Source organism: Epinephelus moara, chromosome 8 (assembly GCF_006386435.1).
Source record: "Epinephelus moara isolate mb chromosome 8, YSFRI_EMoa_1.0, whole genome shotgun sequence".
Lineage (NCBI taxonomy): Eukaryota > Metazoa > Chordata > Actinopteri > Perciformes > Serranidae > Epinephelus > Epinephelus moara.
Window position 1 is genome coordinate 25,248,754 of NC_065513.1, and position 70,541 is coordinate 25,319,294.

Sequence of the window (70,541 nt, forward strand, 5' to 3'; positions counted from 1 at the left end):
CAAGAGGAGAGAAGGGTTCGGACAGAGGTTTGTATTTTTTGATGGTTTGGTCCTCAAAACCTCTACAGGCTTTTTTTGATGGTTTGGTCCTCAAAACCTCTACAGGCTCAAGTGGCCACAGTAAGGCGGCCTTTCTTGAAATTTGGCATAGAGGTTGAGTACAGTACTGAACCTCCATGCCAAATTTCCTATATATATTGTAATATAAAGTGGAGGAACATGTATGTTGGTCGCAGCTACTGTGAATTCACTTGTTCCTGTTCCATATAAGAACAACAATATTCACAATTGATTTGCATAGCACTTTATATTTTTTATTTATTATCATATTATATTGGACAATCTATCAATGGGCTATGGTTGTAATGAATCTCAATGTGCTATGGTTATATGTTTTTTCAGGAGCTACTTGAGTCATTAACCCTGGAGGAGTACAGGGAGTTAGGCCGCCAACTCTTTGTCAGGGAGCCTGGTTTAATGTTTGACGCATTAATGATGTACCAACAGCAGCATGGTGCTCCTCAACCTGCTGGGATGCCAGACGTGCCATGGTGCATATGTGGTAGGTGCAGGGACATGCCGACTGATCTGGAGAAGCTGTGCTGCGGCCAGGAACCAAACTACTGTGTGAGCCAGCTGCCTCACTTCTCCCTGTACTGCCTGGATGAAGACAACCTCAGGATTCACCGGCGGTACAGGGAGGATCTTCTGGTTGTGAGGCCAGCTAGGGAGCCTGGGGATGACAACCGGGAGTACCGTTACGCTGCCTACAGNCTGCGGCCAGGAACCAAACTACTGTGTGAGCCAGCTGCCTCACTTCTCCCTGTACTGCCTGGATGAAGACAACCTCAGGATTCACCGGTGGTATAGGGAGAAGTGAGGCAGCTGGCTCACTTCTCCCTGTACTGCCTGGATGAAGACAACCTCAGGATTCACCGGTGGTACAGGGAGGACCTTCTGGTTGTGAGGCCAGCTAAGGAGCCTGGGGATGACAACCGGGAGTACCGTTACGCTGCCTACAGGCATTTTATCTTCTGGCAGCATGGTGCTCTGGGCCAGAGAAACCGGCTTGTCATCCCCAGTTGCTGCGTGTGTGCGATCAGGGACCGCTTCCCTGATCCTCATGGGCAATACACTGGTTTTGTTCCTGGCCGCTAAGCTCACTCTCCTGGTCACTGTGTCACTGCCTTGCCTGTCTTACTGTCACTCAGTGTTCACACTGAACCCCCTAGTTCCCTCCAAGCAACTTCATGTTCCATTTTTTTTGACTGTTCGTTATGGTTTGACACTAAAATAAATATATATATATATATAAAAATTGTAAAATGGTGGCAGTGTTATCATTTGTGCACATTCTATTTTCACTGAAGATGAAACAATGATTCAGTGTTGACAAATGTTAAGCATTGCATAAGGACTTAGGACTTTTGCCTTAGGACTTCACACATATCAGAATTGCGCACGTTTTCAAATAATAAACACATCAATACTCTTATGTAATGAAAAACGGCCAAATGTCAGGTCAAGTAAGTTCATTTTTATTTTGAATAGAAATTGGAATAATACAAATATCACATCGTCATAATAAAAATCTTGACGGTCACCTTTGGACATTGTAATACTTTTGATGAATGGTTTTCAAAAAGAAGTGAAGGTGGGCTCAAGTTCTGCTCATTTGTACTGTTACTTTCCAGCAGGACAGCCAGCATCAACAATCTATAATGACAATAAATGAGGATTAAATCAAACACTACAATATACCACACTAGCTGAGACCATAAGCTGCAGACTTAGCAACTATGTATGTTGCGTGCTGGTTGAGCAGGCCTGCCTTGACCCCGGTGAGCATGCCTATGGTGGACACGGTGAAATCTACGTAGTCTCCTGGGAGGAGTGAGAGAAGGATTAGAGACTATGCAAAGCCTCTGTTCTCCTGTTAAGTCAGTCAGTCTTGACCTTGCTTACTAAGGTCACATTAACTTCAAAACCATAAAAATCAAATCTGAAAAACAGCACAGCATTGTCAGCACTACAAGAGCGCTACAATTAGCTATCTTGGTCAACATGATTATAAGGTAAAATGTAAACAGAAATAGAATTCCATTTTACCAGTTTGCTGTCATTTGGTATCCTATTTCTGCTGCAGAGCTCGACCTGATTAAGATAGGAAGACAATCAGTCAGTCAATCTTATGAGAAGACCTGTGTAACTTGCCAGATAATACCGCCTTGATGACAATGGGTGTGTGTGCATGCGTACGATTTAGTGTTATCTACCTACCTAGTCCCCTCTTGGCTTGCGTCTGCAGAAGGTCTTCCACTGGGGGTGGCGGTATGGCAGGTACAAGGCCAAGTCTCCTGGGGTCTTCTGGACGAAGAGGCCTTCGTAGAGGAAGCCCACCTTCTGCCAATCTCTTTGAAAGAATGCGGGCCTGGAGGGAGGGAATGTGGTCATACTTTTTCACCTCCTTGACTGCATAGACACTCCAGCGCCTCGCATTCTTTTTATATAGTCTCCAGACCCTGATGGCATAAAAGTTTTTAAAATCCATGTGAGTGCGCAATTCACTTTTGGTAAGATCATACATAAAAGTCTGGTTTAACTTGCCAGGATAATGATTGTAGAGATTATTGTACTGGTGTTAAGTTATAAAATTGAGAGTGAAATACTATTAATATTCCACCACTGACATTTTTTTTACAGTTGTTTGTTAAACCAAAACTTACATTTGCTTGCCGTCAACTGTCTTCCTCTCTGGACGGCCCCTGTGTTGGTTGTAGTCCATTGCCGCTAGAATGGTCCTGGCTTCATAGACCGGTGGTGTGAAGGAGAACCTTTTGCTCGCGTACATTAATTAATGCTGAGACTAATAAACATGATTTGCGGACTGTAAAAAAATTTTTTAAATGCGAATATTCTGGCTGTACTATTGTTGTCGGTGAGATCAGTATGTTATATGAACATTATTCCTTAGTCTCTGTGACATATTAGGAGGATTTTATGACTATTTGCTGTAGATTTCTTACATATAGCTCCTTTAAGTTAAGTTAACTTACAGTTGTTAACTAGCTAACGGTTGACTATTGTTAACATTACTATAAAATAAAAGCACACAGTTTAAACAATCTTAATTTAATAAGCTGACCTGAAAACGGTCCATCAGCCTGAAATATATCAAACGGTGTTGTCTCCAGCAGTGAGTCATCTCCTCAAGTATTAAATAAAAAAAAAATACATATAGATATATATATATATATATATATATACATATATACTGTACATATATACATATATATAATAACAATCTCTGGGTCCATGATTTAGGGCTTACTAACTTACTAGCTTACTCCTTTCGTCAAGCACAGCTGGTTGCTAGGTAACAGTAATGCCAACGGGTCAGGGTGAGAACTGGTGATGTGACCAGGAAATCCTCCACAGACCAGACCATCCCATTTTTGAGACCTTTCACTTTGACTGATGCGGTCTTCAAAGGACCTGGCCGACGTCAACCGTGAAGGTTGCATCCTTCAAAGGCTGCAGCCCCTGAACTGAGACACAGCTAATGTAAAGGTACTTTGATTAGGTTTAGGAAAAGAAACATGGTGACGACATACCTTAAAATAAGTCAAAGTTCCCTTGGTTTCTCCTGTGTTGTTTGACTCATCCATCACCACAACCTGTGTCCTCATACGGACTTTTGTTCTTTACAGAGCTTCCGTCTTTACTCTCGGCAGCGTATTATGTTATTGCTACCCTGATTACATGGTCATATAGAAATTGTGGTACATTACTTTCATAGGTCTACATGCAAAGAGTGCACAAGAACAGCCTGTGGTGTGAAAAGCAAGGTGAGATGGCTGCCAAGCTGCAGACTATTGCAGACCACTGTTTGAGACCAACAAATGACAAAAACGGTTGTTTTTTTGTAGGCCAGCCCTCGCAGCATTTCCAGCAATGATTGTGCCACCAACACAGGGTATTTTAAGCCAACTCATGATCCTCTCCTAACCATAACCAAGTAGTTTTTGTGCCAAAACATAACACTCATTAACCGCAGTGTTGTGAAAACACAAAGAAATGTAAAGTTTCAACATATCTGCTGCATTAAGACATAAAAATGTTACATATCTGTGGTTTGAAAAAACATAAAATGCCAACATTTACTCTAGCGATTGGATTTGTTTTAGCATTTACTGGATCGTTGACAGTGAAGAGCGAAACAGGAAATGGGGGGCAGAACAAGCAACTAATGGAATCAAACCACAGACGTTGCAGTTATATTTGAGACTTAACCATTTGGCTATCATGGCGCCTTTAAACTGAGATTCAGTGTGAGCCCAGAGAAACTTTCTCCCTTTCAGCAGATGAATGTGAAAACAGCCTTTTAGTGTCAGACTCTGCACAAACAACATTCTGCACAGTGAAGGTCAAACATTCAGGTGAAGTAACAATAACCAAAACATTTTCGACTTGAGTGGGGGCCTTAAGTGACCAAATAAGGAGGAGAAATCCACCCGATTGTTCATAGTATCTGTCAAATTGACCTTCTAATATAAAAGCAACACTGCAGCTGCCACTAATGATGCTGAAATGTAATGAAAGAGTTAAGTTTGGTATAAACTGAAATACCTGAACAAAAAGGAGACAATGGGTCTGTTTTGTAAAGTATTTGCTCCACCAATGTCATTTTGTAAATGCCATATTTGAGCCAAGCTTCATCAGAGTAATTCTTTTACTTTCCCAGAAACTACATGTCAGGAAATGTCGCTGCAACATAAGGGGAATAACGTCACAACAAATATGTTTGCTAACACGGTGACTATGAATCATTCTGCATTTTTAGCACTTTAAAACACAACAACAAAATACAGTACAGTTGTTATTTTGCAAAAAAATATAATTTCTTAGTATGAAAAATAATTCAGTTGTGTCTAAAATGAGATTTTAAATTAGATTTTTTTCCCCATAGTTACAGTAATGTGAGGGAATAAATGAAATACACTGTTGTTATTATTATTATTATTTCCTGTCATTGAAATTTGCAGAAAATGTACAGAACATCAGTTTCAAATTGGTAGAGAGCAAAGGAACCAGAAAATAGCCTATAAAAGGAGAAAGAAGGACAAGTAAGAGAAAGAGACACTGGAGGGTGAGGAGGAGATAAAAGCACAGAACAACCATACAATAACATTAAGAGCAAAGGCTGGATGGTGGGTTGCGTATGCCTACAGCCTTCAGCAGTGAATACTGCCTTTCTTTTTTCCAAGACAACCTGAGGCTTTTTTCCTGCATGCCAATCACTACGGCAACAACACAGGCAGTTGCCAAACAGCCTTTCAGTCTCTGAGTTTGGTGTGTGTGTGTGTGTGTGCGTGTGGGTAACAGTCCTGAGATGGTGTGTCATTTGGACTCACGCTGATGGCAGGTCTGTCACTTCAACCTTTACTTTTCTTCTATGCTGTCTGTGCGTAAAATGCACTTAAACATCCTCTCAGACACGAGCTAAAACCAAGCGGAGATCTGTGGGGATGAAAAATGAAGCCGACGCAGAAGTGCCAAAAACTGTAGTTCTTTGAATGGCCACTTGAGGTTGGTTCTAGAAGGGACTCAATCCCCATGGACACCCATGTTAAGATGACCAACATGTTTACAGCAAAAACAGTTTTGGTATCTATAGCTGATTTCAACTTCCTGACAACTGTGCAGGGGTGAATTTTTATATAACTCACCTGTTTAATTTTTTTTAAGCTTAAAATTACGTGTATTTAAGGCCAGGGCTGCTTGGGTGACAGGTTGTCTGCAAGGCATTGCTACACCCTATGGATGGATGAGGGTTCTTTAACATCTGCCCCGTTTGGTTCAGTTCAATCGAACTCAAGTATGTTTGCCCCCTAAGTGCGGTTCATTTGGGCAGGTGTGAACACAGCAATCACACTCAGTGCGCACCGAAACAACCAGAACGAGACCTTCTTGAAGAGGTGGTCTCCGTCTGGTTACAAACAAATGCGGTGCGGTTGTGGTGAGAACGTGTTTCGCCTCGATCTGAACCAACTGCAGTTTCATNGCTAAAATCAGCCTGCGTAGTTGTCCCTCCATTGTCACATTAGAAAGTGTCACATTTATCTTGCAAGTGTACTCTTCTTCAAGGTTTTGTTTACTTCCTGGATTTTTCCTGCATGGAAATTCTGACCAATAAAGAGCAGCTTTCTCACGCAAGGCATTTTATCTGGTCTGCTTGTAAATGCTGCCGTGAGAGCACAAATCAATTCTAGGCAATTATGCAACTTTATAACAAAAGAAGTCCCTGTTTTGGACCAAAGCAAGACAACTCTAGGACTGAAAGCACCCTAAGTTTCCTCTCTTGAACTTACATACCTCCTAATCTCTTCTGGTGAATCTCATTTCCCCTTAATTCCTTCTTGTCCCAATGGTTTCCTGATGGTGACCTTTCGTCTCATATCCTGCCTCATGAATTAAAGGCATTAACTCACACACACACAAACAGGTACACCTACCACATAAATTAACACCATAACGACATATACGACGGCGATGCCTTCGCGTAACAACGTGACCAGATGACCAAAAGATCAACTGCGGTAATCTCCTCCATGAATAAATCATAAGAAGAATTCAGTGACACTGTGAGGACCATGAACATCTGGCCGACGACTGATTGACTGAGTTGCTCATCTGAGTTCAAAGAGCCACGTTGACCTGAACACTTTGATTTGCTGGCTGTCATGTGCCTGTTTGTCTTTAGTCTTTTCCAGCCCGCGTATTCTTTTATTAACTTGGGGGTACATAACAAGGCTTCATGATGTTCAAGAGGTGTAAGGGCGCAGCGAAAGCACTCTGCACAGCTTGTCAAATTACCTTCCTAATGGCCAGCTTGTCAGGCTGCCTCATCTCTGTGGAGAAAGAAAGGACAAGTGGGGGGAGCGATCTATTCTCTTCCTTGTCACAGCAAAATCTCCCATTCGGCTCTTTATATGGTACCTTTGCTTTCTTTTCTTTTAAGTCCTGCTGCTCAAGTACTTCCTGCTCACATTCAAATGATAGTAATGGCTTGGTAGTATGAGAGTAGGATGTAGACAGAGGCCAGCTGTATTATAGGCCTGTCAATCGTTTGTCTGCACTCTTTCAGAATTGCCTCACCAAGCTTTAATAGGCTTTCCCATTAAGTCTAGATAACCATCATTCACCTGAGTCATCAGTATGAGGTCAAAGATCAGATTAATTGTTTCTCGTTAATTGCAGCATTACATATTTAAAATCATTATGTTTTTTTCCATATCTTACTCTTCATACAATTGGCCTCATGCAGGAAGCAATATACGAACGAATTTACTCTTACTTTTGTTCATATCCTCGATCTATTCTTATTTTGTTATTTGTTATCTTAGTTTTGCTCTTCTCTTAGGTAAGAGAAAACTTAATGAGTGGTTTCGAGCACTCTTATTTAGACAGGGAAAAAACATCTATTTGTTACGGTCTAAACAATGTTTGTCCATCACAAAGAAATGCTTGAGCATTATAGAATCAAAATTAGATTACATATAGGATTTCCGGGGATACATACTGGCAGATATCGAATATAACATATAATAAGTATGTTTTCTTTTGTGTTCAATCACCTGACAATAAGAATAGTAGTGTTTTCGTTACCTTAGAATGAGCTGTTTATATCTACATAGGGAGCGGGTTCAACATGTCACACCACCATTTTTCTACAACACATTCTCACTCCAACCTCGTTACATATCGCCGCTTGATTGTCAACTTTCCACACTGACATATGACATGCTGTGGATAAATTGGCTCCTTGTACAAAATCTCCTAAACGTCTGGATGTAAAGTTATCAAAGAAAAAAGGTTAGCACGCATCAGCAGGTGCTGGGCTAGCCACCCGTCTTCAACATGCCCAACAGCATTATGAAACACTGATTTGTAACATCAAACGGCTTTGTTCAGTGTTTTTACCAGATGTAATCACCTTGTCCATTTGTTTTGGAGAGGAAGAGACCTCTGTGAATAATTCAGCGCCCAGTAAAAACATCCTGAACAATGAAGAAATTCTAACAAGTTTCAGCTGGTTGCACTCTGCAGTCCTCACTGCTGGATGCCACTACATCCCCCTAAATCTTACACACTGGACCTTTAGGAAATATTGGTTCATTGATCCCAATTAAGATTATAAAAACCCTTGAATGATATTGTGTACCTTCAGCTTCTGAGCGGCTTTCATACTGCTGTTGGATGCTCTAGCCAGACCTTATGCAGAGAAATTATTTTTTGATCAGACAGATAAATGTTTGCTGAGCTTTTTGGGATTACCAAGAGCACTGATTTTAAAACCTTTATTTAAATCTAAGTTAAAGTGCATCTCTGTAACATGACAGTTTTTGATTTTCCTGTAACGCCACTACTGACACTCTTGAATATCATGTTTTAGTTCGTAGGTTTCGCTATTGTAGAAGTTCTTCTTGTTCTTACAGCCTCTATTGGAGGCATCTCTGCGGTTTCTATAGGCATGTGCCAGAGTAGTTTCGGGGGCGTTACCTGTGCCAATAGGTTACTTATAATCAAGTGGGATTCATCATTCAGCACATCGGGTAAGAGCAGATTTGGATGGTTAATTAAGAACATTTGGTGCAACTGGAGTTGACTTTTGATTTTTTTCTCTCTGATTTTTTTTAATTCAAGGAAATGTTGAGAAAAATATAAGAAAAAGAGGCTGCATGCTGCATGTGGCCCATTGTGTCGAACAGCTTTATTTCTGCATTCTACGTCAAGGGAGGGGATGTGTTCAACATTAGCTTGACCATTGAAATATATTCAACAATATGTTTTACCTATGTGTTTTTTTAGGGTTTAGAATTAGAAAAGCTGCAAATTATCCCATTGCAATTAAGGTGCATTTTCTAAGTTACAGTGGACTTTATCCCCCATCTACTACATGAAAGCACATCAGGATCTTAGTGATCTTTAAATGGCCAGTATAAACAGAAGGAATAATTACATCAAGCAAAACCTGTTTTAGTGTCCATACGGGCATCTGAATATTGTTTTAAAACAGATTATTAACATATCCTGAAACATGCTGAGGCATCGGTGTCCCCACTGCCATGTTTTTGTCCTGTTTGCAACCAGAGGATTTTTGATCTTTCATACGTATATGTCAAAGTTATTGATCCTCGCGGTCTGGCGCCCACAATCAGGGTGGCCCCCAAAGAGTTGAAGATCAAAACTGGAGGATGTAATGACACAACTAAAACCGCTAAAGCTGCTCTTGGCTCAACCAGGACATTTTACAAGAACTTGTGGAAAGTAGTATTTAAGTACAATTTTGAGTTAATTTTTTTTTACTTGCTACTTTTTTTTTTTTTTACTTCGGTACATTTCGAAGGCCAAATATTGTACTTTTTACTCTAAATTTTATTTGACAGCTTTAGTAACAAATTACTTTAAAGGTTTAAATCCATTATACAATATATTATCAAATCTAATTATGATGGAAGATTATATATTCAGCTACCCAGCAGTAACATTAAAATTACATCAAACAATTATGTTGCTGCAAAAATAAAATGCTGCTTACACATCAATGCATCAATAATTATTATCCCATGATGCAATTGTTTTCTAAAATAGATCATTCTGCATAACGAGTGAAATATCTTAATAATAAAAATGAGTTGTCTTATTTGATAGTAAATCTGTATACTGTGGCACTGATGTTATAATCAGGCTTTAATATACAATATTTACTTTTGTCAGTTAAGATAAAAAACGCCTAAAAACTTTAATATGAGCACAAAATGGGTCCTTTCTTCGTGTCTTTTCAAACCACAATAATCATCCCCTCCGTCCATCCAGATGAGCCAAAACAAAGTAGGAAGGTACTTTATTGTTACCTTAGTCCGAGTTCCTCATAATTTTCTATTCCTTTAATGATTCACATCCTCAAGCCTGCACACACACACACACACACACACGCACACACACACACACACGTAAAGAGGTATGTTTTTGCCATGAGGAGAAACCATTTGCTCATTTTGATGGAGGCCTAAAAGAGAGGTTGAGCTGTCTAAGTGGATTTTTCATTACTAAATGTAATAGGCCAAAGAAAATTACATCTGCTGCAGCAGGAGGGGGATTAGGATTGCTCATGTATTTTTTTCATTGATATTTGTAATGACCAAAGAGGTACAGTGCAGCTGTATATGAGCATTAGAGAAATTAGCACAGTCCTCCGTCCTCCCTGTCTCAGTCTCCTGCACTCGCCTGCTATCTGCAATTTGGAAAGGTACATCCAAACTCACAGGGGAATGAAAAAGCATATTTTTCTCCCTGCTACCGCTCCGGACTGAGACAGAAGTGGAAGACTAAAATCGAGGAAATAATATTGCAAATGGAAAGCTATTAGGGTGGTCGAGCACTTTCTCATGCTGCTTTTGAAATATGTCATTTATCATGTGCCGCTGCATGACAAACTTTTAAAGACTCAAAAATTGTAATTTCCTCACAAGACTATGCAGTCCAGCTTTTCACTGAACCCCAGACCCACAGTGCACATGTAATACACTTAGGAGGAAATGATGAAGGTCATAAGCTTCATAAAAGATCTCTGGGGGTCGTGTTCTCTTTGCCGAGCTTGTTCCCTGCCAACTTCCGTCCTGTAATTTACTGCCTGAAAGGCTATATTTATATATATCCTTTTCATATTCATATCCTTAAGTGGTGGTGGAGGAAGTACTCAGATGCTTCACTTAGGTTTTAAAACACCATCACAGTAAAAGTCCAGCATTTAACATTTTGCTTATGTAGTACAAGGGTGTCATCAGCAAAAATAAATTGAAAAAATAAAAAATAAAATATGCCACTTTGCAAAATGGCCCCTTGAAAGGTGTAATTTCATTATACACATTATATTTATGGACCATAATTATTGATATATACCGGTAACCTAATATTTAAACATTTAAATGTTACAGATGTTTGAGGTGATTCGGACCAAAGCAAGCGAACATTCATGTGTTGTTGGTATTTATGTAGTACTTGAGTAAATTCACATTATATCATCATGTAATATATTACTTGACTTTATTTGACACTCAATTGTCTTTTAATCCTAAAAAGTGCCTTCAAAGAACAAAGAACACTAAAACCTTTGACAAAATTGATCTTACGATCAGTCACGTGATCTTCATCAGCAGAGTTCGTCCAGTTCTCTTGTTTTTTCTGAGCACGTTAAAGACTTGTCGTCCACAGAGGCTGAAAAGTTGAGCAATAAAAAATCATTACTGATGTCTGAAACTGCCATAGAAAAACCGTTCTGATGTCGAGATCGATTATTAGTCATAGCTTTTGATCGCATGATCTTCGCCATAATTACAACCAACAATATTCTTTTTATAAATTTTGACCCTTTTGCATATAGTGGTCACTACAATGGACAGCTATTAAAAAGCCATGTTCTTGTATATTGGGTTTTGATGATATGGTGCATTTAAGTCACTTCAGTGGACCCTGGTGTGTCATGACAGTGTCAGTGCAACACAAATCTCTCAAAACCAAGATGGCCAACAGAATGCAAGAAATGTTGTGCCCCTCAAGAAGGAGACCCTTGCAGGTAACACCTATCACACCTTCAAACAAAGGCTCAAGACCTGCTTTTTGGACAATCAGATATGTGAACATTTCTAATCAACACAGTACACTGCTCACTGAAACACTGTTTTTATTATTTCTAGCTAACCTGCTGCTAAGTTGCTTTATGTCCTTGCCCGTTGCCAGGCAGCCAACTCTGCATGGGTATGTATGAAATATCTATTTCATTAACAGCAAAGGTAACTTTCTGTCACATGGCTTGTGTGTTAGTGAATTTGACCATACATAATGACTTTTCTGTTTTATCAATGTTTACTTTCTATTGCTGCTCTGCATGTCTGCGTGTAATGCTAATCTGTGTGTTGGCGCTTCATGTTGCTTGCATGTCTGTTTGTGCTAACATGCTGTTTGTTGTTGTTGTGTTATTGTATTGTACTGATGCTCTGCTGTTGCTTGTTACTTTGCATGGCTTCTGTTCAGTGTTTATGATTTATATTTTTAATTGCCTGGTTGGGCAAGTGAGTTAGAAATCTATTTGTCCCAATACAACTTGTTTTATTTTATTTTTTTTTAGCAGTTTTCAAATAACAAAAAGACTAAAGGTGATTGTCATTCAGTACTGTGCATGTGCAGCTTTCAACAGACAAAACGGAAGCAAAGTGGCTCACTCACTCACTCCTTATACTTACATCATCAGTTCTGGAAAAAAAACTTAATGGGTCAGTATTACGTTATAACATGAAAAGTTTATTGTTCTAACAAGAAGTTTTTCACATTATAACAATATATTTTCAAGTTAAAACATGATAACTTATATTGTAAAAACGTGAAAAGTTCTACAGTATAACGTGATCATTTATATTGTTAGGACATCAAAAGTTCCGCACTATAATGCAATATTTGGTCTCGGGAGGAGGTGCACCCATACACTCCGGCTGTGATTTGACACTTGGCTATTTGCAATGACCAGGCATCACCATGGCCCAGAACACGGATAACACGAAACTATATTGTTATAACGTGAAAAACTTCTTGTTAGAACAACAAACTTTTCATGTTATAACGTAATACTGATCCATTATTTTTTTCCTGATGTGGCAGCAGTACGCTTCCTTACTCGCCCGATTGGGCACGTGAGTTGCTAGATTCACTAGCCTGGCATGGCATTGTATTTGCCGCGGGCATTCAGGAAATCCTTCTTGCTGAGTCCTGCATCAGATGCAGCTTCTTTTGACTTATAAAACAATTTGTGCCAAAAAAAAGTATAATGGTACTAATGTATTTAGTGCAGTGGTTCCCAACTGGTAGGTCGCGGTCCAAAAGTGGGTCACGGATCCATTCTGAATGAACAGCAAGTGACTCACAAATGTGTGACGTTTGTTAAAAACCAGTGTTGGGCAGTAGCGTCACTACAGTAGCAGACGTTTGTAGTTTAACTACATTTCTCAGTAGCTTGGTGGTAGCGTCGCTGTTTTCTGAATCAAGTAACTTCTCAGGAGTTAAGCTCTTTTACTGATCACTTAGCGCGGTAGCGTCCACACAAGCTATATTTCCAAAATCATTTCTGAAGCTCAAACGAGGCGGGGATTTCTGTTATGGACTGAAATAAAACTGTCACCGCTACCACACAGAGTCACTTCCGCATGAACCTGACAGGGGACAGCCCTCCATTCCGAAACCCCGCCGTTCCGAACGACCCCCACTCCGAAATTGATTTTCAAGTCCATATCGAGTTTCCTGCATCAAACACTGCCGCCCGCTCTCCGGCCGCACTCGCACAATTCTGAAACTCGTTGTACTACAAAAGCTTGAAATGAACGTTCAACTCATTGTTTTTTATTGAAAATATGTCACTGTCTTCATTTATTATGTATAATTTCTCTAGCAGCAAACACATTTAAAGGAGACGCTTGTCAAGTCTTTTTACGCGCGCCGTCCGTGGTGCTGAAATCCCCGCTGCAGCCGCCGCTCTCTGCTGACAGCAGACCGGGGGAGAAAAAAAAGACATTTCTTTGCTCTGTGCTTTCAGAAAATAACCAGGGTTAGGGTAAGAAAGACCAACGGTCTGTACAGCAGTCCCACTGTGTTTGCCAGGGCATATCAGGCTGTGTGATTATGCGCAAAGTTTGGTTTAACGCATTGGAGCAATTTCATACAATTTCGGACATTTAACGTGATAAACTAATTTCAATTCAACATGGTCATTTGCTTAGAGGATTCAGCTGAAGCATAATGAGTGTTATATGTCATTAAGATGAAGTATTTGCTTGTTTTGTGGTTAATAATGCACATAATCCATTTGACCCCATCATGAATGGGATTTATATTCGTGAGTTTTTGCAGTGTACATACACATACATACACGCATGTACGTTTTTGACCATGTTGTGACTGTTTGAAGCAGGTCTTCATTCTTGCTGTTGTGGTTTGAGTCGTGTTGGGAGTTAGTGCAGCTCACAGTTCAGTAAACAATTGAACTTAACTTTTTTACCTGCCTATCTGTTCGACTGACAGTTTTATTGATCAGTAAGATAACACTGACTTGGCACGAAGTTGGTTCAATTTAGTAAAAAGCTTGGATGTAGTTACACTAGTTACTTTCATTTTGCTGTAGCTTAGCTTGCTACATTTCTGAGGGTGATAGCTTTGATGTAGTGAAGCTTCATTTAATATTAGAGTAACTAGTAGCTTAGCTCACTACACTTTCCAAGTAGCTTGCCCAACACTGTTAAAAACACACCTCATTTTTTTAAATACAGTGAATTTCTGGCACAAAGCTTTTATTTTGAAGTGCCATTTTCTGCTGTTGCGTGACTGACTAACGGACAGCTACTTGACAGAGACAGTGAACTAGCTTGACCACATGGCCAAATGCAAATGTGACACTTAATATGTTAGACTGTGTGGACCTTGAACTGATGACTAAGGAGAAATCTGGACCCTGGGGCTGGACCAGTTGGGAACCACTGTGTTAGTGCACTCTAAAGAGTCCTCTTCAACAGCATAATAAAGTCCTTCACAAGACCACAAAATAAAACAGACAAGGTTTTAAATGAAAATGGATTTAAAAAAATATGTTTCAAAACTGAGAAAATAAAAGACAGTTCAAAGCAAATTAAAACTCAAGTGAAATCAGGAAAGGCTCTCTGATAAAAGTATGATTTAAGAGAGGACTTTGAAGAGATCACTGACTGCCGACCTGACTTCCACGGGCAGGTCGTTCTGTTAGTTCCTCTTCTTGCTTACATAAAACCAGACTACATAGACCTGTTGAACATGAACACATGTATTTTGCCATATAATTTTGAACACATCCACACTGGGTGCTCACCATAACAGCCATCTGTCATTAATGACATGTTACAGTGTGTATACAGTGAGGTCTGACTGCAGCACAACCGAGACAACACTCCCCTCTTGTTTCATTTACTCTATCACCCAATATTTATTCCACTTATCCCTCCCTATGGGTTGCCTCTCTCCCCCTCCCCCGTCGTATCCAGCCTCATTAGCACGTAACAGGTTATCGACATGCATAGCAGGGTCCTGATTTAGACATTCAACCTGATTAGCCCTTAATGAACCGAGACCAGCTACCTGAATGGAAGTGCACACAGCGCCACGACAGTAACATGTATGTGCTCTCCTGAACGAACACACACAGACGCACACATGTAAGCACACGTATGTAATAACATACATCCTCTGCGGTACCTTTATTAGCCTGCATTTTGCTCATTTTCACACCGAGAACATTAAACTATAAGAGATGCCTAATTATATTGTATGACGGCAGGCAAGACACACATTAATTTGAGTAGTACAAATTGTCGAAGACACGTTTCTACCTCTAGACCAGATAATACTGCAGGGCTACTTTTAATTACTATTATGTGTGCTTAAACAGCGCATATCCCAAAGGTGCATTTAATAAGACTATTACGAAGCAAATGAAACACTGCCTCTCTGTCCGCTTATTGATTTTTTTCTTGTTATTCTTGAGGAATACAATCCTCACTTAACAAGGAGCGACGGAAAGATAAAATTAGCAGCGAGCAGTTAACTTGAAGCATGTTTTATTAGTCAAAGAGTGACAGAAAATGATAAAACCTTTAAAAACAATTTTATTTCAATACACAGAGAATTAAGGCAAAGCATCAAATCTGCGGTATATGTATTCATCAAAGACAAAAACACAGATGAGGCTTCATAATGAACAAAAATAATCGAAGCCCATGGCCTCTCCTTTATCTCCCTTTCCTCTCATTCTCCTCAGGGGGAGTTTATTAAAGACCCACGCTGCCCTTGGATATTCAATCATTTTTCAGTCAGAAGTAATGGATGTACTGAATGAATGCAAAGGCTGGCAATTCATTACAACAATCAGAATATGAATTATTTTCTCCCCCGATTCCCTTCTCTCGTCTCACACGCCTCACACTTCTCTTCGTAGTTTTTAATGTTATATACAATTTGGGATGCTCAGCTCTGACTAGCTTGACCTAATATGTTGATGACCAATCGTTTATACGCAGTGTCGATGTTATAGATCTGTTTACTTTGCTTGGAAGCAATGCAGTGCATGTCAAGCAGAAAATCGGCCTAAAAAAAAAAAAACACTTTAGTTTCATTCAATTTTCCATCTCTGCTTAAGGCCAATATACTTTTCTGTTGCCTGTAATTTTCTCATTATCACCCACTCCCCCCCAACCTCTCCTCCGTGTCTATTTTCTCCTCTCTCTCACCCTCTGCTCAAGCTCCTGGACTACTTTCTCACTGACGGGGTCTGCCTTGGTCACCACAGCTTTCCTGCCGCCTGCTTCAACCACGATGGTCATAACACAGCACATGTCCACCAGCCCTTCCTGACACCTCCTCATCCCAGTGTCCAGCTCACCTCTCCGGGCTGGGTCACGCTTCAGAGCCCCCTTCTCCGCCACAGAGAAGCCGAGCAGGCCCGTCAACACCTCATTGGACAGCTCCACGTCCAGGTAACCAGTTCCATCAGATATCGTAGCGCAGACGCTCCAAAGACCGCTGTTGCTGCTCAGTTTCCCCAAGAGAGTCACAATGAAAGCTTTGACGCGGATCTCTGTGGTGCGAGGGTGTGGTTTGGACATTGTCTCTTCTAGCAGGCACAAATAGGTGAAAGGTGGAGAGGTCAGAGTGACAGCAGGGACCAAGCTGCCAGATGGTCTATCAGATACTGCAGAGTTTGAGGTATAATTTTGCCCCTGGGGTGTCGTGTGCGAGCTCTCAAATGCAGGTTTTGTCTTAATAGAACTTGCTGATGAGTCACCAGCAAGTCTACAATTGGAGATTGAAGTTACTGTTTTGTTGGTGGCGCTCTCTCTGTCTCTACTAGGTCCTTGTTGAACAGGGAGCTGATTTGGCATCCCAGTTTCTACCTCAGCCAGAAGGCAGTCCATATCTTCATCCATGAAATCGCTCTCATCATTAGTAACAACCTCTAATTCATGTGTTGGCCCTGAAGCTGCTGCTGGGTTACAGGACTTCACTGTAGCTCCTTTAGCGCAGCCTTGATAGTCTCTTTTCTGTGTGGTGGATCTGGAGTTGCTAGAACCAAGCCTTGACCCAGAGCCATCCAAAGTGTGCTGCTCAAACTGAGCAGTTTGGGCTTTTGTTGCTCTGTTAGGACTTCCTGTTATTCTGTTGTTGTTGTTGTTGTTGTGTGGCGTGTTTCTGTGACTGCTGTCAGACTGTGCAGCAACATTTGGACTTTCTTGAAAAATCACACTGTCCAACTCGTCCAGGGGAAGATCGTCAAAGTCTTCATCAGGAAAGTCTTCGTCTGCCATGTTGTGATCTGGGATCTCTTGTTGAATGGAGAGGTCAGAATCCTCTTGTTCGTTTCCGTAGCGATGACCTTGGACTAAACCACCTCTGTTGCTCTGGTTGAAACCACTTCTGTACGAGAGTTCAGAGGCTTCACTTCTGCAAGAGACCGGCCAAAAATGTTAGACTGAGTTAAGACAGCTTTAAATCAGCAAGTGTTTGTAACAGTGTTAATACCCCCAAAATTCAAACCAAGCTGGCACCAGATGTCAGTATGACATCAGAGAGTTTAGTTGGACTCTTATGTCAGACTGTGTTAAATTTTGGTTGAAATGAAAATTGGGTTAACGATATTTTAAATGTCTATTAGAATATCACATTGTGTGGACGTTAATATCATGGCGTTTTGCAGACGTTGGGTTTTATTTTCCATACCTTACAACTACATGTTGTTGTTCTATGTCAGGATGACATTGGTCTGAGACGTTGGAATCTCATTGCTGAACAATATGACTTATACCCACAAAATATCAACATCATCTGTCGTCAGTAGGGATGCACAATAATGTCTGCACGTCATCGGTATCTGCAGATATTGGCTTCGAAATGAACTATCGGGATTGGCCGACATGCAGATAATATTGGTACATCATCAGTATCGGCCAATATCGGCTTTAAAATAAACCATCAGAACCGACCAACATGCTTTTTCTTATTTTGCACAATGACTGAATATTACATACATCGAAAAGCATTCTATTTCATCTGCTGGTGAGCCATCACAATGTATGCATAACATGATGTTAATTCCACTACAGAAGAGACTTGATGATCACCCGACGTCACAACCAAAATGCAACCAAATGACAAAGTCTAATGACATGGGAATATATTGCTCTTGTCAAAAATATTTTTTCCGAGCTAAAAATAATTTTGAAAAAAACAAGATGGGCAGCTGTGGCTCAAAGGTAGAACGGGTCATCCATTAATCAGAATATCAGCGGTTCGATCCCTGGCCCCTCCAGTCTGCATGTTGAAGTATCCTTAAAGGGATAGTGCACCCAAAAATGAAAATTCAGCCATTATCTACTCACCCTCATGCTTAGGAAAGCTCTGGTGAAGTTTTAGAGTCCTCGCATCCCTTGCGGAGATCGGCGGGGGGAGCGGCTAGTACACCTAATGGCTGACGGCGCCCCAGACTAACGTCCAAGAACCAAGTTTCGAAAAACATCATTTGAACTCTGTTTTTAGCCTCACTGTAGCCTGTAGCTCTGACTGCTTCTCTGTGCTCCGCGCTCACGTGTGCGCGCTCAGGGTGATCAGTGATCTCTGAAGAGCAGCAGTCTCGTCAGTACTGATGTCCAGATTCTCAAGTGCAGGCATCGCCAATTCCCAGTCTGAGCAGCAAAGACTTTCCTCATCCGTTGGCATTGCTTTGCATTTGAAACAGCTACACCACCAGGTTTCCAGTGCTCGACTCCGGTATTCTGCGGCTGGCTGAGGGTTAGGCTCATGAGCTGCGGCGGCTGCTTCGTCCAGTAGCCTGAGTTCCGTCCGTATACTCGGGCTCAAACAAATACGGCTCAACAAAGAAATGCTGTTCCTCTTCAATTGCAAAGTCTTCAGACATGTTGGGCTGTCCTTTGCTAAAAGACCGTAGTGCAGACATGTTGGGCTGTCCTTTGCTAAAAGACCGTAGTGCAAATTATCTTTTACCTACTGTGGTTACTGTTGTCCCTCCCTGCGGTGCACGTGTCACGTGATGTAAACACGGGTCCTCCCTGCGGTGCACGTGTCACGTGATGTAAACACGGGTAAGCAAAGCTCATGCTTTCGCTGGTCACGCGCAAGCGTGCACACGTGAGCACGGAGCACAGAGAAGCAGTCAGAGCTACAGGCTACAGTGAGGCTAAAAACAGAGTTCATATGATGTTTTTCGAAACAACTTTTTATGTCGGGGCTGCAGCACACTTGGATCACTATGGATGAGCAGTATGGAGATACTTTGTGGATTCAATTTTGTGTTCTTGGATGTTAGTCTGGGGCGCCGTCTGCCATTAGGTGTGCTAGCTGCTGCCCTTGCCGATCTCCGCAAGGGATGTAAGGACTCTAAAACTTCACCAGAGCGTTCCTCAGCATGAGAGTGAGTAGATAATGGCTGAATTTTCATTTTTGGGTGCACTATCCCTTTAAGCAAGATACTGAAGCTCTCGATGGCTGTTCCATCAATGTGGGAGTGTGTTAAAAACTGAATAGCAGGTGGCAGGTGGTTGTATGGCAGCCTCGGCCACCAATGTGTCAATGGGTGAATGTGACTCGTAGTGTAAAAATCGCTTTGAGTGGTCAGATGATGATGAGAAAGTGAAAGCCCATTTACCATGCAGGTCCAAGATAGTTTTAAGTCAGATATCAAAAGCAGTACCATGTAGGAACCATTTTGACAGTGTGAGATGTAAGCACTGAGTTTTTTTTTTCTTTTACATTTGACCAAGACGAGTGCCATCTAGTTCCCTTATATTCAAGAGAAAGCAGACATCTCTACAGTCGATATCTCCAACACTCGGCAACTCACAACAATACAATCTAGACTGATGTTTAGTGCTACAGGTAAGAGACAAAATATGGATTTTTGATTATGGGGTGAACTGTCCCTGTAAGTCTTATTTTTGATCACAGCCTGAAGTCAGACAGCTTGTGTGGAGTTAGTGTTAAATGCTCCCTAAAGTAGCTGAAAGATAAATGCTGATATTTTTTCTAAAGGCAAACATTATGCTAAAATTTAAAATGTCAAGGTTTATTTGCCCGGCATTGAGCACTGTGGAGTTCCAGCTTAAAATGTCAAGACATCATGTTGATAACCACTCACCTAGATGAGGCTGTCGATACAAGGCTCCTGACAGTGGAGCTTCTCGAGGACTGAGTGGAGGTCACACTTAGCGTCCTGTAGCCACTGTCTCGAATAGGCTCAACCTGAACCCATTCCACCTCCTCCTGGGCCTCCAGACTGGCTGCCAACAACTCTGCATCATCCACCTCCAGGTCCTCCACTTCCTGGTTACCTGAGGAGAAAGCAAAAAGTAGCACGATTATTTTCAATCCTAAAAATGGCAAATTAAACTAAGAAATAAGGCATCCATTACCAGTCTTCAGCGTGACTTATTTTATAAACATATAAATTGTCTAATTGAATTAAATATACCTTGTTGTGGTGCTGGTGGAGCCTCCTCCCCCTCCTGCTGCTCCTCCTCAGGAAGTCCCAGCGTCCGACACAGAATCTTGCCCTGTCATAGTAGTATAGAAATATACCACAGGATCTGTACACACACATCTGTACGCAACTTTTCTGAAAATAATTTTGTGTCATATTTGCAGAAACCAGCACCACCAATCTGAGCCGAGGAGTCTGTTATGCAGTTGTAGATCATGTCAATCACTGCTTGAACTACGGTCAGGCTGTCAAACTAGGCAGTGCTGATTAAATATGAACCAAGATTCTGCTACTGCATTACCTATTTCTCGCCTCAAATGTTTTCAGAAACATATTTTCGTGTACTGTTTAGCTGTAGACACAGAACATTGGTTCTAGTTGGTGGGTGGTGCTTGGTACTCCCATTTAACTGTATCCAACATGGCAGCCGGGTCACAAACTTTCTAATTTTACAGCTAAACAGTACACTAATATATGTTTCTGAAAACAGTTAAAGCGGAAACCGGCAATGCAGCAACATAATCTTGATTCATATTTGATCAGTGCTGCCTAGTTTGACTGTTTGACTACAGTTCACGAGCAGTGATTAACATGATTGACAGCTGCTTTAGTGACTCCTCAGTTGTGATTGGTTGTTTTCTTTCACGTGCGGTAAAGTAAATTAGAAATGCAGGACAATAAAGTAGGCAGAGGAATGATTTTTCCACAAATTATCTTTCTAATTTACTGCTGTGTGAATATAGTGACAGTTTCAGCTAATATGATGGAGTTATTTCTTATTAAAATTACCAACTGTAGCTTTAATGTCAAAATGCTGTTTTAAATGAAAAAGAAAAGAAAGCATAAAAATGTGTTGTCTCAAATCAGCAAGGGAAACCAACAGTTTACCTGTTTATTCCTCTCCACCAGGTCCTCCACCTCACCACCCAGGACCTTGATGTTGGTCGGCCCCAACAGAAGCATCCCAAGTCTGCAAACCATCTGCCCATGCAGCTGCAGCTTCACACCAGGCCTTGGGGTGACAAGAGCCAACAATTAAACATATAGTTTAATTCTCAAAAATATATGGTACAAAAACTCCAGAAAGTCACTCCTATTTTCTTAATTCTTGAGAAACTTTGATTTCATTTTTGATTCCATGACATCTCCAACCACAATCTAAAAAAATACCCCACATAAATAAGTAACAGCAGTCCCTCTGTTTCTTTTAGGTACCATTGGATGCAGTAGCTGGAAAGATGTAAAAAGAAAGGAAGAAAAAAATCAAATAATAAAACATTTCAGAGATTGATTATTAACCTGAGAGCCGTGCTGAGTGCAGGGATCGACTGATACTCCATGGCCTCCAAGCTCTGGACTCCATCTGTCACCTGCACAACAGAGATTGTGTATTTGACCACAAACAGCTGAACAGGGAGATGATTGTGTAATTATTACAGACTTGCATTTTGAAAATATTACAAAAGAAGTCTAAACATCATTGCTGCCTGAGCCTTGCTTCACTGCATTGTTAAACATTCTGAAAGTGGAACAACAAATGACACTAAAACACCTTCATGCATTTTTACCAGTGACATGTAGCTGTCACACTGTAAGTCACGCTGTAGGTTGCTTAGCTTCAAAACTTCTCAGAACTTTACTGCTGGTTCAAACACAGACTTTCAAAATTATTATTTTTGAAAATTGTTCCAGTGATTTTGGACAGTGATTCCAGTGTATTTTAAACTACCATGGCTCTTTGTATCCCGTGACTCCTAGATTTGTGAGACTTCAGGTCTCAGACACAGTAAAAAAAAAAAAAGAAAAAAAAAAAAGAGTAAAAAGCCATTGCAACGTTTCTAAGCAACACCAGCACTATTCTTGAGAAACCATAGAGCAGTGACAAGTGTATTACTTAAGGTGAAAATTACAGTCTGCGCCTTATATTCCAGCAATTTACTTTTTCATATGCTCCCACTGATTGTCCACTCTGATTCAGTTAGGAAGAGAAGCAGAAGTCTTCATTATTCTACCCAACCAAACACATGAAGACAAAGCCTGGTCGTAGAGGATGGTTGGACAGTTCACTGAGGACAATTGTACACACTGGTGAATAATGTAACACTGCATTTGTAATGTAAAATACTCTGTAGTCACTACCAGTGTGTGTACAATGTGAGTTTTCTGCTACATGGATCTTTAATGGAAACCTTGCACTAACCTTTAGTCGAGTGACAAGTTGTGAAGTTCTACAAACAGTTTCATCAATTTTAATTTTATTTTAATTAATTTTGTTTGCTGTGAGTGAATAAACGGTAGGGAAATTATCTGCAAGTGCTAAGACACACTCACAATGCTTTATTAAGTCGGTGTTGATGGAAAAGCCACGAGTTCAAAATACACGCATACAAACATACCAATTACAGGTACTCGTAATTTGATTGTTTGTTGTTCTTTGCTTGTTTTTTGAAAATGAGGTTGGTTGAAAATTCTTGATTACCGTTCATCACAGCTATCAGGTTGTCTGAGTTGAGAGACGGCCGACTTGTATCACATATTCTGTTCGTGTAATGCAACTGCTTGGTGCACTGGGGCGTTAATTTATGACAGCTATTCCTATCCTTTCTTAACCTAATGCGATACGAGCGAGTGGACATCAGATTGTTTCAGTGTTTCCCGATGAAGATGTCCGAACCTGCTCCGCATGTCACCACGCAGGGTATGCGATGTGGCACCTGCTTAGAAAAAAACGCTCCCCTGGCTCTTTTTTGGCAAAGCTACGTAAACCGATCTATTTTCAGAGCAAAAGCATGCTGTTGCTTAGTCTCGTTTAAGGCTTGATTGACTCCCTCAGTGTTGGTGTCACTAGTAGTAAATCTGGACGCTTCTTTTCACTCCATCTGCCAGAGTTCGCCTACTCGCTATATGTTAGGAAGTTAGTTTATACTGTGTTTGTAACAAGTCAACAGCTTATTAGTTGAGATTCAACAAGTCAACTGTTTCTCTTTGCCTGTAGATGTTTATCTTTAGAGTATATGTGACAATTCACTTCATCGTCTCAGAATAATCTAGTTGAACTAGAACTATTCATTGAAGCTATGCTGCTTGAGTGAATAGCTCAGTGTAGGTGTGTTCATAATGGTCACATATACTCTGTAGATAATTTATTAAACATCCACAGACATAGTAAAACAGTTGACTTGTTGAATCTCAACTAATAAGCTGTTGAAATGTTACCAGTACCCCATAAACTATCTGTAGGCTGACTATCCAAATAAAGTGTTATCACTTACCAAGCACAAAATCAAAATTCAAGGGATGTATATTTATATACCTATTTCATTTCATACATGCCTCTGACCTGCAATAGTAGCATACGGGTTGGTTTGGCTTCCCAGGGCCTCTGGGTGGCCTGCGTGACAGCAGACACCTCGTCGTTGCCACAGTCTGAGCCCCTCCACTTCTGCAGCTGACTGTACGCAGGCTGGCTGATGTCTATTAATGAGTCAACCTAAAACAGAGTGGGACCTTTGATTATGTTACGTTTTCCCTGCATTTAAATTTCTTAAATATCTAATGAAATGTTTGACACTTCAATTGTAAACAGAATAACAGATACACAGTACTGTACATGACAGTTAGCTGAATTGCTGGTCTTGTTTGTGAGTGAAACATGCAGCTACTGATCAACGGGAATCGTCCCTAACATAAAGTCAAACAGTAAGTATGAGATAAAATATATATAGCGTTAAATATTTGATCTACAAGCCTGTACCTGGACACAGAAGGTGCCGCTGAGTTGAGTCTTCTGGGCCTGAGAGAGACCCTCAGGGAGAACAGGGTGGCCCAGGTCCCTCAGGTCTGTCAACAGCCACTGGTCCAGCGCCTAAAATTTCACGTCATGCAGTTTACAGCAAGTTTATTTCCCACCACAAGACCTATTTCATTAGACTCAGTATTATATATCTATTATTCTATACTTAATATTCTGTGACATGATAAAGAATAAGGTACATTCACTTCCATTACATAAAGGGCCATCAAATTATGGCTAACTAATACAAGTATCACAGTAATGTTGAGGCATGGTGACTCAGTACTGTCATAAAGTCCCTTATTCGTGATTTGAACATGTCAGTCTACAACACTGAAGTGCTCTCTCAGGTGAAGTGACCATGCTGACCGCTTGAATCAACTGATATCACTGTCATGTTCCTGGAACCATCAGGAAGTAATCTGTGCCTTGAGATATGAAGCATTACCCTTTCCAAGTATCTATTAAAAAAGAGAAAGAGGAATAGACTCTGGCCATAGAGGGACGCAGCTGTTCAACAACAATATTTAGGTTCACTGTGGCGTACAAATGATGCGTAAATGCAGGAAAACATACCCCACATGACGCCACCACCAGCTGGTACAGCTGACACCAGGCAGGATGGATTCATGCTGTTTACACAAAAATGTTGCCCTGCTATCAGCGTGTTGCAACAGCAACCAGGATTTGTCAGACCAGGAGGTGTTCTTTCACTCTTCAATCACCCACTTTTGCTGATCACTACCCACTGTAGCGTGGTTTTCCTCGTCTCAGGGTCCAGTGGTAAAACCGTGGTTGTGGGCTTTTGATGATTGTCTGCACCACGATTCAATGAGATGTGGTCTCTGTGCACTGCATGTTTGTGTAGGGTTCCCACACTGTGTATAGCATCTTTTGAGGTAATATGGGACGCCAAGATAAATAAAATAGCTGCTTATATCATGCTCTGAGTTTAGCGTGGAGGGATACTGGAATTTAATCTCATACAATAAAGAAAGAGACACAAACAGTCTGCTATTTCGAGGAGATTATTCAGCCTCCCTACATATGACCACCTGTTAACACATGACCCAAGTCCCATACTTACAACGTCATAGTCACAACTGAGCTATCTCCATGACAACTGAGCCGACTCTAGTCTGTGACCATCATGCCTTCAGCTGTACAGTTAGACATTCATCCTGCCTACCTGTTGGTTGATTTGCTGCTGTGACAGGCGGCCTGCTCCTCCTGCCTCTTCCTGCAGCCACTCCACACAAGCTTCCAGCCAGGCAAAGGGCACCTGGACGTGCCAGGAGGACCGCAGCCAGGCTTGGGTCACATGTACCACTGCCTGGATCTCAGGGGCCATCCTGTTCCTTTGTGTGTGTTTGACTTAGGCCACTTCCTGATATCCCCTCCACTGGTATCTGTTATTATATAAAAACAGTACGTTATCAGTGATGACTGTCCTCTAGATTTCACATAAGCAGTGACACATTAGTACATTATAGTCTTCAGTATACAAGTGGTGGTTCAAATGTTACATGTAATGTAATTCATGACACAGCACCCTGCAGTCCCTGAGGGCTTAAAGAGAGTGTCTTTGTCAAGGGGTCATCTTCTCTCTGTATCTCCAAAACCACTTGACACCAGATATTGTGGTGATCTATTGATTAGGACAGATTAGTTTATTGTGATACAGGAACAAAGGAGAATTACTTTCTGTTATATTTCTGTGGTCACATCAGCTTTGATAAGCCCTGTGTCTCTGCAGATGGTCACGTCTGGGCACTATGGAGGATAGATAAAGAAAGATTGAGTGAGAGATGCAGGCAGGTATAGCATGCGAAAGACTGAATTATAAAATAATGAAAGAAAAAATGTTCCAGTACGTGTTTATATAGAGGTTACCTGAGATGTATTGAGGCTGTTGTGGAAAGTAGCCAAGGCGCCAAAGTTGACTAACCCACTTTATATAGCTATGTTGGTGCTACTGCACCCTAGCTTTGTGTCCATACAACATAACCATTTAAGCTCTTATATACAAAAGGAGGTCTTAAACATATCAATTGTGTCTCTACAAGTACTTATAAAGACTTAGCTTAACATTAGCCTCGCGGATCATACCTTATAAACAGGAATAACTTGAGCAACCACACAAAACTACGGGACTAGCGGCACCCGGAAATAGGGCTTACTGTGTTGCGTTGGAAACGCCTCACCTCCTGTGATTGACGTCTCTTTTAGCCAATCGTGACTCTCACTTGTTTGATTTGCTTTCTGCTCAACCAATCAGCACACTCTGACTCAAGTTTTACATTTCCAGGTTCGGTAGAGAAGGAAGGGGGACGAGCGAGGTGTTGCACTGCAGGTTTGTGTTTTGACGGTATTTTCCTAGTTTTCTTAGCCACACTGAGCCTAAGGTAGTCGAAGAACACATATACAGTGAAAAGAAGTATGTCTTTAGCAGTCACTTTGTTTCTTAGATTGTATCCGATGCAGTGCTGCCTAATTAGCCGGCCTAGCTAGCTCCCCTTGTGCTCAACCCGAAATTATAGCAACATGGCGAAATTAGCTAGCCGTTAGCATGAGTGGCCCGGGCTGGTCTTTGTATTAATCGATTGGTAGCGTTTTATCAACCGACTCGTGTTAGATAATGACACAAGGCGACACTTCGCCTTGTATGCAATTAGTAAAGTGGTTGAAAGAGTGTACAGTCGATATTTAGTGGAAGTAGTAACGTTAGTCTAAATGCACACGGTGAAGCTAACGCGTTTCCCCACAGGTAGCTAACGTAACGTCAACCGCAGTTAACGACTTAGCTTAGCTAATGGTCCGTAACTTAGCTTCTGTGGAGCTACGTTAGCTCGCTTTCGGTTTTCGGTTTAGCATAACTTATAGTAGAGCTGTTAACTGTTAAATGATTAGCTTCGGTTGTTAGCTGCAACGTAACTTCGCTTGAAATTGAGAAATCGATGTGTTGAAATAGCATTAAGCTAAGTATTAACGTTATGTGGGTGTCTAACGTTAATATAACGTGTCTATCACTGGCTGATTAAATCATCTCTTGGTTGTGGTCGCCCTCCGAAGTAATGCAAATGTATGTTTCTGTCGCCACTCGCCACCCAAACAATCCTATCAATGTTAACATGCAATGACTGCCAGCATTGTAATGATAATCCTGACGGTCCTAAACGCTCGCTGGGTGAATGTTCATTAGCATTGCCGACCTGTAATGTTAGTTAAATATCAGTCACATCGATTCAAGTATAGGATTAATTCAATGAAATAAAGTGTATGTGATCACAATCGGTGCGTTTCAGACTTTGTTGTTAATGAGCTGTTTTTGTCATGTTACATATGAGTGTTTCAACTACCCTCTCCCTCCCCGACAGGTCGCAGCAGCTGTTTGGTCCTTGCTTATTTAGTTCCGCCTATCAACACGCCCTTGTCCCTGTAATAAATATCGGTGAGTGCCGGTTTTCTGCCAGTTTTTCCTTTCTCGTTTTTCTCGCCATGTCATCCCGGGTTCTTCTTGAATAGCCAGATCTCCAGCACACAGCTTGAATTGTCTTATTTCTTTTTTTCCCCTCCCTCTTCCACAATGCTGACAGACTGCCACAGCTCACAGGGGCCAGTTTTCTGCTTCTCTCTCCCTGCTGCTGCTGTCGCCTGTTCCCCGGACCGAGGTGCCCACCCTATCTCTTTCGCTGTCAGAAGACCATGGAGACAGAAATTGAACAGCAAGAAGATGCTTCATTCAGCAACACAGAGACAAACGGTATAAAACAAAGCTTTCTCTTTTTTTGGTTATGTTGTCAAAATGCACCAATTTGTTGGCAGGTTTTGTGTGTACATCATTGATATCTGTGTGTCATGTAAAGGAACGATAGCAATTTAAGAGTTGTTGATGATTTCTTCCAGCTCTGGTTTTGGAAAATAGTGCAACTTATCTATGATTAAAATCTTTCTCTTGGTATTCCTCTTGGAGGTTGTTGTTTGTTACCATAAGCCATATTTATTACAGTACCTGGTCTTGTCTCCCAAAGTTGTGCTCATGCTTTTATTAAAGCATTACAAAAGTCTTTCCTGGTTTTGCACACAGTGATCAGTTTAAATTTAGCTCATAAAATGAAAACAGAGTGCCAAATATCTAAGTCTTGTAATTCTGTTTGTCACTGCTTTCTGCATTCTTTTGATTATTTCATTTTATCTAGCCGAGGGATGTGTATGTAGGGATGTCAATGTGTGTTTTTATCTCCCTATGCCAGGTAAGCGCCCTGCTGAGGATGCAGATGAGCAGAAATCATTCAAGCGCTCCAGGAACTCGGACGAGATGGTTGAGCTTCGCATCCTCCTGCAGAGCAAAGTAAATCAGCTCCCCTTTCATTTCACGTTTCATGTCGAACCCTTATGTGATTATTCATATTTTTGTCTCTTTCTTTTGTGCACCCCTTCAGTCAGACTGATGATTTTTTTTATACCCCCTCCATTTTTTATAGCTTTCTTTTTGTTGCCCTGATCACATCTCTACCTTTTGAATAATTCATTCCCACATTTTTGGGGGGTATTTGTGCAGTCATCATGCTTTTCCTGATACTAATTGTAATATTCTATGGCACCTTGCCTGTTAATTGCAGCACCATAGTTAAGATTTTTTCATTTATTTGTTATGTTTTCAGTTTTTGTAAATATTTTCTGTATTCTCAGAATGCAGGAGCTGTAATTGGGAAGGGCGGCAAGAACATCAAAGCCCTTCGTACAGACGTGAGTACATTTTATACATTTCATACACCCTGAATTTTTATTTTGGTTAGAGTTTTTATTTTGTATTCTTTATTTTTCCCCACACTGGTGTTAAGCCTCCCAAAACTACCCAGCCTCCTCTATAGGACAGCAGTTTTTCTTAAACAAACATTTACCCTGGATAACTGTTTAAAAACTTAATTTGGTATTTGGCACTGTTTTCTTCTGTGTAAACAAGGGGTGTGGTTAGCTGATGCCTGTATTGATATTAGCCCTCTGTTCATGAAAACGTCTGACAAACCCCTTTTTATTCTCATATAAACATCATGTGATTTCCTCAGCTAAACTGGCCCTTGGCACAAAAATCCAATTTCATGTCCATGTCTTCATATTGGTAATTTATTGTAACTATGCTGTTGTGGCAACACTGATAATCTTGTTAATTTAAATCAATGGGCACGGTGCGGTGTTCATGAGGTCACCTGCACCACCAGCTAATACGTATGTTTTAATAAGTGTTAAGGCAACCTGACCAGTTCTTAATTCATTCAATGTCATTGCCTCTTTCTCTAGCCCTCCACAATTTGTTCTCCCCTTTCTCTCACTGTCTCTGGTCTATTCCCCAACATTGAACTTATCATGTTCTTAATATGCCATTACCCATTTTCCAATGTCACCTTTTCTCCTTTTCTCTCTTTGACAAACCAATCTCTGAGAGAATCAAATTAAAGTCACGTTTGAACAGTGTAGAGCCTGTATATTAAAAATGTATTCCTCTTCCCTCTTCCCTCTCCCTTGTTTATTATTTTACTGTTGACTTTTGCCCACTTCCTCCTCTGTTGCCCATGTTCTGGATGGCCCCTCCTGCGCCCGCCCACCTGACACCCTGGTTGGCCCTGTCCATAATCGTGCCCTGTCCCTAAATGGGCGCCTTACTTGATTGACATCTGTGCTCGAATGGCCCTGGCCCCTGCCCATGCCACGCCCAGTACAATGCCAGTGTGTCAGTCCCAGACAGCAGTGGGCCTGAGCGGTATGTCCCTAAGCTCCTCCCTCTCACTGCCTGACTACAGGTCAAACAAACAAGAAGAGATGAATAATAAATAGTCATCCTGCCTCTGTCAAGTCACTGTATTTTAACCTACCTGTTCTCTTAGTCTTTTAGCCTGAGTCAAAATGCCTAAATGCGTTCATGTCCAAATCTGCCTGTTGAGCCTGTAAAAGCCATGTCAACATCCTTTTATATGCCATTTTTAAAGTCACGTCAACATTGAAACTAGGCTGGTGTTGTCAGGGTTTTTCCACAATCTGCCACTGTCTGTTTAAACCTTTGCTATAATCTGTGCAATATGTACATGTTGTTTTTTCTTTTTTTAAATTTTCATTGATGATTATCTATCCTCCTTTATCTTCCGCGTTTTCACCTCCCTCCCCCCTCAGAGTGGATATACTGGTGTTCTTGTTTTTTTTCTGTTAGTCTCATAAGCTCACCTGCTTCTCGCACCATCCCATTCTTTCCTTGAGATGCCCTCATTATACTGATAGACTCAGATTGTCCATCCATTCTGAAACGCAAAAGGCAAGCTAGGATTCAAGTGTTGTGTGTTTTTCCTTTCCTGTCTTCTGCTTCATCTGAACTTTGTTACTGACTGCTGGAGCTACTGAATGTACAGATTATCTGTCTCTCTGTCCCACTCATTCCTGCATTCTCTGGTGTGACGTTGTTTATTGCTTCTCCCATCCCCTTAAAAAGCATCATCTCCAGTGGTGGCAAACTTCATTTTCCATGGTGTAATCTGCTCTGTTACTCTCCCTCAGCTGTCTACCATTCTACTTCCATGTACAAACTGTGCTTAAGTTTTCTTGATCAGTAAATTCATTGTTTATTTTATTATGTCACTAGGTGGGTGCAGACAACAAAATTCAATTCATTATTTGTTGGCCAAATGAAGCATCAAATTTTTAGTCAAAGGCAAGCCAACTTTTTTAAGACAGGATGCTTTGATAAAAATGATAACACTCACAGAGAGGATTAATTTGTTCTCTCTATCCTCGCCGATCTTCCAGAGTTGTGTTAGGCACCTTATTTTGGGTTTTTGTAGTTAAAATCTTTGTGGTGTGCATCCACCAAACTATGCTTTAGGATGTTAGAGTTGTCTCTGGCACCTTCGGTGCTTATTCCTGCCAGATCCTCCTCAGACTTCACCCTCCCCCGTCTTGCCCCTTCAGTGGTCACCAAATGCAGTCACTTTTCTTTGGGTCCCTTTTTTATTTTGTCTCTTTTCTTCCTTTCTCTGGACAAACAACTGTTTTCTTTTCATTTGCATTATTTGGGTACCAGCTTTATTCCCAGTTACAGTGTTGAATTATCAATCACCTACCATTTAGAAAACACTGGATCTCAACAGTTCATTTAGCCGTGTCAGTCTCTGAGTAGCGAGTTGGTTAAAATTGGGTGTGACTACTTTTTATGGCAAAAAAAAGGGGGTGTCATAATCTCTGATCTCTGATCCGAAATGTTGTTCCCTCCCTTCCCTGGGATGCCCTGGCACCCCCAACCCCACCCCACCCTCTCTGTGTGGCTGTGCGCTGCCTTGTCATTGGTGGGTGAAATATGAAGCATCCTGAGCATCAGTGCCGACATCGAGACAGTTGGAGAAATCCTGCTGAAGATTATCCCAACACTGGAAGAGGTGAGGACTTGTTCCACTTGTTTTCTTTCTTTCCATGGCAAGTCCCGTTGAACCCAGTGAAATGAACCATTTATTTTGAAGGGAAAAAAAACAGTGGATGTTGACAGTCGTCACCAAACTATATGTTGTAAATGTCCATTGTGTTGTATAGGGCTGCAACTAATGGTTATTTTCATTCTAAATCTGCTGATTATTTTCTTGATTAACTAATTAGTTGTTTGGTCTATAAAATGTCAGAAAATGGTGAAAAATGTTTCCCAAAGCCAGCGATGATGATGTCCACAACCCAAAGATATTCAGTTTACTGTCACAGAAGAGTAAAGAAACATTTAAGGAATCAGAGTAACTAATTTTATGAAATATTTGGTGATTTTAATTAAGTAGTTGACAACTAATCCATCAGTTGTTGCAGCTCTAGTGTTGTAGAGATGCTTTCAAGTTCATATAAAATGTGCAGTTTTGTACGCCTGCAGTGTTGATATTTTTGCCTCTTGTTTTCATTTGCAAATAAGTGGGCAAGATGCAGATAGGTTAAACTTGACTGGTGCATAACCTGTCTGCTTGTGTCTGAACACTATTTTGAGGCTCTGTATAACGCTGTTGCCATGTGCCTGTATCTGTGATTAATTGGTGGAAGAAAATGTAAAATAATCAGTAGGGTTTCTGTCACCGTACGAGTATATGCCACCCATTATCTGAAGTATGGTAATATATTCTTACTGTCATCTTTATTCCCTCTACATTAACTTCCTGTCATGTGCGTATTTGGTGGATGATTTTGCAGGAATTACAAGTAACAAGTCTCTGGCAGGTTTGAATCTTTCAGAGAGCTAAATAGATTATCGAAGCATTAACAGACTAACTGTTTCCCTCAGTACCAGCAGTACAATGGCATGGATTTTGACTGTGAGCTGCGTCTGCTGATCCACCAGAGCCTTGCTGGCTCGATCATCGGAGTGAAGGGAGCCAAGATCAAGGAGCTCCGAGAGGTATGTTAATACAAGGGATAGGGATCAGTGTTTTTTTTTGTTTTTACAATTAAATCAGTTGCAAAACAGTTTACGGAGTGAAATGTGTGAGTAATGTACAACATGGATTCTCACACAGCCTTCTGTCGCTGCCAGTTTTTCGGTTGTAACAAGAATACATTCCATGAAATGACTGGATTAAACCCAGCTGGAGGTACCCAGAGAGGATATCATTTTTTTGTCTCCTGTTAATCTTTTGTTTTGTATGGTTTGTGTTTGTTATTGAATTGATTTCTTAACTGTTATATTCTTCTGGCTCAATCTTTTGTGTCCTGCGATACTTCACGTACCTCAAAGATGTGGAATTACCCATCAAAAGACATGGTTGTGATTTGATGTGTGAAATGCTTGGAGTTAGTTCTTTTTTCCTCCAGTATAATCAGCTGCTGTATCACATAGTGGCTTTCTCTTTTCCTGTGATCCTTACGTGCGCCTGTATCTGTGTCTGCAGAACACAAAGACCAGCATCAAGCTGTTTCAGGAGTGTTGTCCTCAGTCGACAGACCGGGTGGTGCTGGTCGGCGGTAAAACAGAGAGGGTGGTCGAGTGTATCAAGACTATGCTGGAGCTCATCGCTGAAGTAAGTATCTTCTACAGTGGCTGAGAGGCCTTTTTGTAATTTGTCAAGTTTTATCCTTTTTCTGATTTAAGAGCTCTTGGTGAGAAAACAAATATGTCCACAGCATGTCATGCTCTAGCTGATTTTTTTAATTTTGTTGGAGATGAATCAGAACATGTAATTCTCTTTCACTGAGATTTAGTTTTTACGTTATGAGAATTTGTTTGTTGTTAATAGATTATTCCCAGCGTACCTGTATTCTTGTCAACTCTGTGTCGCAAATTCACTTCAGCAGCTCAGTTAATCTCCCTCTGTCATCCTTTTAAGGCTCCCATAAAGGGCCGTGCTCAGCCCTATGACCCTAACTTCTATGACGAAACATATGAATATGGTGGTTTCACCGTGATGTTTGAAGAAAGGGGAGGTGGTCGCAGGCCAATGGGAGGCTTCTCCATGCGTGGAGGGGGCAGGTCCAGCGGTGGAGATCGCGGGTTCGACCGAATGCCCTCCAGCAGAGGGGGACGGGGACCCATGCCTCCCTCTCGCCGGGATTACGATGAGATGAGCCCCCGTCGAGGACCTCCACCCCACCCAAGCAGGGTCAGCAGGGGGAGTGGCCGTGGACGCAACATGCCCATGGGACACCCGCACAGAGCAGGGTAAGACGTGAACTCAAATGATCTACAGTCTGTTGTTTTTTCTGTCGCTTTTTCTTCTACTTGTGCACAAACATGAGTCCTGCCATGGCGTGGCCATGTCATTGAGTTTGTGTTTAACTTGTTTTTCTAAAGCGTAAGTCTCACATGTCTTCTGTGTCTAATACAGATACTATCTTGGATGCATTATTTGTTTTACTGAACACTGTAGGGCCAAATGGCTGCATGATCCCACTCATCAGTTTGAAGTTGAGAGTCCTTTTACTCCTGTTAACCTCTTGAGTTTGAAGTGCTTGATATTTTAGACATACTAGGCTCTGCTCAGAGTTCCTCTTCTAGAGCACTTGTTTCCTCCTGCATCTGCATATACACAGCTCAGTCCCTCTTCAGGTGCTTATTTCCCATTCAGGCTCACCAAACTTGTCTATTCAGAGGTTAAACTGAGTCCGGTATTGTGCATGTAGTCCAGTGTCACACTGTGCACCCCTCTGGGAAACATTTGTATTCATGGTTATCATTCCATTAATTGTATGTGCTCATCATTGTATGTCTGGGTGTGTGTGTCTTTTTCCCATCTCCATCTTGCCCACAGAGATGATCGTTACTATGACTCGTACCGTGGCTCAGACGAAAGGTCAAAGTAAGTTTCTGTCCCCAAATCTTTGCCTCAACCCCCTAACTTTTCTAAACAGGGATACTTTGACATTCTAATATTTTTGTTTTATATTACTTGCACTAATAACCATTGGGTGGTGCTTCCTGAAGAGAAGCATTGTACCCTTTGGTCCTTGTGAAAATAAGGGTGTGTGTCCATATAGCCATTTTCTCTGACAGGAAAGTGCCGGCAGGGCGCTGGGGAGCGCTTCATTCCAGCGCCTCGTCAAGAAAACACTCCGCATGGGTTTTGTTTCCATGACAACAATATCTTGACAACATATAACCACTCTAATCGCCGCTGATGCACTAGCATCGCCCATTTGCTTTTTATTATCTCAGGATTGACAGACATGGCCAGAACTAATTTCTCCTTCGTTTTCTTGCTTACCAGTTGTGTCGTCACGATACTGGAACAGTATCTGGAAAAATACTGATATTCAATACCATTTTCTTTAAAATTGACATTTCGGGCATACAGTTAAACATTTTGATTTAAGATAAATATAACGAGGCTATAATATGACAAGCACGACTTTTCTTTGTTAGCAGCAGAGAACAGCAGAATGACTGTAGAGAGTAAGAAAGCACAGCTGGTACTGCTGTTTCGATACTGCAGAAAACGGGTATTGAAACCGTTTCAGATATTCACTATTAATAAACTGATATTTTTGACAACACAAGCTACCAGGTTGGCGAGTCCTGCCCCATCTAACATATGATTGGTTGCCTGAAAAGGAATGACAGTGACAACACCAACGATTTCTAACTAGAAGTGCTCCAAGCGGGCACACTAAAACTACAGAGCACTCTGTATAAAAGACGCTCGGTGCAGCGCCCTTTCTCTAGGTGGCCACATATACTCTCTCCTTTTGGGAAGAATTAAAAACAAATGCTGGCACTCAGGAAAAAAACGCTATGTGGACACTCAGCCGAAGTCATTTAATAGCGCTGACAGGTGTTCAGCATAATTTCCATTCACAAATGTGACAAATAATTGGCTATGATGGATTCAAATTAAGTGTTGAGGTATTCCTACACGTCCCTTTTTTCCCTTCTTACTACTTTTACCGTCGCATTTATTCTTTAATATGCTTGTTTATCCATTTCTTCTTATAGCTCTTGAGAAAATAACACTTTGTATAATCCTTTGCCCTCTTTTCATATCCTTAACTCTCAATACTAATTACTGCCTTTCAAACATCATTGCTCCACTCTCTGTTTGCCTGTAGTGCCCCAGCCTGCATAAACCCTGATCCCCAATCACCTGTTGGCATTCCACTTTTTTGGAGTGCTTTGTAGACAACTGCAGTGATGTTGTATGACCTCCTCTTTCCTGTGTTTAAAAACGCATCCAATCTGCTATTCACTCCCAGTTTTTCCCAGGTTGAGAGAAAGTATTTGTGGTGGTGTGTGCATGAGGGTCATGCGCTGATGTGGAGCTGACACATGTCACTCGAGTCCCTTGCAAAACGGCGTGCTTTCACAAGCTGGATTGTAACTGGAGAAGCCATTTTTCTGATATTTACAGTTGCTCATCGATGCAACATCTAAAATGTGAAGATCATCATCGCCCAAAGCCAGAATAATACTATGATGAGCTGACCTTGGTTCTGTTTCAGCTGTCCATGTTCAGATAAATGAAAAGCAAACTCATAAAAAATATGGCTGAAATTATTTGTAGAAAAATGCCAGGTCATCCTTGTAAGACACTTGATGATACTAATGGGTTGATTTTTGACATTCTTTTGATGTTAGTGTCATCGTAGCTAATGATACCAGCATGTAATACAACACGGCTACAGAGAAACACTGTCAATTAAAAAGCTATCAGCGATATGAACTTATGTTAAGGCTGTAGTTTGACGTGATAGTAGCATCTGTACATGTATGTTCTTAGCAACGGCAAGAGTATCAAATAATTCCAAACACATTTCTCCGGCTAATTCCTTTATTTGAGCTCAGTTTTGGGGGGAAAAAAAGCAGCAGCCCTTGGCTCTGATCATCATCACCACCACCTGTCACTTCTCTCACCATAACACTGTCAGAGCTGTTCCTGTTACTGTGTGGGAAGATGGCTGAGAGGAAATGTGTTTATACTGTAATCTTGCTCAGCGTGTGTGTGCAGTTTGACCTAGACCAGAAATTTCCTTTGGAATGTTGTCAAGCTTTTTTTTCTAAGCATTTTCTATTTCTTTCCACCCCCACCCCCCATCTCTCTCTCTTACTCTCTCCATCTCTCTCTCTGTTTCTCTGTCTCCCCACCACTCCCTCCCTCCCTCCTTCCATGGCACTCTCTCGTCACCAGTGACAGAAGAGGCAGACCGGATCGCTATAACGATAACATGGTTAGTGACCCTTTGCTAAATGCATGCAGCTCTGGTTCTAGCATCTCATTGGGCGCCAGCGTCCTCACAGGCTTGCACACTGGTTGGTCCTAGCACTAGACAATATGCTGTGATTGTCCATTGTGTCGTAATGATAATAGCGGTATATTGACAGTACAGCAGTAGCTGGTAACTCATGTACATATGCACGTACATACACTCATCTGAGCCCAATCCATGCATCCAGGCTAGTTTTTGCATCGTGTAAGCCATCCCACCAAATGACCATAATCACCACAGCCGGAGACACCCCATAATAATCAGCTATAATTGCCCTCTTACTGTGTACTTTTCACGGCCAGCCTGTTTTTCCTGCAAAGAGAGGGAGGATGTTGGGGGTGGGGAGGGTGGGGGTGGCCATGGTTGGTTGCTAGGCAATAATAACGCTTTGTTGACAGACTGGAAGGTCTCTCTCTCTCTCTCTCCCGCTCTCGCTCCCTCTCTTCCTCTTGGAGAGCTGGCAGGATACTGCCTGCCGTTGCTCAGCAACAGCTTTTTGAATTGCCTGTTGCCCTGGTGACAGCAGCAGCTGAATAGCAGGTGAAAATGGGGGCTGATGGAGATGCAAGGAGAGACAGGAAGGGGGGATGGAGGGAGGGAAGGAGGAGGAGTCTGGCTTATGGATGAAAACTGGGTGGCTTTTAGTTGAGTCTACTCCATGGACGAGGCTGCTGCATCATCCATACATTGGCGCGTACGCTCCTCCGTCCATTCACCTGGGATCTGTAGGAAGATGAAAACCAAATGGTGGTACCGCACCGTATGTAACCTATTTGTGTTTCTGTTTGTGTTTTACAGAGCGGAGGAGGATATGGTAAGTACTAAGCCTCGTATTCTTTCTGTGTCATTATATGAATGTGGCTTCAAGGCTGTTAGTGTGCAGCCCTCAGTGTTCTATTCAACATATCGTAGTGTCAAGCATTTTGTCTGAGTGTAGTGTTCGCAGACAAAATGACAATTTGTACAGTGACAATGTGGCTAGAAGGACATTGCAGCTCACATCGTGGCTGTTGGCTGCTGTAATATTGTGCTCTTATTGATAACCCAGTAAAATGACATCTTACTGAAAGTATCTGTGTTTACAACAAATGTTAAAGATCTTTAGGAAACGTATGATGAGTGACATTTGAGTTTAGTTCAGTTGTTTACACACGTCACAGATATAACTTGTCTTAATGTGTATCACTGAGTCAGTGTTGTTTCTTGCTTTCTTTTCTGCTCAGACAACAGTTCCTCCTGGGATAGCTACCAGTCAGGTGAGTCTCCGCACTTAGGGTTTTTTTTGTAATTGATTAATATGATAAAAAAAATTGCTGACGACAGCCAAGTATTGATTTTTAGCACTCTACTTACTTTCCCTCTGTTTCAACACTCCTCTTTTCCCTGTTTGTCTGCTTTGGTCTTCACCTCCCCCCTCCCTCTCAACATCAGGTGGACGTGGCTCCTACAGTGACATGGGCGGCCCTGTCATCACCACGCAAGTGACGATCCCTAAAGATGTGAGTAAATGCCTGCAACATAACCAAAGAAAGACCAGTGTAACTCACCCACTACACCCTCATGTCATAAATGACATTCAGTCAGACTGAGTAAAAACCCTACATTGCCATATGTGAGCTTGTCGTCTGCGCACTCTCATTATCCTCATATAAATTACATTTAATCATGTATGTGTGTGTCATAGTCAGTTATTTGTGCAGCAGCTGACTGGTACAGCATTCCAGTTGTAGGGACCAATAAGTCATGTTGTCTCCCACACATTGACTCATAGTGGTTCATAGTAATCTTTCAGTGTAATTAACAAAAATCCTTTGAGAAGTATTGTTCATCTTTTTATATTTACAGTGTTAAGAGACCTAAAACATTTAAAACAATATTTCCTAAACATATACATAACATAGCACATTTTTTAAGCTCCTCAAATGCATTCCCAGTTCTAAAGTGTTTCTCCGCATGCTTGTTTTTCTTTCCTCCCCGTCCCTCTCATTCTCTTCTCTGAACCCCAACGACAGCTGGCTGGCTCTATCATTGGTAAGGGAGGCCAGCGGATCAAACAGATCCGCAATGAGTCAGGAGCCTCCATCAAGATCGATGAGCCTCTGGAAGGTTCTGAGGACCGAATAATCACCATTATTGGCACCCAGGATCAGATCCAGAATGCCCAGTACCTTCTACAGAACAGGCAAGTTCTGACACAGCCTCATAGTATTACACTGATGTCCGTCTCATTAGAAGTATAAATTCTTAATTCAGCTCTGTAGTTGTAGTTGAACCATTTATCCCATCAAATAGTGCTCATCAAGCCTAGTAGCCTACTTTCAAAACCTCTATGACGTCATCCTGTGGTTTCTTTACCTGGCCTGAGCTCACACTTATTGGGTCGCATCATAAAAGTATGTTGACGCAACCCATCTTTAAATTGCAGTCTTGTAAACTCACTCAAGTAAAATATTTAGAATACGCCTTTTTTTATTTACCTCTTTTTTAACCCACTGAACCAAACGTATAGATAATAGATTTTGTTAAGATTGTAAATGCTTACATGTGTTTTTCTGAAATTGCATCCTAATAGTAGGAAACCCACTTCTTGTTGGGTTATGCATTTCTGTTGCCTGCTGTCTCTTCTCCACTAACCCCCTTCCTTTCTTCCCCATGCAACCTGCAACTAGTTCAAACCTTCCTCTTGCATGAAATGGCTGTGAAGGAGTAGGCAAATGCAATAGTACATGTTGCATTTCTTTAAAAAAAAAAAGTTTCTTTGACTGTCACATTTGTCCATTGAATATGATTGGTAAAAGAAAAAAAATAAGCAACGTCTATTTGCCATCAAAGCCGTTTCACTGTGAAGCAGGGAGTGGATTGATTCTTCCCCTGGCTGCTGCTGTGTGGAAGACTAGTGATTTTGTTGTTTTTAGTTAGATCAACCGACAACAAATCACAGTCTGCCAAATAGCACAGGCTCCTCCTCTTCTGTCTTCCTTGGCAACCAGTAGGCACGTATAATACACACTACTTCCTTGTTGATGCTATCCGAGCTTAGCCCCGAATGCTAATCCAGCTGTAGGCCTGCCACCGCTGTCTCATGAGTAGTGTAGTGTTGCCATGGTAACTAACCCTGCCTCCCTCTTCCTTCCTCCCCTCCCCTCTTCAGTGTGCTGCACCTGCTTGGACACAAGGACTAACTACACCCCTCTTTTTCCTCCTCCTTCTCTTCCTTGCTCTCCGTCAGTCACTTGTTTCACGTCTTCCCCTCTGCCTGTCTTTCTTCCTCGCTGTCTGTCTGTCTCTCTTCCTGCTCTGCCTCCCCACCCGTTTCCTCCCAAGACTTCATCCTCCCACAGATGCATAGCTATATATTTACACTGTCATCGACTTGTGAATTGCAATTTTCTTGTGTATTTTATTTATTTTTCCACTCTTTTTATTTCAGTGTGAAGCAGTACTCTGGTCATTTGCTGTAGACCCAGGAGACTCAGATTGAAGCAGACTCAGATTGCCCCCCCTTCCCCCTCCCCTCAACCTTTCTTCCCCTGTCCAACACATCCCCTTCAGACTATTATTCTGGATTGTGGGTGTCCTTTTTGAATTTTATTTTTGTATTTTTTAATGAAACAAATGTCCAACATTCCTGTGCATAAAAGAAAATGTAGATGTTCTGCATTTTTAAGAGTGTAGTCCATTAGTTTATCAGATACACTTTGCTTTTTTTTCCTAACACTCACATCTATCAAATTATTCTTCAGTCTCCTCAAAGACAAAAATAAACATAACCTTTATTTTTTGATGGTTTTGATTTTTATGACTCGTATGTGTATGTGTGTCTCCAGTTTAAATCTGTCCTGTGTGTGTGTGCGCGCATGTCAGCGTGTGTGGGTTTGGTGTGCTTTATCATGTCTATATTGGTCCCTTCACACACAGTCGTATCACATTACCACTCTGTGCAACATGCAGAATGTAAGCTACGTTTCTTTTCATATTGAACCTTTTGTTTTGTTTTATAGAGATGTGGGAAATTTTACCCTTCACAATGGACTATGGGATGTTTAAGTTAGGATTCTTGTTCACACCTGATACAGGACAGTCTGACTAATTTGTATGAATATCCATGGTAGTTGTGTGATAAAATAAATCTGAATAATTTGAGTAACTCCTCAATAATACGAACTTGTAGTTAGAAATTTGTTTTGACATTTTATTAGAGATTTGACAAATGATATTGAACTTATCTATTTTGTCCCTGCAATTTCCTGTGCTCTACACTTGTTTGCTCTTCATGCTGTAGACTTCACATTGTCAAATTGTAAAATGAATAAAGATGGTGCCACTTTTTACTGAACCAATTTGCATCTTTAATGAGCTTGCTTATTGAACGTTTTTTGGTAAAAATCATTGCAGCTGGATCACTTGTCGGTGCGCAGATGGCATTTGGACTAAAGGCTAATGTGGTTGTTCAGGCGACAGTCCAGCTACCATTTCATGCAGCTTAAATTTAAAGCTACGACGATCATGAATTTTCAATATCTCTACAAAGTGTTTTATAGGTTTGTCAAAAATGTAAGAAAATTGTGAAATCACAAAAAGCCCAAGCTGACATGCAAATTATGTTGTCCAAAACCCCAAATATATAGGGCTGAACGATATGCCAAAAACAGTATTGCGATTATTTTTGACAGATTGCAATATGAGTAGCGATTTTTAGTGGGAATTTTTGCATTTTACTTTTACTGAAAAAGATTTATTAATGATGGTAAGGTGCTTTTTGCTACAGTCTGTGCCAAACAATCATGTTCCCTAACATCTGGAATATGATTTGAAGGCCTGGGCATCTCTGTAGCACCACAACACTTATAATGGTATGTTGTAACGCATTTTACCTTTATTAAAAAATGCAACTCCTATGATTTGGGTGTTGCACTTGGCCATATTTGATTTCATTAATTGTGCAGCCCTACAAAAAAATACTATCAAAAACGGCTTAGGAAATGAGCAAATCTTATAAAAGCAGCTGGAATCTGCAAATGTGTGGCAAAAATATTTATATATTTACTCGTCAATTTTTATCAAAATTGTTGCCTATTCATTTTCTGTCGGTAAACTAGCCGATCGCTTGTTAGATTATGGAAACCTGACCATAAACGATCACGTTTGCTTACCTGTTGTTAAACATTATTTAAATTCATGTTCATTGGGTGGTTACCGGATGCATTTTAACTCAAATTTTAACTTAAATTAATAAACGTTTAGGGCGTCAATCGGCCCAGAACATATATAACGTTGTAAAATAAGTTTTATAGAGGAAAATAAGTGTTTATTTATTTTTGCGTATCCATAACGGTTATTGTCTTCCGGTTCCCTCTTCTGGCGTCTTGTGATTGGCTAATCAGCCCATGATGCGCTCACAGCGGAGGCTCTGATTGGTCAGCAGCGGGAAACCAGGTAGTGGCAACACGAAGCAACGCGCGTGCAGTGTACTTTCCCTGCATTCATCGGTAAGTTCAGTAAAACATCCGCTTATGAATGAAAAAATACGTATATTGTCGCTTAACAGGAAGTTTCCCCGCTGTGAAAGCTGCGTAGTATAAGTGTTGAGAAAGTCAGTGGCTAACGTGACTACCCCAACAGACAGTCACTACCTGCACTTTGGTCGCCCACTCTTCACTGAAACGTAGTGACGTGATGTCCATATGCACTGACCCACGCAAAATCCTGCTCTTTCCATAAAAAAACAACTCATTTTCTAAATTTCAGTGTGGAGAGTATCTCATGTGACTCACCACAGAAAGAGCACCGTGAAAATGAATTTCATTCAGGAGGCCACTATGTTTGTGCGTCACAGTATCCTTTTATCAGTCTGAAAGGGAACACATCATTAACACAGACACTGGACACTTCAGATAGATGGAAAAGACTCGGCAGCTTTTAGAGCTTGACAGAGAAGGATACAATTTAGTTTTGTTTTTTTAATAATGGGGTTGGTCAGAGATGTTCCTGTGTGCAGTGCTTTTATGTTTTGTGCGCTACAAAGCACCTAAATGAGAATAGAGTGAAGTCCCACCATAGAAACACTGAGTTTCTCCTTTTAAAAAAGTAGAAATGTCCTTGCCTTGTTACATCTCTCCCATCTTGATTATATATTTTCATTTTCGAATGATCTAATAAAGCAGGGATAATCTTTAGAATGGCACTTCCCCAGAGATGTATGTAGGATATTGCTGTTTCACTATGAAAAGGGCACAGGCGTTCACACCCTCCCTGCACCCACCCATGCATGCTCTTAGAAACTGCTCCTGGAGATTGTAATGTGTCTAAGTTTTATTTGCAAGCATGAATGTGCTTTATGTGTTAGAAAAGATCAGTATATTCATAGTTATCTCCTCGGATTCTTGTAGGGACTGTAGCTCATGTGCCAAGTGTCCTGTCAGGTGTTTTTCTTCTCCATATACAGCATTACAGTGACCATCATGGAGCCACCTTTGTGTCCTCGTGAGTCTGGGCAGTTCATTGCAGAGCGCAGTAAGGATGTGTTTGTGGAGGAAGAAGGAGTGCAGAAGGTGGCGGAAATGCTCTACAACCTCCGACACAGTGACGATCTGACAGCAAGTGGCTGGAAGAAGGCGAATCCATTGGCTCCAGAGCCCACCTCTGACCAGGGGAGTCTGCTAACAGCCTGGGCCACTAACAGAAATAGATTATTTTTAAGCATACCTGAGTAATGAATCACGTGGTGCATAGAAAATTTTGTTCAGTGGGAACAACATTGAGGTTTTAATTATTTTCATATGTACTGTATAAAGTATAAGAGGGCCCGGGATTCATATCTTTAACCATGCTGTGATATGGACAAGATGACAGAGTGAAGTGTCAGATGGTTTGACATGTGGCTATTGTGGTCTGAAATCCTACATGCGTCAAATAATTTGTAGGATTATCACATAAGCAATCAATACATTATCATTTGTTGCTTATGACAGCTGACATGAAACTTAAATCCATAAAAATTGTCAACCAGTTTTAACATTTCAAGGAGATTTTATACTCAAGTGCTGTACCTAAGTACAATTTTGAGGTATTTTAACTTGCCGTGAGTATTTCCATTTTACACTACTTCTCCTCCACCACATTTCAGAAGGGAATATTGTACTTTTTACTCCACTACATTTTGCATTTAAAAAAACACATGAAATGCTTATAGATATGATGCACCACTATAATCTACTTAGTAGTGTCTAATTTCTGTAAAACTGGCTCCACACTGTTGAACTAAAACATTAAAATGCTCTTACATGTGTTGACTAGTGGCAAAAACTGAACAATGCAATGTACTATAATATAACTTTGAAAGAGGCCATTCAGCATAACGAGTGCTTTACTTTAATTACATTATGTTAAGTGTTACCACTGTACAATTACTTAAGGAAAATTAAGTCAGGACTTTTAATTGTAGGGAGTTTTTTAGGCCATGATACTTCTACTTTTACTTAAAGGTCTAGTGTGTTGGACTTAGTGGCATCTAGTGGTGACGTTGCAAAATGGAAACTTCTCCCGTGTGCCAAGCATCGATGTATAAAGGGAACTGGATGCAGTATCGGAGGCGGGCCCCTGTTCATTCCTATGGAAGTTGCTCAGTGATGCATGAAGCCAAATTTGTATTTCCACGGTATGAAATTACCTGGATCTTTGGTATTATGGGGCCCACAGAGCAAGCGCACTAAAGACGTATGGGCCGTAAACATGCCACATCTTACACCTCCTGGAAAGCGCGAGGTCAGCGCTGGGTGCTACTCTTGTCTACGTTGTGCCAACTTTCAAGGGTGCGAAGGCAGGTTGCGTCTGAGGTTGCTAAGCGTCCATAACCAGCATTGTATCATAGCCTCCTTACTTAGTGCAGAGATGATCTTCTTCCCGGCATTGTTTTGTAGTGTGTATTAGGCAATTGTCCGTGGGACAGATGTTAAGATCTGGCAGCCCTGAACTAAAATGATCAACTTCTACTTCATATTTACCACAGACTGATATTCTTGGAAGAAAGAAAAGATATTTGTTGGATGTGATTGGTTGTTCCTTGTCACATGACATGAGGTGCGCACTGCTGCAATCCAAAAGTTGAACTCTCAGAGTGCAGTCGTAGCACCCTGAAATATAGGCGCTCGGAAACGCGTGCACGCAGTGATGGCATTGGTCTGGCGTTTGAGTTTGAGACGCGTCTACATTGAAATGTATATGCGGCATGTGTATCGCCCCTTGTGGCGGCTGAGCGCGGTTTACTCCAGTTTAGTTCTCTGCCAACTTGATGGGGATAAAAATGATTAAATCATGCTGCTCTTCTAAACTTTAGATTGGTGTTATCAGACTGAATAGATCAAATTCTGATAGTGAAGTTACTCATTTCACGACGGTTGTGACCCTCAAAAAATAAATCAACTCATTTATCGATGTCTCTTTGACAATGTAAGTCCATAAAAAACGTCTTTTTGGGCCCAATGGCATCACAAGACGGACTCGAAAGTTATAATTAGCTTCAAAGTGCTGTTTCAGGGGGCTTGGTGCCAGATGTGTAGGAGAACATCGGTGGTTGGTGCTAAAACCTGAGTGGCCCTATCTAAAGCAAGTGTTTGGTTTGTCCATTCTAGTATTGTATAGTATAGTATAATATTCAATTTCTGCCCATCGCTGCCCCTAAATCCCACACACTAGACCTTCAGGTGGATGTTAATTCATTGGTCTGGAACCAGGCTTCTCTTATACTTTATTTAATAGAAACTGGCCATAAATGAGTGAGAAGCACAATTATAGAAAATAAAGTCATCACAGCTCAGGAGTTAATTATTCCTGATATTTACTCAGACGTTGGGAAAATAATTATTCAAGACAGCAACTGGTGAATTGAATATTTTTGCCTGGAGCATCATCTGTGTCCACACACGTACATCCCATGGTGGAAGACAGAGAAGTGAATCTCCACTAAATGAGGAATTCAAAGTAGAGAAACCGTTTTAAACAGATTCCTCTATCCATTCTTTTATCCAATGTGTCCTCAGTACAGTAACTGCCTGCTTACTCAACACACTGTTAAAGCATTTTGATCAACGTTTCAGGTTCCTAGCCTTTTTTAATGCTGTCTTGATAATTTGTGTTTTTCAACATTGCAGGCCTTGAACTGGGTGTTTGTGGTCGACACCATGAACTTCTCCTTTTGGCCCGAGAAAGAAACTCAACAGTGTGAGGTGACCTATAAAGGGACCACGTACACAGGCTACATGACCCTGTGTGCTGCCATCACCAGGGCCATGGAGGAAGGTAAGAGCACGTTTAAATGATTCATCTGTGTTTTTGCAGGATTAAAGGAGTGTTGCAATGGCATCTTTATGAGTTTAAAAATATCATACATTGTTTTGTTTAGTGGTACAGAACATAAACGCAGCACTTCTGTTGTTGCTTCTGTTTTTCATGAGTTGAAATAAAAGATTTTTTTAAGCACACAAAAGGCTTAGTTCTCTTACATTTTGTTCACAAATTTGTGTTAGTGAGCACTTTGCCAACATAATCCATAATCCATCTACCTGACAGGTGTGGCATATGAGGATGCTGATTATTAAATGGCATGGTTGTTACACAGGTGTGCCTTGGGCTGGTCACAATAAAGGCCACTCTAAAATGTGCAGTTTGATCACACAACACAATGCCACAGATGTCCTAAGTTTTGAGAGAGCATGTCATTGGCATGCTGACTGCAGGAACATCCACCAGAACTGTTGCCTGTGAATTAGTTGCTCATTTCACCACCATAAGCCATATCTAATGTTGTTTCCAACAATTTGGCAGTGCATCCAACCGGCCTCACAACTGCAGATGATGTGTAGCCATGACAGATCAGGTCCTCCACATCTGGTGTCTTTATCTTCAAAATCTTCTAATACCAACAGCTGATGCAGCTGTGGGTTTGCCCAACTCACAACTCACAAACTGTCAAAAACCATCTCAGGGAACTCGTCTCAGTGGCTGGTCCCAGACCATCTTAAGGCCTTTACCCGCTGAGTCAGTTTTTTCGTCCCAAGTTGTCGCACATCTCAAAATAAATATAACCTCACGTTGTGTCATTTATGTTTGCACAGTGAGTCCAAAACTTTCGTCCGTCATGAAGGTTTTCAGAAAAGGTTTGATTTTTTTTGCATTTTTCGCATCTGTCAGAGCCTTCACAGACATTTGACCAAGAATCAGTGAAGAAAATGAAAACAGAACAGGGCGCACAGAATCATTTCATAACTCAGATAGCTACATTCAACAGGTCAGATATCAATATTCAGGTGGACAGCTCCGCCTCTTCATGTAGCTGCGGTGCCAAATGAAAGACAGGGAGGGAATGGTGACAGCAGATAGGTAACTCCAGTCGAGAGAGGCAAAGGAGGAAATATGTCTTCATTTTGTCAGGTATTGTGAATTTTCACAATGAATAGAACAATAAAATGCATCGGAATCGTGTACAAGGTTTCTGTGCGCAAGGATTCATAAAAAAATGCATTAAAAAAAAAAAAAAACGGACTCAGTGTGCAAAAGCCTTTACAGGTGAAGAAGCCAGATGTGGAGGTCCTGGGCTGGCTCATTAGGCTGGCTGGATGTACTGCCAATTTCTCAGAAACCATACTGAAGATGGCTTATGGTTGTGAAATGAGCATTCAGTTCACGGGAAACATGCTCCCTCAAAACTTAGGACACCTGTGGCATTGTGTTGTATAATTAAACTGCACATTTTAGCATGGCCTTTTATTGTGAGCAGCCCAAGGTACACCTGAGTAGTAATGATGCTGTTATATCAGCATCTTGATATGCCCCACTTGGCAGGTGGATTTATTATGGATTATATTGGCAAAGTGCTCATTAACATAGATTTAAACAAATTTGAGAGCGTAAAGCTTATTGTGTGCTTAGAAAGGGTATTAGAGCTTTTATTTTAACTCATGAAAGTGGGAGGAAAAACAAGTGTTGCATTTATATTTTTCAGTTTGTGTACATTGCTTCAGCTTGCACACAACTTACCTCCTTTCAGTGTTGAGGTGACAGATCATCGCTGTTTTGGTGGGCAACATTTTTGCATAATTAATTGCACTTAAACAGAAAATAAACCACACACAAAAACAAAAATCATGAGTGAGAGAAACACCAGACTCATGAAGCGAAGTTAAGGCCATGGTCTAACACTGTCAACTGACTTCTTTGCCTTTTTGTATAGATGGCTTTATCCTTTTTGTGTGCAGCTTCATCTCTGGAGAGAAGGATGTATAATCAGGGCCCTTTTTGATGTCTCTTTTTGTTCCTCTTTTCTGTGTGCTTTTGTTGTGCACTGCTATTACCAATTATTGTGTATGTGCCCTTTACTTGAACTTGGACTGCTGGGAAATTGCTTGTAGCTCTGCATGCGCCTATGCATCATTCATAATTAGCGTGAATGACTCCGGATATGAATCAATTATGTCTCATATGGAATAGTGCTCTCAATGTGTGGTCGCTGTGGCCTTTATAATTACAAGAGATTCTTTCAGAAAAGCTCAGGTAGCTCTGCTCCACAGTGTGAATCTCGAGGGTTAACAGCGTAAGATCAGAACAAATTATGTCTTTTGAGTCACTTGTGAGAATTGGCTGCTGTGGAGTTATATTCCTGTTGTTATAGCGTGCCATAAATTTATGACTTGGTAGCTCGAGTGCCCTCTGTCTTGCTCTCCAGTAGTTCCTGTCTCAAGATAAATCCATCTTCACTCCACAGGCAGTGGTGGAAACTTACTTAGTGCACTCACACAAGTATAAATTTTAGGTACTCGTACTTTACCTGAGTATTTCTATTTTATGCTACTCTGTATGTCTACTCCACTACATTTAGAGGGGAATATTGTACTTTTTACTGATTTATCTGACAGCTGTGGGTACTAGTCAACTTTGCTGATTAAGATTTCACATAAAACCACATGATACGCTCTCGCTCTCATTAACCAGATGGAGAACTGAGCTCAGAAATGGGAAAATAGACTTTGTGATTGTTCAATAATAAGGCCTCTATTCCCAGCATAAACTTAACACCTCCAGATATTGGACCATCTGTGAGTACCTGATTGTGTGATGTATTTGGATGCATGTCCGTGGCCAGTGTGACATTATGTATGTTTGTTTTTGTTTTATTACTTATTAGGATCTATTGTTATAATTATTTCATTATTTAACAACTTTTCTGTTTAAATATGTGATTATACAATTAATGGCATCCTCATTTCTTTATAGGGTGTCTGCAGGTCCTTAAGAGGTCAATTTAAATTTAGAAACATTAGGGTTTAATTGTCATTAAATAGTCTTAAATTTGAATTTGTGAGGTGCTTATTGCCACAAACATTTTATTTAATTTCATTTATCCATATTTAGATTTCTTCTTTATGTAAAAATGAATCAAGCTCGTCTGGATGAGTCCACAATTCTGATGTTGCAAATTTATAAACCTACCACTGAACCTGATACTGTCATTTTACTTTCTAGTTATACTTACCTGTTGGCAAAATGTTGAGCCACATATATTATACTTTCCTGCGATGCTTGAACGAGAAAAATGTGCTTTGTTTTTCTAAAAAGTAAATCGTAAATTGGGTCAAAAATAATTTTGAAAAGGTGTGAAAAAAACATAAAATGTAAGTGTCTGGTACTTGTGGATGCAACTGCTTGTTTACTTATTTATTGTTTGTATTGAAAATGACAATAAACATTAAAAAAAAAAGCATATGATATGCTTATATGGTATGATGCAGTACTATAATCTACTCAGTAGTTTATAAAGTATCCAAAATTGGCTCCTCATTGACAAACTCTACATTAAAATTCTTTCATTCTTTCTTTCATTTCATGTCATAGTTAATTGCAAAAGAACTCTTGCACACTGTCTAACTTGCAATAAATAATTTATTTGCAGTGTGCGGGAGTCCTTTTGCAACTTTTTGGTCTTGTCTCTCCAACGCACCTGTCTTTTTTAATAGATGTGCAAAGTGTTTCCTTCATGTCTTAGTTAATGACACAATACATTTTTAAGATATAACATTGAAAAGAGCCATTTTTGCATACTAAGTACGTTACATTTATTGATCTTTATTCCGTACTTTTAGTTGAGTAAAACTTGGAATTCATTACCTTAATTCCAAAGGGGGTATTTTTAGACTATCAAAGATTTACTTTTACTTAAGTCAAGTATCTGAATAGCTCTCCCACTCTCCCCACAGGTATACCTATCACTGATCCCAAGTACTTCTCTCAGATGAGTGTGGAGGAGTTGGGACACGTCCTTCGATCAGACAATGAAACACCCATGCCCATGCTTAAGGAGCGCCACCAGGTTCTAACATTATCATGTTAATGTTTGTGGTACTAAGACTGTAACAATCATCAACATCCACAAATTGCTTGATTGATTTCACATCGGTATCACGACTGATACATGTGTTCCTTGTGTTTTTATTTTATGTTTAAAACTTCTCAGTTTAAAGACAAACATGATGTATCATCTCATCTCTCCAATCATAAACTCTCAACAATAAGGTCCTCGAAATCAAAAACCAGCATATTATTAACTAATGATTATTTTCATTGACAGTCTCAGTTATTTTCTCGATGATGTCCTCAATGAAACCAGAAAATATTCACTTTTAAGAGTCTGATATCAGAGAATTTGGACTTTCTTAAAAACTACTCAAATTGATTAATCGATTACCAAATTAGTTGGCAATTAATTGCAGCTCTAATTACATCTCTACTTAGTAACTAAGGTGTCTCAGATCATATTGTTTCTGTGTGTTTTACTCTGCCAAAGAAAGACATTAGAAATAGATTTTAAAGCTCACATAATTATTATTTTTGTCTGTAACTGTATTCCCTTTAGGATAATTGGAAATCTAAAATGTGCAGCTCTTAACCTCCCACTCATCTTCATAGTTAAATTTGAACACATCACATGCTGAATGTTTTTCACAAGGTGCTGACTGAAGGCGGCCGCGTGCTACAGGAACACGGCGGAAGCTTCCGGAGTTTTATCAGCCAAGCCGGGAGCGATGCCCGGAAGATGGTGGAACGTATCGTGGAGAAGATCCCTTCCTACAGGGACGAAGCTACATATGAGGTCAGAGTTAGAGATGGATGAATCTGAAATTGTGGAATATTTCGTGTTTGGAATTTAGTGGATGAAAGTTCATGTTTGCTCCCACAAAGCATCCTTGAAATTTTTTTCACATCTCAGATATTAAACTAATCATAATTTCTGGTTGGATAGGTTTCCTTTTACAAACATATAAACTGGACCTTTCACAACATTTGGGGGGAAATGGCTCTGAGGTTTTTTATCTTTTTAATTTCACAGAGGCAGTTTTTCTCCAGGACGCACTGTATGTACTGTCCAGCTGTGTGGACACTCAGAACTCATAGTCTAATGAAAATATACAGCATGGATAAACACTGAAAGCATATATGAAGTGTATTTAATCTGAGATAAATGTATGCGTTTGGAAAACCTAAGATAAATCGTGATGTGAGAGTTCCACCTCCTGGCCAAAGACAGTGTGGCAATAATGCTCTCTTCATATTTTTAAGTCAGTTAAGGAGTAAATGATGCTCTTTGCACATGAATTTTTGCCATGATATTGTCTTTGTGTAAGAACATGTGTCTAGCAGTGGATCAGATAGCACATATTGTGTAAGCAAGTGTCGAGTTGCACAAATGTTTGTTTCAGGGTAAGAGAGTCTCCTTCTACAAGCGAGCCCAGATCCTGGTGGCAGATTTCTGGGGCGTCATGGAGGCCAGAGGAGAGGGAGACATCATTGGCATGGACTGGCTCACCATGTTTGCAGACTATAGGGTCCCTCAGGGTCTCGTGTACCTCGGAGCGCTACGATACTCTGAAGCACTAATGCAGGCGCTGAGAAATGGTGAGACAGGAGTGTATGTGTTCATTCTCGGCTCGTAAATAAACCAGTCATTTAGGAATAGTAATAGTATAATTTGCATTTCCTCCCTTTTCTCTCAGGCGAGCTGCTGAGTTCAGGGGACAGGAGGGAGGTCGAGATCCGAGGTTGTTCGATTTGGTCTGTGGAGCTGATCAAAGACCGTCTGTGCAAGCTAGTGCAGGAGAGAGACGGACAGACCTGCAATGTCAACTCAGCGATCATCGACTTTTACCTTTGGCCTTACGCCAAGCAGCACCATAAAGAGATGGCCCACATTCCTATACACCACACACGCTGTATTTACTACTGATGGGTTGCCTGGCAGCAGCAGCACATACAGTAGGCTGCACGTCTCAGTGTGCAGCTTTGGCATCAGTGCCTTTCCCTGGGAAAAAGCCAATCACGTCTCTGTGCCAGATATATGTACAAATGAGTTTCTCTCTGGCTGTAATGGAAAGAGGTGTCAAGTTTTAATGTAGCTTGTTGGTCTATGTGGAAAGAGGCACGGTTGTCCATTTGCAGTCAATTAAAATGTTTACTGTTGTTGATATGGAACATTTTCTAATAAAGGTCTCACTGCAACGAAGCACAAGTGATGATATACTTTATGTGAACATACAAGGGTGGACTCATCAGCCTGTTTGTGATGGTTTGAACTTTTTAACTGAAATTCATCAAACAGTTAAAGTGAAATAATTTGATTAGATATTCCAAGTTAATTATTTTAAAGTAATGCTGCAATGATTAATTACTGGGAATCATATTTCATATCATCCACTGCTTTAAAGCAGGATGTCTGCAGGGAAACTCCTAAAGAAAGTTTTTGAAGAGATTTATAATATATTTAGTGATCACAAAAGGAAAGGTTCAGTGTCAGATCAGAAAAACACTATTTAGGTGAACTAAAAGCATCTGGAATGTGTGGTTACTGTATCCAAAGTGACTGGAAATTAGATAAAATAAATTCTATAGCTCAAATTATGTGGACGCATCTAGTGTATGGGTGGAGGAAGAGAAAGAAAAGGCAGGAGAAGAACCATCAGCCTCCAATTAATATCAGAAATATCATACAAGATGTAACTTTTCCTCGGGGGAAATAAGATATGGTTAGTTGGTGTTAAGTATTGCATAATAAAGCATGAGAGGTAGCTATTAGGAAAATGTGTTCTAAGAGGTTTAAATTGGATATTGAATATTATTGTGTATATTTATAAAGAAAGAAACATGGGGGCCTCAAATAAGTCATTATAAAATATATAGGCATATTAATAAAGTAAAAAATATATGAAATATTCAAATAAATTCATAAAATATTTTTTAAAACGATTAATATGATATCATCTAATCATAAGTTTTGAGTTCATTTTTACTTAATCACAGATTATTTTTTTTTACTTCTAAATGGCCTTATTTCAGGATGGCATTAAATGGCACGCTGATTTTGTTTATTAATAATTAATTAATTCTTTTACTTTATTTATTTTTTTTAAGTATTCTACTTATAAAACAGTGAGGTACTTGTGCTTCACTTTAGTATTTCCATTTTTCTGCTACTGCTACTCCCCTCCATCTTGGAGGCAGTTTTAATTCAGTTACTCGTTACTTGACAGATTCTGATTATCAATTCAAAATATAATCAACTAATAAATTATTGTGTATCATTACAGATTAAATTACCCAGCAGTGGGCCTACATGAAGTAATGAAAATGAGCTCCACCTTAAAGTCATGAACACATGATTGCATTGATAATTATAATCCAGTGATATTAAAATATACTATTCTGACATTGGCCAAATGCTTTTACTTTCTGCACTTAAATTATATTTTCAAATCAAATCAAATTAAAATTATAAAATTATATAGCACATCTAAAAACAAAGTGACCAAAGTGCTGCACAAATTAAAGTAATGACACACCAATATATAGCAATATAACATGTACACAAATATAAAACAGAATAACATCGGTAAGAACAATTACATACGTGAAAAAAAAAATATTAACATAATAAAACAACTACAAACAACTAAAGGCCGTTCAAAACATGTAGGCTACATTTTATTTTGATGCTAATACTTCTGTACGTAATGAAAAGTTTTGCACATATGACAATGTCAGAGGGTGGCGCTGTTGCCTTCACGTACCGCTCGGTCCGCCCTCCATGAATGCTCTTGAACGCCTCACCTGCTCTCCTTGACTGCTACGTCACCGCGGCGGCGGTTTCCCGGGCAACCGAGCAGCGACAACAAACGAGATGGGACCAAGTTACCAACACGCCAAACGGAGATGACAACACCTTAACACACAGCACCAGACGGTTTGTTTTGGTAAAATGTAGGTTATTAGCTCGTGTTTTTCTTGTTAAACACGTTTAAGAGCTCAAATACAAAGTTTGAACTCAGCTCAGCTGACAGTGAACTCCATAAAGTACCGTTACATTAGGGTTAGGGTTACAGTAACCCTACAGTAACCGTCATGAGCGAGGTGTGTGTCCGGGTGGCGCTCCGTATCCGCCCCCTGCTCCCCAAAGAAGTCCTCCACAACCACCAGGTGTGTGCTCGGGTGGTGCCGAGCTCAGCCCAGGTGATGCTGGGCTCAGACCGACTCTTCTCCTTCGACCACGCGTTTGGACCCACAGCCAACCAGGATGAGGTGTACGAGTCCTGCGTCCAGCCCCTGGTGGAGTACCTGGTGCACGGCTATAACGCCACCGTCTTCTGTTACGGACAAACAGGGTCAGGGAAGACTTACACACTCGGAGGAGGGAACCTGGGTGAGTGGAGGTGGCACTTTTCACCCCTGAAATGAGTTTAAGAGAACACAAATGACATATGAAAGCTATATTTATTGTGTTAGAAGAATTGGAAAATTCTTCTTCTGCTTAAAATGAAAAAATAGCATATCAGAGCATCTTTACTGTGTGTTAAAGGTGCCCCCTGTGGTCTTATGTACTGTTTAAACATTTCTTTTTTATAATCAGTACTTTTTATTGTTTTCTTTTAAGTAGAAAAAACAGCATGGGATACATCATATGGCCATGTAAATCTGTTAAAAATAGGGTACAAGGACTCTGGAGAGGTTACACAGTTGTGTAAGTAGACAGAAGACATAAGTAAATGAAAAAAAAAAGAATTAAATTATCATTGGCAGATAACTGAATAACTGAATGTCACATGACACATTTCTAAATCATTTTAAGGATATGAGCCAGCTATAGTTACATCAGGGACCTTTAATAAAGGAAATGTAATTACGTAGCATAGTATATCTCCACCTGATTAATAAGCCTAAAGGAGAGGCTGTTATGTGCAACTGGGAGAGACACCCCTCACTGGTGGTAAGGTGGCTAATACGTTTTCCCCCCAGCATGAGGGATGTCTGGACCCAGTCTGCCTGGGGTGCAGGTAAGGGTTTTAGAGGGACAGGACAAACAAGTTTGGGCAAAACGGATGGCAGACCAGAGGCTGAAACATTTCTTTGAGTTTTTCAAGCTGGCACTCAAGGATTTTAGGTAGTGAAGGAAGCAGTGTTTAAATGGCATGCTTTTGAGAATTTAGTTTAATTTTTTTTGTAGTCTTAGACTATATCTGAAGGCCTAAACAAGCTTTTCTGACCAGTGATTATTTGCTGTTGCCCCATTGTTATCCCCCACAGATTTGACCCGAGGGGTCTCTTCTAATGTTTCACTCTCTGCTCTTTGCAACATGTACTTTATAACTACCCTAAAACTTCAATTTAAAGCCTAGTCTCAATTAAACACCCAGTCACCTTTACTAGCCTGATGTGGCCACACATTTAGATGAATAAAGGCCTGTCTCAAATAGAGGCCTGGCCTGGTTGCCAAGCAGTTATTATTTTTTTTATAGGAGTTCCTCTGATGTATAAAACAGGGTTGTTGACTACCTCAAAGTTTGTGTCCATTCCTCGATTACCCTGTAATTTATTCATATTCTATTAGTCCGTAATGGTCCTCAGATCAAAAGAATGAAAAGTGTTTTCCATAAAAATCAATTCAAATTGTAAATATTGTTGTAACAGGATAAAGTGGTGTTGTGTCGGTATGCCGGGTGCTGCAATCCTCAAGTGCCATAACTCTCTGTCTCTCTGATGTGCTGTCTGTCAGAGCTAGATCAAATGAACAATTCATAATTGATGTATTATCTGAAGGCTAATTTTTAAACAAGTAATATTCATACTGGTTTAAATAAACAATTTTAAAATTGTTTTTGCTGAGCAACAGTTTTGTGTGAAAGGAATTACAGGCCTGTCCCAAATACAGGCCTGTTGATTTCAGTGATTTAAGCAGCTATTAATTGAAGTTTTACGGTATGTGTTTCTTCCTTCCAGATGAAGAGGGAGGGATTATTGACCGTGTGGCCCAGGATGTGTTCCTGTTGTTGGGGGAGAAGAAGAAGAACAGCGATGGTGTGGAAGCCACAGTGCGGGTGTCATATATGGAGCTGTACAGGGAGGAGCTGCGAGACCTGCTGGAGCTGCAGACCATTCACAAAGAGCTTCACATCAGAGAGGATGAGAAGGGAAACACAGGTAAGTGAAGTGTTTTTGTCTGGCAGGCAAATGTGACAAACATATGATCATTTTTAAAAAGGACATAAGACAATTTTCGATGTCACAGAATGCCAAGTTTGGACTTGGTTGGTTTGTACACTGGATCCCTGTCCACTGAGGACAGTGATGTTTGATTAAAAATGATCAATGTGTGGTTTTCTTTGTGTTTTCAGTGGTGGCGGGCGCCAAAGAGATGGTTGTCACCTCAGCAGAGGAACTACTGAGTGTTCTAGAGACGGGCAATGCCCTGCGTCACACCGGCACCACGGGGATGAACGAGCACTCTAGTCGCTCTCACACCATCCTCACCCTCCAGCTCATCCAGTGCTGCCACAACAACAACTCCTCCCTGAAATCTGTCCGCTCGTCCAAACTCTGCCTGGTCGACCTGGCGGGTTCAGAGCGTGCTGGGAAAACTGGAAACACTGGGACACGGCTCAAAGAGTCTGTTCATATCAACACAGGCCTGCTCGCTCTGGGCAATGTCATCCGTGCCCTCTCCGACCCCGGTCGAAATCGCCGTGGTAACAACTGCAGCAGTGCGCACATACCGTACCGTGATGCAAAGATCACCCGTCTCCTCCGTGACTCACTGGGAGGCACCGCCCACACGCTGATGGTGGCGTGTGTAAGCCCGTCTCACCACAGTGTAGCTGAGACTCTCAGTGTCCTGCAGTTTGCATCCAAGGCTCGTCACATTCGTAACCGTCCCGGAGCTACACCTGCTCATACAGAAGTCAAAGCATGTCTGGCGACCTGGGACCCTGGTGAGGCTCGACTTGGAGAGCTCGAGTATGAAGTACAAACACTGAGAGAGCTCCTAAAGGAGAAGGAGAGGGAGATGGAAAGGGAGAGAGCAGTTGGAAGAGCTGGAGAGGTTGACAGCTCCAGTCAGATGAGGATGTCTGATTCAGATAAGAGGGTGAACCATGAGGAGCTATCACAGTACCGCGTCCTGGCACAGGAAGCTGCAGCCATGTTTGTAGATATCACCGGCCCCACTGTGAGTCATTCTTTCAGGGAGCGGCTGCAGGACTGGCAGGAGAGACTGACTGCTGTCAATCACTCACATCAAGCTGATGAGAAGGACTGCTCAGACAGAGGAGAAGATCACCCCCACCATGTCGCCATATTAAAGCTCAGAGAGGAACTCAACAAATGCAAGGTAATGATAGTCAGTGAAAAAGAAACATCAGATCGGTATTATAATGGCTACATTCTATTTAGGACTGTCTCAAATACCAGTTTTGGGGCATCAAAGCTTTGCGATTAATTGATGCTTCGACGGGTGGGGGTAAATGAGAGACTAGGACATCAGTGGATGCACCTAAAATATCCTCCTGAGACCCTGTGTCCTCACATGTGGACATCACATTTTGGGTTTGCTTGACCTTATACTTAATTCTTCTTAATTTAGACCTGTTGTCTTCATTCGTGGACACTTTTTTATGCCATCTAGTGGTAGTGAGAGCACAATGTAATGTCCTTTATTGTCTAAGCGGAGTTCATGCCATCAAAAGCCTCAACTTCTGAACTTCTCAAAACAAATTGACAAGTCAAGGTAAAGAGAAAACTCTCCCTGTCTCATTTTCTCTCTGTCTGTGTTTTAGGAAGCTCTCACCACAGAGGAACAGCTATTTGAGCAGAAAGATGAAGAGCTAAGACAGGTCCAAAAAGAAGTAGAGAAACTTCTGCAAGAGCGAAAAACCCATCTTCAAGCCTTGAAAGAAGAGAAGGAACGTACTCGTATACAGGTGAGGAAAGAGTGCAGTTCTATAACACAGCAGAAAAGGACACTGACACCTTCAGCAGTGTAAGTTAGCTGCAAATAAAATGACCGTGTGCACATTTGTATGTGAATTTTTGTCAGACTGAACAACTTGTGGACCAGCAGATCCTCATCAATCGTCTTCGCAGTGACCTTTTGACCTTTAGGTGTGCAACTGTAGAAACAAGGGCTTCTGGGAGCTCAGGCAAGAGACCCCACAGTGTCCCTCTGGTCACACACAGCTGTGGACGCGGACCTCCCAGGAGGGTAGGTAGCTGTACTGTTTTGTTCTGTGTGTGTGTGTGTGTGTGTAGTTGTTTGTGTGTTTATCTGTTGCACTTGTGTTGCTCTATACATTCGTATCGGCACCCACACTCTGTTGTTCATGGTGCATTTATTTGTCCTAATGCATGTGTGTTTTATAGATTCACTCCAGTCCCCCAACCTGTTCACTGGAGAGAGTGATGGCAGCCTTTAAGATGCGCGGTCATCTCCTGCTGGCTGAGATCGAGGAGAGGGATGAGGTTTACTCTCCATTCATAAAACAACAAACAGAGAGCAAAGACGGGATTCAAGAGAAGGAGGATGAGGATGATGTCTCTGTGGGCAGAATGGGATTTAGGTGAGCGCCTGTTTAAGACAACCCTACTGGTTCGTTCTTTGTCAAGCCACCAGTGATTCACTGCATATAACACATACAGTTTCAGCCACTAGGTGTGGGAACATTTATTTGTCACCTGCTCCTGCTTTGTATAGCAGTGACCCTCTGTGCACCAGCGTGGGAAGAGAGGCACAGTGGGATGGTGTTTCATTGTCGCTCCAGTGACACAATACAATTTTGGTTTCAAGGATGGCAGCCACCCACCTGATCAACAGGTCAACAAAGTGCTTGTCACTTTAGTTGGTGCACCCAAGTCGACCTCTCACAAATCACACAGACCTTGCACGCTATACTTTCCATTCATCTTTTTTTTAAACATATATTTCAGCGAGTAGAAACATTTAAATGACAGCAAAAATGCTGTTTTAGTTGTGGCCATTTTATTGATAATGAGAGATATACTTTATTTATTATTGATCCTTGAGAGGAAATTCAGTTTTTTCACTCTGTTGCTATTTTTACACATTACACACACAGGCCAGAATACACATACCTGCACAAACAAGACCTACACATCTGCATTAATGGAGAGACATCAGAGCAAAGGGGCTGGCCATGGACAACAGCCCTATGCTGGTGTCTCTGCACTGCTCAGGAGGCGAACTGGCTTCTCTCCAGCTACCATCCACACTCTGTACTTGGTCCGTAAGTGGTCTTGAAGTGGTGACCCTCTGGTGTCCAAGCCAAGTTACCACGGACTGAATTACTGCTTCCCCAGTAATAAAGGTTTCATCTCCAGCCTCCAACTTTACTCCCGCTTTAGGTGCAGTGCATTGCACATGGCTTATACAGTGTAGTAAATTATTTAAAAATATGTGCAGCCAGCAACAAGCTGTTGCAATATACTGTTTCTTAAGAACCACACCAACAGCTGTGCCCTTCTGTGGATCAAACCGGTTAAAAAAAATGGTTTTGGGGTTCCTCACAGCCTCCCAGTTTATGCAATGCAAATCCTGGGGCATAAAGGAGATATGAAATCCTTAGGAGCGATTGTGGAGATGTGGCAAGGAGCCCTCTGCTTTCTTCAGACATGTTTGGGAATTAATAATGCCAGGTTCCAACATAGCAGTCTTTTTCATTCTACTTTAACACAATTTACAAGAGTAGTGCAGGTGTGCCGTGCAAAACAGAAATACAAAAATCACTTGATCTAAGTTTCACACGGATCAATTACCTTTTATTTAGAACAGTATTTTTCCTACAGCAATGAGTTCATCTGAAAGTATCTGAAATATTATAACGTTACTCCAGGCGTGCTCTGAACCAAACATGGACCAGCCGACTGAAGAAACCAGCTCTGAAAGAGAAGAACTCTGGACTAGACCCAACATCTAATGGAAACCCATCAGGACAACAGTCTCAGAGAGCCACAGGTAAACTTAACATGTATTTGACTTCACTTTGCAGTCTTTTGTTTCTTCTTTAACATTCCAAGAAGTTATTTAATATCCAAGAAGTTGTTTCAGTTTTTACATTCTCAGTTGCTCTTTCTTCTCAGGGACCACGGAAAACCACTCCAGGCATATCCATATGAGGAAGGCGAGACTTAGCACCAGCGCTACTCAGAAAAGGATCCAAGATCTTTCACTCAGCATGCGCATGAAAGAGGAGCTCATCAAAGAGCTCGACAAAACTGGTGTGTTTATATAAATACAAACTGTGTATTCCTACACTCCTGTGTTTGTTGGTCTGTAGTTCTACTCAGCGTGGTATACTGAGGCAAGAACAATGGAAATCTTGGGCTGATTTGTTTGTGGTAGCCAAGGTTGGTGAGAACATTCCTGCAGCACTGAACAGGAACTTCCTGCAGCTTCCACAGGCTTCTGCTGAGTATATTTAGAATTTCAAGGACAACAACAGTAGCAGAGAGAAGTATGCAGACAAAGTAGCATTACATAAATGTCAATCGCCCAAAGTAAAAATCTGATAATCACATTATTACGAAGGGAGTTTAGTCTAGTCTTATTCTGGTCTACTCTATTTTGTTAGTTTGAAAATTTTAAATTTCTAAAGGAATGCCCTGAAATACGTACTGTAGCAGACAGTAATGTGTACCCAAGCTGCTACATCAATGTTGGAAAAATATGCAGTAAATGGGATTTTTTTTTATTGTCGACAACATGTCTGGAGCCAAGGCATGTGCATAGTTGCTATGCACTGTCTAGTCATTATAAAATGATGGCCTTGATTGGCAAAAGATGAACCTTGTGGACAGTGTTTGCAGAAAATGGTATGAAAAAAATTCAGGTTTGAGATAACAATGCTGCTGCAGCAAGCTCCTCTGAGCCAAGGTCTTGTGAAGTAGCAAAGTGGGACAAAATGCAGATTTGAAGTCTGTACAAAACCAGTTTTGATTATGATCCTGTATTGGTTATCATGGGTGGCAAATTCCTGTTCACTTTAGATCAACTAAGATTTTGTACTGAAGCTCCAGCAACAACTGCACAACACCAGTGAATCATAATATAATAGTTTCAATATATTTGCATCTCTAAATATGTGTATTTGCCTGACAGAGGAGGAGACCCAAGCGGTGGACAGGCACATCAGGCACAGTGGTGATGGCAGAGAAGCCGACGTGCTGACAAGACTGTCCATGCAGAGCCAGCAGGTCCGAGCAGAGATGTACCGCAGCCTGCAGCACATGAGGCTGCAGAGAGCACAGCTTCAGAGCAGCCTCAGGCAGCAGAGAGAGACCAACAGCAACAATGACCAAAATGGGGTTTGTGTTCTAAAAATGATCCCAGTTACATTAAACACAATGTCTGGACAGTGAAACAGGAAAAGAGATAAAGATATAAAGCTTTAGCAACATGAGCAAATTCCCAAGAAAGAAAGGGTTAACCCAGTTGTGTTTATGACCGTGTTGATAGATATTTGATTCTTTCTCATAGCCCACAGCCAGTTCAGCTAGGAAACTTTGAAGCAACAGTGTATCCACACTGTGTAAGAAAGTTAAAAAATAACTTGCGTTGATGGCTCTAGGTGCTACTTTTTGTTAGTGATCTCTTACACCTATCTTTTTGGTTTAAATTGATGTTTAACTTTGGTTCAGCCGGAGTTTAGATATAAATCTGGTCTGATAATTTTAAGACCAGGTTCACTGAACTAACCCTGATCTCGGTACAAATTAAACCTTTGTGGCAGTGTGCATATCATCCACACAACATCTCAGCTGAGTTAAGTTAGACTCATTGGGAAATCAAAACAACCAAAAAAAGATGTAACAGCTGAGACTCAGCACGGGTAAATCATTAATGAGTCCTCTGAGTACATGATTTTTGTCTTTGTTTATAGGAGCAACGGACAGGAGATCTGACCATGTGCAAAAACAATCACCAGGAAGAGCCAAAGGAAAAGGTAAAGATTAAATATAGCAGTGTAAATTCTTTAAAAGGTTAGTTTTTTGCTTCTTCTCCTTCCAAAATATCCATTTTGACAGCTTCACTTTTATATACAACCTCTCCTTCCTTTGTTACAATTTATACCTCCTCATCTTCTTCTTAATTTGTCATCTTCCTCCTCCTCTACCCCTTCTCCCTCTCTGCTCCTTTTTTCCCTCCTCACACTCCTCACTTCTTGTTGTTGTCACTGTAGCTGCGTGACTGTATTTGGCTGGAGGAGGAGGAGGAGCGGGTGGTTCAGAAGAGAGCCGAGCTGCAGGAGCTAGAGGAGGAGCTGAGGAGGAGAGAAGAGGTGCTCCTGCACAGGGAGGCCTGTCTGCAACAGAAAAACAAACTGGAGATCAAGATGCTACGCTCCAGTCAGGTCAGCCTGTCTATGTGATGGTGCCCATGTGATTTAGTGTCTATTAGGTGTTTATTGTAATGTAGCCGATTATCAGTGACAAGTATGGATTAGGGCAACATGTTTCAATGAAGCCAGAATCTGGGAGTTTTTTCCTCAATGACTTTTCAGGCTCTGAATCAAGACCTGCTGCGTGTGTCGGTGCGGCTGGAGTCTCTGGAGGAGCAGCTGCAGAGCAGCAGCAGTGTGAGGCAGACTGGAGGAGTCACCATGGAGGAGCTGGAGAAGGAGAGAGATGCACTTAGAAAGAGGAGGGATGCTCTGGACACCCAGCTGAAGGACAACAGAGTGCTCACTGTGGAGGTCAGAACAAAGGGAGCATTGTACATGTGTATGATATACACAATGTATGTCTCGCACATTGATAATCAGTTTGCATTATTTTTCTTTTGTGCATGTCTTCATCTAGGAGGAGCATTCCCTGCTGCAGCTGGAGGAGGCTATCGAAGCTCTGGATGCAGCTCTGGAGTTTAAAAACAGCTCCATCCAGGACAAACAAAAGAAGTTATTAATCACAGATTCTTCCTCGCATCAGCCACAAAGCACTGAACCTGCCCAACTCTGTGATGTCATCAGGAAGCTGAAGGAGCTCTCACGGCCTGAGGCTTCAGAGGTGCTCGTCAAATATTTCAACAAGGTAAGATAACATGTATGCACACATATAAAATATATACACAACATTCATCTCTGCATGCAAAGTGAATGTTGTTTATTTGTCTTCACTTTGTTAACTCTGCCCTCCCTTTGCTTTCCTGTTATTTCATATTTACAGATATTTTAAGCGTGCCTGGTGTCTGGTTTGCTTAAAACATGTTTATTAATTTATAAAAAAAAAAACCCAATGTATTCTACTGTGGTCAGATGTAAACTGAATGCAGACTCTTTCTGGTCCAGCTTTCTGTTTCTCCTTTTCTCTTCCTTCATTATTTACCTTCTCTTTCTTCTCTCTCCAGCTGATGTTTTCCTGTGAGTCAGAAATGCAGCTACACTGTTTCTGTATTGCTAATTAAATTAAACCTCCTCCGTCTCTTTGTTCCCCTAATGCTCCCCCCTGTGTCCTCCATCTATCCAGCTGATGCGTGTTAATACCATCATGAACTATATCAACTTCTCTCCAGGAGGTTTTGTTTGCACCATAATGAACTCCCTCCCAAATGTTTTGCTCTGTCCTTGATTTTTCTCCGCAGGTGTGAGAGTAAACAAAGCTACGGCCAATTTATTTGTAATTATATAATAATGTGTGTTTCTCCTGCTCCCTCCCACCTTTATCGACCTCTCCAGGTTGTTTGTCTTCGTGAGGCGGAGCGCCATTTGCGTCTGCATTGTGAGGAGCTGGAGCTTCAAGCTGGAGAGCAAGAGGCAGTGCTGAGGGAGATGGAGGTCGCCATGCAGCACCTGGCCCTGGATGCAGACCGCAGGCTCACCCAGCAGCACAGAGAGCACCAGAACAACATTCAGCTACTACTGCAGAAACTTAAAGGTGAGGGACTTACTTCTGCCTGGACAAAACAGTTTGAATGTGATTTTTTTTGTCCTATTCCCCTCCAGAAATTTAATAAATATTGCTGTTTCATATACTTTTTTTGTGTGTGTGTTTCAGAGGGTGGTTCAGGAGAGATACAGCAGGCAATCGAAGACAGACTGCAGCATCTGGAGAAAGAGCTGTTTTTCTACAAAAGCTCCAGTCGGCAGCTCAAAAAGAAAGTCAAAGAGCTTCTCAGTGATGCCCTGCACCCAGTTGATCAGCCCTCACATTCACAGGAGCACAAACAGACACACAATGTGCAGACATACGCGCATGCAAACAAACCCCAGACACACACTGAAGAGGTGCAAACAAGGACACACATTGCAACAACATACACAAAGATACACGCTGAGCAAACAGACAAAAAGACACACGACGTTTCGCATATGAAGAGACACCATACCGCCTGTCCCTCCTCATCTTCTGACCTTCAAGCATGCAAAACCACCAAATTGCCTGACTCCAGCCAGACACACACACAGGGGAGGAGTGAAAGAGGGGCTGGTTCCTCTGGGGAAAATTTAGAGGTGACACCAGTTCGTTTGTGTCGCAGGGAGCTGAGGCAGATCTTTCCACCTGACCTGCAGGTTTGTAGTTCTGCCACAGGGAGGCGACAGTCTGCTGTTGATACCAGCACAGAGTCAATGCTGGAGGACTCCATAGAAGTGCCCAGAAACAATGACAGATGATGTTAGCATGGTATCTATGAGTCACTTGGCAGCAACAGTCTGTACAGCAGATTCCAGTTGGGTGCTAGTAAACAAACAGAAGTGTGTCTCATAAATAACCAATGACAAAAGCTCACTGAATATGAACAAAGAAACCTATGAATCTTAAGTATCCTGTGAAAATGTTAATGTATTTTTTTTGTTGGAGAATATTTAATTTAAGGACTTTTGGGGGCTTTGAGGTCAGTGAGAGGCAGCCATTAATTTACTGCATATAATCTGCATACTGGTGTATATTTAATGCATGCTCATACTCACTAAGAACTGAGAAGAGAAGAAGAAAGTGACTGAAATGTGGCGAATATTGAAATGTCTTTACTGTGAACCAGTTCAGTCTCTTGTCATAACACTGTCTCCTATGTATCCGTCTTCTGTGGTCGTCACAGATTTCCACAGTCCTGCTGAACGTTGTGGAGTTTTGCCATTCAGTAGGAGAAGAAAACACAAAGAAGGGCCAGTGTATTCATGCCAACAGAATGACCCTGATGATTGTGACATACAGAGAGAAATTTCCAGTAACTTCACATTTTTTTTTTTTTTTTTTTTTTACAAATACAATGCTAGACTTCCCATTTTTCTCTAGATCTTTCGCTTCAAGCTGTTGCCCTAGATAAAGACATACAACAGGTTTTAAAATATTGTGTGCATTGTGTGTAGGAATGGGGTATTTAATACAAAAAGCAGCACTTTTCCTGATATAATTTACAATGTTATAATACAGTGTATATTTTAAACGATACAATAAGTAAGGGAAAACATGTTCATCAACCTGTTGTTAAATGTAATCAAATGGTGACTTATAGAAAGAAGTGCTTTCTCCTTTGCCCTTTAATGTTCAGCACTGTTTAGCACTTAAAAATGACCACTACATACAATATGTCTTCTGAACAGCAATATAAAGCTTTGTAGTGTTTTTATATGCATTTGATTTTTTTGATACAATTTTTTTTTCTAACTGTGTGCACTGTGTACCATTAGATATATGTTGATTGCTGTGAATGTTTTTTTACATCGATGATTACAGTCTAATGTATTAAACTGACTAATGTGCATGTGTCACTGCCCTGTCTTTTTTGTGTGGGCTCATTCCAGCCCTTCACCCTTAACCCACCAGACATGTAAATCCCACTGTACTGCACCAGTACATTTGCTAAAACCACTAAAATATTGTTTTACCTGACCTGTTATCAGGGTTAATGCTGATATATAAGTTTTTTAACTAATCTTGGTCCACTTACACTTTACAATACCACGTCACAAATTACATACGAGCAGAGAATTGATAAGCTATGCAAACTTTCATCCACCATCTTTCTGTGTAATGATGTACACTCTGCAAGCCGTGTACTAAAACTTTTGCAGATTTTCTGACTTGTAGCGACTTGAGGCACAAGAATTTCCCAGTCAGGAACTAATTTTTCTGATACTTCCAACACCTTGAATGCAGGTTTATTTTCAACGAGAGATAAAACTAACACATTTGATGCATATTTTTCCCCCAAATAACATAGAAATATAATTTACCCCTCCTCTGGTTATTTGATTGAACATAACATTATTCAGGAATAAAGAAAAATATGAATAATCTAACATTTCATATCATTTTCAAGGTCTTAAAATTAGATTTTAACTCTGCTTTTCTACATGACAGAGCCACAAGCTCATAAATATACCTGTCTTGGTTCAAATTGAGCCTAACTGGTGCAAATTTCCCAAAAAAGACCAATGGCACACACTAAACCATGGTTTGGGGGGCTGCTTCGGTTCTGGGGTCCCTTTGCCCAATTGTGAAGTAATATTACAACAAATTTGACAGAAATTATTAAGCAAAGGGCCACTTTCTAGTCATGAGAGAAGACAGGACAACAGAGATCTGACCATGACAAGCAGCATCTTGTGTGTTGGTCTGATTTGCTAGAGCAATCAATGATTTACCTTAAAATAATAAATTCTGTTAAAAACTCTGTACACATACTACACACCGTACCCAATCAGATCGGATAGCCAGTGAAGAAACAACAGTTTTCAGTTTCTTGATAAAGCGAGAGGGCGATCATTCACCATTCGCCTTTATCCTTTTTGGCACCGCCGGGCAGCTGTACTCGGGCAATCGCTGGTAGCAAAGCGACAGTAACCGACAGCACCTTCACGAACAGGTGAAACTATTCTTTAGCAACTTTTCTTGTGAGCACTGTCGCTTCAAAACAAGTCAGCGGGTGTATTAGAGACAAAACATCGACGTGAGTTCATTAACAGGTTTGTGACTGTCATGCTCCGCTACTTTTGCACTTGTTTAGAAGCTAACGACACCGGCTAAGCGTTGTGCAGTTAGCTAGGTTAACTTGATGCTATGTAATGCTAGCTGACAGCAGACCGTTAGCAACGGTGCAGTCGAAATCATATTACATTCATCACCACGACTATGATATGATGAAACATACCTACCGTGCAATATGTTGCAGTAGATAAAGCGGCTGGTCGAGACGTGACGTTTTTACCCATGAATAGGCTGCAACTAGACGCTAACTGATTGTTTTATGACCGGCTTCAAGTTGTCCTAACTGTATTGTTCTTCGTCTCCTTTTGTCATCAGTTAGTTTTTCTTCTCGCAATGGCATCGTCTGCAATGATCACCGTCCCCACCACCGCCTCCCGCTTCGCCCTGCTCCAGATAGACTCGGACTCGGACTCTGACGCATCCGATGCGGGGAAGACCACCGCTAAATCCGGACGGGACTCCTCCGGGAAGCCCCGACAAGGCAAGGCAGGAGGAGCCGGGGGTAAAGGGGCTCAGTGCAACGACAAGAAGAAGGACAAGAAAAAGAAGAAGAGGGAGCAGCAGCAGACTGAGGCAAACGAGGTGGGTGACAGGAGCATCTCACGACCCTCTGCTTCACACAGCTGTGATTTCAGGGTGCAAACATGGCTTCAGATTTGTGACGGACGTGATTGTGCTCTACTGTGGTTTCACTTCACCTGAACTGAAACTGCAGGTGACGGTGCCAGGTACAGCAACCCGATTGTGTTCCGTGTTTTGCTTTCAGTCCTTTGAGCAGGTGTTGGTATCCATTCAACTTAAACATGTAGCTAACCACCGTGTCCTTGCTTGAGAAGACACATGGCCAAATGCTTACTTAGCAAAAGCAACACCTGAAATTCCCATAATGTTTAACCTGTGATATTAAACAGAGAAGAGAAAACATACGTGCATTGTCTTTGGCAGTCAGGTGATTAAATGGGCCTTCAGTGAGACAAGGCTGTTTTATTTATGTCACATTTCACGACAGGTAAACTCAGTGTGTTTTACATTAAAATGTAGAGCTGATAGTCAATATTAGGGGTGGGTGATAAGGCCCTAAAATCAAATCATGATACTTGAGGGTATTTTTGCGATAATGATATTCTTGTTGATAAAACAAGTTAGTAAAAAAAAAAAAAAAAATTCATTTAACAAAATAGAATTGTGATATAGTTTACATGTCACCCTAACGGTATTCAGTAAAAATTAAAATGATCTCTCATATCTTTAGTTTGTGAACAACAACAGTAACTCAGAGTGAGATTCAGATTCTCTATACAATATTTATAGTTCAACGAAATAAAATCTGCCACAAATTACACATTTAAACAGCTTGTAAATTCAAAAAATGTACCCTGGGATATATACATATCTATCTATCTATCTATCTATCTATATATATATATATATATATCAACAGGTGATTGTGATTAGTTTAGCAAAATCCTAAATGATGGACTGGACCTTTATGCTCTGCCATTTCTCCTCCAATCATCACGCTGTAACTTGTGACAGGCTGTTATGATACCACAACTACTGCACATTCACATATATGTAGTTTTTTGTCAAGCTGAGAGTGTCACATAGATTTACATTGCCAAAGATTTATGACAAAATCACTTGATGACACCGACTCCTGTGTGCGCACTGCGAGAGAGGAGAGGGAGAGACGCTGTGCTGCTGCCAGAGGAGCCGCTGAATGAGTTCCCTCTGAGCGGTAACTCACTAAAAGAGTCTGAGAAGTGCGGGGCTGTTCATAATTATTCAGGACACCACAGTTTATTCCACACTACTGAAGCTGCTCCTCTTTTTGGAACCACCGCAGAGTCAGTTATAATTTTGTTTTCAGCCATGCTTGTTGTTGCCATGGGTAACAGTATGACATCAATATGTCAACAAGTCGAAATATTGCGGTTATCATGATATGACTTTTTCATGATATTAAGAATTATATTGGTATTATCGTGAACAAGATGATATGGCTAACCCCGAGCGATAACTGACTAATCTTGGAAGTTATTTTTAAAGCAGAAATGTCAAATATTATTTCAGCTTCCCTAATTTGAGGATTTGCAGCTTTTATTTCTTTTATATTATTGCAAACTAAATATCTCTGAATTGGTCTGAAAAAACAAGACGCTTGAGGAGGTCATCGTGGAATCTGGGAAAATATCAAGGAGATAGTTTCATGACTTTTAGTCACATTATAGACTAGATAATACATAGATTAGTTGAAAAATGAAATATCAGAAGATCTGACTATGAAAAGAAATTTTAAGTTGCAGCCTTGTTAAAATGCATGTGCAAAGAACCACTAACCCTACCAAAGACTTTAGGGGCCCACATCCACTGCTTAGACAGAAGGTAAAGACCTACAGTAATAAGAAACAAGAACAGTTTTGAGTGCACTTTTTAAAGTGGACACAGTTTGAGTTTGTACCAGAGAACAGGACGAAAGTAACAACAAGTGTGCTCACCAAATGTAGATCTTATTCTGGGCACGGAATAAGGAGAGGCCTGGCTTGTTTGTCGACAGTGAGCAGAAGGCTCTTATCAGGCTGTAATCATCGTAAGACTAGACGACAGTTTCTTCTGTTCATGCAAACACATGGTGATGACTTCTACTGCTAACAATAGAGCAAGTTAGTGTTCATTATTGTAGCAATAATGGTTAAGACAAGAGTCAGTGTTTGAATTAATCTCATATCTTTCCATCAGTTACGTAATCTGGCCTTCAAGAAGATTCCTCAGAAGTCGTGTGTCCCGCCTCCCTGTATGACACTGTCAGGAATAGCCAGTGAACTTCTCAATCCTGCACCAGGGGAACAAAATATACCGTCAGAGGGGTGGCAGCAGTGGAAGCAGAGGGATGAGCAGGTAAGAGAACAACAACAAATGTGTGAGCTGGTGAGCCATACTGTAGATGATGTTCTCTTAATAATTGACGTGCCCTTCAGGAAGCCACATCACTTCCAGCTGTTTTAGCAGAGCTGTTCAGAGGTCGGGGCAGAGGGCTGGTTTGAGGGCTGTGTGCAGCAGTGTGAGCCAGAGGCAAGGTGTTCTTAGAATAATTACCTGACTTAAAATACAGTTACTAAA

The 70,541-nt window shown here is 41.0% G+C and overlaps 5 protein-coding genes across 10 annotated transcripts in view; 4 read left to right on the plus strand and 1 right to left on the minus strand.

The window, feature by feature from the left end:
- Window positions 1-15,675: 15,675 nt before the first annotated feature.
- Window positions 15,676-26,577, minus strand: rmi1 (RMI1, RecQ mediated genome instability 1, homolog (S. cerevisiae)). Its single transcript, XM_050050082.1, has 10 exons — window positions 26,307-26,577; window positions 26,115-26,186; window positions 25,603-25,822; window positions 24,375-24,485; window positions 23,961-24,110; window positions 21,920-21,990; window positions 21,509-21,632; window positions 20,612-20,693; window positions 20,279-20,471; window positions 15,676-17,571 (listed from the first exon to the last, which is right to left on the minus strand). The coding sequence occupies exons 3-10, from the start codon at window positions 25,762-25,764 to the stop codon at window positions 16,341-16,343; spliced, it is 2,124 nt and encodes a 707-aa protein (XP_049906039.1). The 5' UTR covers window positions 25,765-25,822; window positions 26,115-26,186; window positions 26,307-26,577; the 3' UTR covers window positions 15,676-16,340.
- A 122-nt stretch (window positions 26,578-26,699) lies between these two features.
- On the plus strand, window positions 26,700-41,454 carry hnrnpk (heterogeneous nuclear ribonucleoprotein K). 3 transcript variants are annotated; one of them, XM_050050083.1, is made up of 17 exons: window positions 26,700-26,766; window positions 27,791-27,864; window positions 28,010-28,176; window positions 28,667-28,764; window positions 29,106-29,162; window positions 30,131-30,174; window positions 31,762-31,834; window positions 32,710-32,823; window positions 33,314-33,442; window positions 33,749-34,080; window positions 34,670-34,717; window positions 37,040-37,079; window positions 37,917-37,932; window positions 38,342-38,374; window positions 38,550-38,617; window positions 39,131-39,300; window positions 40,549-41,454. In XM_050050083.1, the coding sequence occupies exons 3-17, from the start codon at window positions 28,119-28,121 to the stop codon at window positions 40,577-40,579; spliced, it is 1,311 nt and encodes a 436-aa protein (XP_049906040.1). In that variant the 5' UTR covers window positions 26,700-26,766; window positions 27,791-27,864; window positions 28,010-28,118; the 3' UTR covers window positions 40,580-41,454. The 3 variants fall into 3 exon arrangements, with proteins under 3 accessions (XP_049906040.1, XP_049906042.1, XP_049906041.1); XM_050050084.1 differs by lacking the exon at window positions 26,700-26,766 and adding an exon at window positions 26,769-26,850; XM_050050085.1 differs by lacking the exon at window positions 34,670-34,717.
- A 1,068-nt stretch (window positions 41,455-42,522) lies between these two features.
- Window positions 42,523-52,665, plus strand: qng1 (Q-nucleotide N-glycosylase 1). Of its 2 annotated transcripts, none has more exons than XM_050052081.1 (7): window positions 42,523-42,607; window positions 43,564-43,765; window positions 46,265-46,415; window positions 50,366-50,478; window positions 51,115-51,258; window positions 51,866-52,061; window positions 52,160-52,665. In XM_050052081.1, the coding sequence occupies exons 2-7, from the start codon at window positions 43,580-43,582 to the stop codon at window positions 52,387-52,389; spliced, it is 1,020 nt and encodes a 339-aa protein (XP_049908038.1). In that variant the 5' UTR covers window positions 42,523-42,607; window positions 43,564-43,579; the 3' UTR covers window positions 52,390-52,665. The 2 variants fall into 2 exon arrangements, with proteins under 2 accessions (XP_049908038.1, XP_049908040.1); XM_050052083.1 differs by having other exon boundaries at window positions 42,544-42,607; window positions 43,541-43,765.
- Window positions 52,666-54,328: 1,663 nt separating this feature from the next.
- On the plus strand, window positions 54,329-66,195 carry LOC126394717 (kinesin-like protein KIF27). Its single transcript, XM_050051719.1, has 15 exons — window positions 54,329-54,855; window positions 56,430-56,630; window positions 56,825-57,816; window positions 58,262-58,405; window positions 58,522-58,686; window positions 58,845-59,041; window positions 60,332-60,453; window positions 60,579-60,716; window positions 61,597-61,802; window positions 62,378-62,440; window positions 62,678-62,848; window positions 62,999-63,190; window positions 63,297-63,524; window positions 64,169-64,367; window positions 64,488-66,195. The coding sequence occupies exons 1-15, from the start codon at window positions 54,558-54,560 to the stop codon at window positions 65,102-65,104; spliced, it is 3,933 nt and encodes a 1,310-aa protein (XP_049907676.1). The 5' UTR covers window positions 54,329-54,557; the 3' UTR covers window positions 65,105-66,195.
- A 1,040-nt stretch (window positions 66,196-67,235) lies between these two features.
- gkap1 (G kinase anchoring protein 1) overlaps window positions 67,236-70,541 on the plus strand; it is an 8,691-nt gene continuing 5,385 nt past the window's right edge. For 2 of the 3 annotated variants that reach the window (XM_050051722.1, XM_050051720.1), the window contains exons 1-3: window positions 67,236-67,399; window positions 67,737-68,003; window positions 70,161-70,319. In XM_050051722.1, the coding sequence (XP_049907679.1) occupies window positions 67,755-68,003; window positions 70,161-70,319 (408 nt within the window). In that variant the 5' untranslated portion in view covers window positions 67,236-67,399; window positions 67,737-67,754. The remainder of the gene's footprint in view (window positions 67,400-67,736; window positions 68,004-70,160; window positions 70,320-70,541) is intronic. The other variant, XM_050051721.1, reaches the window with a different exon arrangement.

Excerpts from the sequence above, each read along its gene's own strand:
- rmi1 (XM_050050082.1), bottom strand. The coding sequence starts at position 25,764 with ATGGCCCCTGAGATCCAGGCAGTGGTACATGTGACCCAAGCCTGGCTG. Across the intron at positions 21,633-21,919 it reads GCACTCAGCACGGCTCTCAG|GCCTGGTGTGAAGCTGCAGC; the intron begins GTTAATAATCAA and ends TGTCACCCCAAG. Across the intron at positions 17,572-20,278 it reads GTATCGACAGCCTCATCTAG|AAGTGAAGCCTCTGAACTCT; the intron begins GTGAGTGGTTAT and ends GGTCTCTTGCAG.
- hnrnpk (XM_050050083.1), top strand. The coding sequence starts at position 28,119 with ATGGAGACAGAAATTGAACAGCAAGAAGATGCTTCATTCAGCAACACA. Across the intron at positions 28,177-28,666 it reads CAGCAACACAGAGACAAACG|GTAAGCGCCCTGCTGAGGAT; the intron begins GTATAAAACAAA and ends TCCCTATGCCAG. Across the intron at positions 33,443-33,748 it reads TGCTGGAGCTCATCGCTGAA|GCTCCCATAAAGGGCCGTGC; the intron begins GTAAGTATCTTC and ends CATCCTTTTAAG.
- qng1 (XM_050052081.1), top strand. The coding sequence starts at position 43,580 with ATGGAGCCACCTTTGTGTCCTCGTGAGTCTGGGCAGTTCATTGCAGAG. Across the intron at positions 43,766-46,264 it reads CTCCAGAGCCCACCTCTGAC|CAGGCCTTGAACTGGGTGTT; the intron begins CAGGGGAGTCTG and ends TTTTCAACATTG. Across the intron at positions 52,062-52,159 it reads AATGCAGGCGCTGAGAAATG|GCGAGCTGCTGAGTTCAGGG; the intron begins GTGAGACAGGAG and ends CTTTTCTCTCAG.
- LOC126394717 (XM_050051719.1), top strand. The coding sequence starts at position 54,558 with ATGAGCGAGGTGTGTGTCCGGGTGGCGCTCCGTATCCGCCCCCTGCTC. Across the intron at positions 61,803-62,377 it reads GCAACAATGACCAAAATGGG|GAGCAACGGACAGGAGATCT; the intron begins GTTTGTGTTCTA and ends CTTTGTTTATAG. Across the intron at positions 64,368-64,487 it reads ACTACTGCAGAAACTTAAAG|AGGGTGGTTCAGGAGAGATA; the intron begins GTGAGGGACTTA and ends TGTGTGTTTCAG.